This window comes from Lineus longissimus, chromosome 2, assembly GCF_910592395.1.
Source record: "Lineus longissimus chromosome 2, tnLinLong1.2, whole genome shotgun sequence".
Lineage (NCBI taxonomy): Eukaryota > Metazoa > Nemertea > Pilidiophora > Heteronemertea > Lineidae > Lineus > Lineus longissimus.
This window is the reverse complement of record NC_088309.1, coordinates 14865701-14937178: the sequence shown is the minus strand read 5'-3', so window position 1 is coordinate 14937178 and position 71478 is coordinate 14865701. Positions and strand designations below refer to the sequence as shown.

Sequence of the window (71478 nt, the reverse complement as noted above, 5' to 3'; positions counted from 1 at the left end):
GCTTATCTGAATGCGCCTATAGATTGTGAATTATATGTTGAACAGCCAGAAGGTTTTGAAGTGAAAAGTGGAACTGATAAAAAGCTAGTGTATAGACTAAGAAAGTCGCTCTATGGTTTGAAACAGAGTGGGAGAAATTGGAACAATTTGCGCCACTCACATCTCATTGAACAGGGCTTTTCACAGTCAAAGGTGGACCCTTGTGTGTACACCAGAATTTCTGGTAGTGAGACTACTGTAGTTGTCATTTGGGTTGATGATATCATAGTGGCTGATCCTATTTTGGAGAGTGTAAAGGACAGTTTAAAGAGAAAGTTTAAGATGAAGGATTTTGGTTGTATAGCATGGTATCTAGGCATTGAGTTTGTGCATGACAGACGGGCAGGTGTGATTTCTCTTTCACAAAGAAAATATTTGGAGAAGATGTTAGCTAAATTTGGCGTGGAGAACTGTAAGCCAAAATATACACAATGTGACATGAATGTAAACAAGTTGTGCAGTGAGTCAAGCGAACCTACTGATCAGAAACTCTATAGAGAAACTATAGGTAGTCTCATTTATGTAATGATGGGTACAAGACCCGATCTGTGTTTCATTGTTTCTAAACTGTCTCAGTATCTGTCGGCTCCCTCTAAGATCCACATGGCTCTTGCGAAACATGTTCTCAGGTATGTGAATACCACTATAGATCAAAGGTTAGTGTACAGAAAATCTGATGATGAACTCAACTTGGTTGGTTATTGCAATGCAGATTGGGCCAATTCAGAAGATCGCAGAAGTGTGACAGGTTTTGGTTTTATGCTTGCAGTAGATGGTCCCTTGATTTCTTGGAAGTCAAAGAAACAAGCCACAGTGGCTCTTTCAACTTGCGAAGCCGAGTACATGTCAATATCAGCAGCTACAGGAAGGGATTTTCTTGAAGGCCCTGCTGCAAGATATGACAGGTAGTACTGAGGCTCATGAATTCATCCTGTACTGTGACGATCAGGGCGCCATATCTCTGTCCAGAAACCCTATTTTACATCAAAGGTCTAAACACATAGACATAAGATATCACTTTGTCAGAGATGAAATCTAGAGAGGAGTTTTAGATGTTGTATATGTGCCCTCGGATGAGAACATTTCTGATGTGTTCACTAAGCCAGTGCCCAGAGGAAAAGTAGCTAAGTTCAGAGATATTCGTATGGGTTTATAGATGTAATACTACATGTAAATGTGAGTCTTATGTGATTATACATTAAGTTGTGACAATGGATGATATGGACTAAGTTGCGATATATGGACAATAGCATAATTTGTGACGTCCTATTTTGTGGTGCAGGAATTAAGATGTTTTATCACTTGATGTGTTTTTGTAGTGTGTTGTTCAAATCACTTAATGTGTTTTTGTAGTGTGTTGTTCAAATTTGTTCAGTTTTAGAGTTTGAATTCTATAGAAGAAAAGAAAAAAAAGTTAAATTATTTGAATAAATCTACTTGCGTGATTGGTCAATGGCTCATGACGTCATGAAATAATTGCGTCAACAACGGGAATCATGGTAACTGTGGTTGCGGTGCGTCGTGAATGCAGGATCGGCCAACGCGCGGCCCATATGGAATGCGACAAACTGTACCGGAACCAGAATTGTCATGGGTCTGCACAAATTTTTTCAGATTCGATGGACATGATGGATATATGAATTTTGTTTACACTTTATACACACACGTAACCATTACACTCACTACGTTGTGTGAGTTATAATGCTCTGATAAAGCTCAGTAGATATGACAAACAAGCACACGGGAATCACTAAGTAAATGAAATGGTCCAGGGACCATGTGCTCACCTGTGTCAAAGGGGAGGCTATGGAGTCAGTGATTCTGACATTGGTAAAGCTGTATATATCATTTTATGGTCAGACCAGCAATTGTCAATGATCCCTGTATGGTGCACATGATGTGCATTTGTAAATACAAGGTCTAATTTGGTGTGGTAATCAGTTGTTTCTTCAGTGACTGTTTGCTTCATGTTATATTCCTGAAGAAAGAATTTTTCAAGTTTAGCATTGAAATTTTCACCTCCCACTATTGAATTCATGTTGAAGTCACCAAGAATGACATATGTTTCAGTTGGCTGGTATGATCGGAGGCAGGTGGAGAGATTATCAGTGACATGTTGAAATGAACATTGGGGTGATGCATAAACAATTAATATGTGGAATATTTCGGGTGAATTTCGGGAGTGGATACATGTATATATTGCTTCAAAGTTGCGGTTTCTGAAAAATGTCTTTTCTAGAATTCTGAATTCTTCCTTATCACTATGACAACAGCCGTTGAAAATTCAGTTTAAAAATCATTTTTTTTAAAGGGACACTAACCCGACCTCAACCCCGATTTCAGTAAGAATACACTCCCCTCGTGAGTCCTCATTCATTCAGATAGGCTATGTATGCCCTATCCTGGCGCTGTGCATTTGCCATTGTCAAGATAGGGGTGATCTGTCATTTTCATTTTTGGGCTGGGCAGCCTGAGTGGTAATATGAGAAGTCAGGTTAGTGTCCCTTTAAAGTGTGGGTAAAACATGATTGAGAAACTAAATAGAGCCTAACACTACAGGCTCCTCTGCACACAGGCCAGCACCAGCATAGGCCTGGAAGCATGCGGATGATGCACACACACTGCCCAGTGCATTATCACATGGTCCTCCTGTGAAATGTCAACAGTGAATAATCTGCACCAGAATGACATAATTTTGAGAGAAATAGGAGAAATTAATATTTCTTGTTGTACTATAGTTCATGAACAATGAAACTGACAGTGATCTTTGAATTTTGTTTACACATTATACATACGTAACCATTACACTCACTGTGTGAGTTAATATGCGTTTCCAAAGTGAATGCATGAGGACAACCCATTTGTGTCCTATATCACTGGAAACGCACGATTCCCCTGATCCTGCAGGATGTTAAATCGGGCATTTTGTTTCTTTAAATAAATCATAAGCGTCGCATTTGCTCCTAGCTCTGTTCACCATCCCAAATGGCAATATTGCCAATTGGGCCGGACAATCACGAAAAAACCCAAATATTATACATTTCTTCCTGAATAATTCTTACAGTGACTATTCTTCCATGAAAGACAGTTGGTTACGCTACACAAATATCAAAAAAAAACGAGGGTCAACCATTGAACTTTTGAGATATGTTGAATTTTGCACAAATCAACGAAAAACGCACCAATTGGCACTGGACGGCATTTCAACACGGGGCCGACGCACATCCTAAGTTCAGTGCACATCCCAAGTACAGTGAACGTCGGCAACAACAGTAAAATGCGTAGTTTCTTGTTAGCCGCCTATTGAGTAGCGCTCCAGGTTTCAGAAACTCCAAAAAACATGTCTTTGCCAAAACAACTGCTGAATCAACACTGACATACTGTGAGGACCGAGAAATCAATGATTTTAGGAACTACGGTTAGGGCTGCGCCGCGCATGAATACAAAAAACCCTCCCTAATGAGACCAAAAATCGTCTGCTAGGGCATACAGTTGTGTGAGTTCACTAGAGCTTGCTCTTTACATATTAGTATGGAATACAACACGATCACAAAAGCTTACGTTTTCATCGAAGAGCAATAATTAGATATATGCAAATGGCGGCCGGTCATGAATATAAGTTTGTTTTTTAACGACAACAACACATTTCCAATGCATTCAATGATGACGTCATCCTCCACAAAAAGGTTGATTCTGGAACTACTGGCAAATTGCTATCAATAAAGTCAGCTTGGACGAGATTGGCAGTTGGGAGGGTATAAATCGTGGAAGGAACGCGCCCGATTTCACGCGGTACTTGCACAGTGATTCCACGGTTTAGTACTGACTGTTCCAAGGTTTATCACTGGTTACATGGTTTCACTGATTCCAAGCTTTATCAACCACCATCCGTTAACAGGAATAGTGCAAGGTGAATACATTGTACATTGAAATACAATACGATTACAGTGCCTTGGTCAGCCATTGCGTAGTGTCGCAGTGCGTTCAGCAGTTAAGAGGGGAATGAATATGCCTTGGATGGACCCAAACATTTAAAGGAGAGCTAGAGTGTCAGAATAATAAGCTCCCCTTCTCCCAGAGGGCACCACTGGCAACATACGTCTGCTAAATTGGCAGGGCTACACGTAGTCGCACTCTACGAACAGCAAAGGACCACCCCTGCCTCCTTCTCCACCGCGCGCGATCAGGAGCCAACACAGGCTCCGGCATTGTCAATACCAATGGAATCATCCTCAACCAGAGAAGAGATCAATGAAGAGATCAGAGCCCTCAACATCCTCCAATGGAATGCAGAAGGCGTGTACAACAAGAAAGTCGCTCTCACAGAGCGCCTGCATACAGAGAAAATAGACATCGCATGCATCCAAGAGACTCACCTTACTGAGAATCGAAGATTCACGGTGAGGGGGTACCAAACCATCAGGAAGGATCGCATTGAAAGATCAAAGGGCGGTGTTCTAGTCTTAGTACACAACTCCATCCCAGTACAAGACTTTGAGGTGAACACCAACAGAGACGCAGAGATCAATGGAATCAGGACAAAGATCCAAGAGGAGGACATCAAGATCTATAACATCTACTGTCCCAATGACAAAGAACTATCCCTAGAGAAGCTTGAAGTGCCGGAATCCAACTGCCTGGTACTCGGAGATTTCAACAGCCACTCTGAAAGCTGGGGATACACAGATTCAGACAAGAGAGGGGATGAAGTGGAGGACTGGCAGATCGACAACAAGCTGCTCCTCCTAAACGATGCCGAGGATCCACCAACCTTCTACTCAAGAAGGTGGCACACAACATCGAACCCGGACCTCGCCTTTGCCACCAATGTCCTGTATGGAAGAACAACAAGATCAGTTCTGAAACAACTAGGAGGTAGTGATCACAGACCAGTCAAACTCACTATCAACCTGAACCACAGGCCGCAAGAAGCTAGCACTCTCCCGAGATGGAACTACAAGAAAGCCAACTGGGATCTCTTCACCTCTAAAACAGATGAGAACACCAAACATCTCCAAAAAAGCCCTAACATCAACAAGATGGTGAAAGAGTTCAACCAGGCACTCCTCACTGCTGCCAAGGAAAGCATTCCAAGAGGAGCAAGAAAGAACTACAAGCCCTATTGGACAGAGGAGCTGCAGGAGCTAGACGATGCCGTGCAGAAAGCGAGGGAAAACGTGGAAGCAACACCAAACACAGAAAACAACATCACCCTGAAAGAAGCAACTGCAAGGTACAAGAAGGCATGCATCCAAAGTTCAAGGAAGAATTGGATTGAGAAAACCGAGAGCCTCAACCTGGATCGAGATGGAAACAAGTTATGGAAGCTTGCCCAGGCTCTAAATGACGAAAAACCAAAGGGACAAGCACCGATTCTCGAGAACAACAAACAGGAGCTCTTGACAGGAAAGAAAGCAGCGAGCCACTTCATCAACGAATACCAACAAATCAGTGACATCGAAATACCACCAGAGAGGAACAGAGAAGTTCTGGGAGCCCAGAAGTCGTTTCGTAACCAACAGAAGAGTGAGGATGAGATGATGACCAAGAACTTCACCAAGAAGGAACTGAAAGAAGCCCTATCCACACTGAAATTGAAGAAATCGCCTGGACCAGACGACATCACGAACGAGATGCTTCTACATCTAGGAACGGTAGCAGAAGATAGGTTGCTACACATCTACAATACCAGCTGGAAAACAGGAAAGGTTCCACAAATATGGAGGGAAGCGGTTATGATCCCAATACACAAGCCCGGCAAGGACAAAGCTAAAGCCCAGAGCTACAGACCAATCAGCCTCACGAGTAATGTCGGAAAGGTTATGGAACGGCTGATTAACAACCGGCTGACATGGCACCTAGAAGAGAAACAAATCCTCCGTCCAGAGCAAGCAGGCTTCCGAAGCAACCGATCTACAGAGGACCAAGTAACCTACATAGCCCAGGAGATCGAAGACGCCTTACAGGACAAAGAGGTCACGTTAGCTGTCTTTGTCGACATGGAGAAAGCATTCGACAAAGTCTGGAAGGCCGGACTCAAACTCAAACTACACCAGTGTGGGATCAGAGGGAACATGTACGCATGGATCTCACAGTATCTACACAACAGAAAGGCTAGAGTCAAGGTGCAGGGACAACACAGCAGGAAGAAGCTGCTGAGACAAGGTGTACTCCAGGGAGGAGTACTGTCCCCCACACTCTTCCTGGTATTCATCAATGACATACTAGCCGGAATGCCCAAGAAAGTCAAGGGAGCTATCTACGCTGATGACCTAGTTCTGTGGTGCTCTGAAGAGAAACTAGATGTGGCAAGATCACGCATCCAGGCAGCTCTGAACACACTGCAGAAGTGGGCCGAAACCTGGCTTGTTACTGTGAACTCCGCCAAGACAGCCTACACGATCTTCTCACTCTCAACCAAGCAACAGAAAACCCGCCTCACTCTAAACGGGAAACCTCTTCAACAAGAACAGACCCCCAAATACCTCGGAATGACCTTTGACCGTCGAATGACATGGATGAACCACATAGAGCTAACCACTCTCCGGGCAAAACGGCGACTCTCACTCATGAAGAAGCTGACATGCAGCCAGTGGGGAGCAGACACCAGTCTACTGAAGAAACTCTATGTCGGAAGAATAAGGCCAGTGATGGAGTACGGGACAACTGCAATGGCCAATGCAGCCAAGTCCAACACTGCAAAACTCAACCGTATGCAGAACCAAGCCGAGCGTATCATCACCGGGGCCATGAAATCTACGCCAATCACTGCAATGGAGACCATAACCAAGCTCCAACCACAAGAAGACCGGAGGGAAGTGAAGGTGATCACACTGGCAGAGAAGTTCAAAAGGATGAAAACCCACCCAATGCACCAGAGCGTCCAAAAAGGAGCTCGGAAAAGACTGAAGCGAGGCAGCTTCATCAGTCAAAGCAAGGCACTGGAAAGGAATCACCCTGAACTGAAAGTCAGCACTCCAACGGATATACCATCTAGCAGACCCAAGCCAACACTCGACCCCCGAATGTCACCGGAGATCAAGGAGACAGTCCCTGGTATCCTCAGCAAACACCTCCAAACTGATGAGGCACGGAAAGCTCTGACAATGGAGCATATCCACATGCAGTACCCAGACCAGAAGTGGACCCATGTGTATACTGATGGGTCAGCAACTGACGCAACCAGAGATGGAGGAGGAGGCATCCTTATCAAGTATAAAGACGAGGAAGAGACAATCGCGATATCTACAGGTAGATACTCCAGCAACTACAGAGCTGAAGCCGTCGCAATTGAAGAGGCAACCAAGAGGCTGAAACAGAAGAGGAACAAGACCAGACATCGAATAGTCATATTCACTGATGCCCTTTCTATCCTGAAAGCCATGCAAGATCCGAAGAAGGAGGAAATGCAGAACCTCACCACATCTCTGAAAGCCCTATGTTCATGCAGGAAGAAAGTCGTTCTCCAGTGGATACCAGCCCACTGCAACATCAAGGGGAACGAGAAGGCCGACCATCTGGCCAAGGAAGGAAGCCAACTACACCAGAGCGACCTGTCCCTAACATATAAGGAGGCAAAAACCAATATCAAAGCTGCCTACTGGACCAAGTGGAAGGAAGAGCACGAGGGATATGATGCTAATGACAATTACAACAAACTCACCAGAAGAGGCCAGGCCATCATATTCCGACTGCGAACCGGCCACAGCAGGTTACGCCATCACCTCTTTACAAAGTTACGGATCGGAGACAACGACTTGTGCCCATGTGCCACGGAACCGATGACCGTGGCACACATCCTGACAAGATGTGCGAGATTGGCAGCTCTGAGAAAAGACATCTGGCCAGAAGGTACCAGCCTACAAGACCAGCTCTATGGAGACCTCCAACAGCTGCAAAACACCACAGAATATATCAGAAGATCGGACCTGACTGTCTAGAGCGAACGAGAAGAAGAAGAAGATCCTCAACCAAGGAATATTCCCAATCAAAGACTCATTACTTCAAAAAACGTGTAACCAGGATTTCCTAAATTTCTGAATGAAATTGCCATTATCAACCCCTACCTGGCGGTCGCAGGTTTTAAAGGATTGTAATGGTTAGGGTCTCAAGATGACGCTAATGCTCTCCCCTTACAGAAGCACAGGGCAATTAAAACATTAAGTGAGAAACTTGATCACCAGAAGACATTTTATGCACATCTGTTTTTGGCAAAAACTGCCTGAGTTTGATGGTCATGAGGAGTGCCAAAATATTCTAATAGAGCGAGCATAGACTGATTTGCATATATACCACTGAATCAACACACTTCACCCACCAACTTGCTGGAAGACCTCATTAGCTATACACGTGGCATAAAACTTTGCAAACCATCAGTGAATGGGAAAGTCAGGTAATATGAATAACATGTCATTTCACCAAGTATTTACATCGCTGTTTCTGGCCATGCTGGTTGTTAAGTCACCATAATTTAGAATTATCTCATAAAATTCCTGGATAGGCGATAGATTTGTCATATGATTAGCATATAACTTTATAGCCCTATGCCCATGTCTGTAAATTGGCCTTCAGTGTAAGGTGGGTTCAAAAGTGGTTCCTTTCAAAAACTCATCATTAAGCCCATTGGAAAAGTTTGAAAAAGCTGCAAATAAAATCACCCTTTACTCATATACTATAGGTGATTTTTTTCTTAATAATGCCAGCTTACCCAAGCAATGACCCGGCCCTATTCACCCATTAAGAAGGTTGGCAGAGAAAAGTCAACAGGTTTGCTTATTCCTTGTACCCCAAAAATTATTTTGTTTCTCATGATAAGGTAGATTTGTCAACCTGAAAGACTGTTTCATTCATTCAATATTTGTTACTGACCCCAAATATATCATTGATCAGTAAGCAAGCAACATTCTTTATTTCATTTCATATTTTAGGTTTGGGACTTCAGAAAAATTCACTCAGTTTCACTGCCTCTTAAAGCCCATCCTTGACAGATACCCCAGTAATCACAGGAGGTGCTTGATAAGGGGCCGTCTCCAAATTGATTTCGTTTCAAACGCGTTTGAAACGTATCTGAGATCGTTTGAAATTCGTTTGAAATGTGAACAATAAAAACGCACCCAAACGATCTTGAAACGTTTGTAAAACGATTGTCAAACGCTGGCCCTACCGTTTATTTCCCGTTTGAAAGCGAACGCAATTTCGTTTCACCCTAAACGAACTTCGTTTGAAGAGCGTTTGAAATTCGTTTGAAGAGCGTTTAGAAAAGCGTTTCGTTTTCGTTTCGTCAAAAACGGCATTGCGCCATTTGTCAGCAAACGCGTTCCAAACGCTTTTCGTTTTCTTTCAAATAGTTTCCGTGAAAAAGAAATATATTCCTGCCGTTTGTGTTCAAACGAATTCCAAATGGCTGGAGTTATCGTAAAAAATCATGAAAATGGCGACCTGTGCAAAACGAACGGTGATTTTTTTCTGCTTCGATTCTAAAATATGTGGACAACAGTGCTCTTGGATGCCCATTCAGTGACCACATTACGTTTGCTTTTCAAGGGTTAAACACTATTTCTTTGTTAGAAAAATGTAAAAAGATACGGTGGGGTGCTTTTACTGACGTATTCATTTTGGTCGGGACGAATGACTGTGCTGCCAGCGGGCCCAGATTCTCGACGAAGGAAATTTGTGATCGCATAAGTTTTCCAGCTAGCAGTCATCATGGTAGTGTTAGGCCTGCATTGATGTGGAAGGAACATGGAGCTAGTAAAGTTTGGCCATAAGTTTTATATGACGTAAAGTCCTTTTTAAATCAAATGATGAAGAAGCAATCATTGAACTTATGCAAAATATTGTAAACATTGGAAGACTATCGATAGACAACTTCAAGTATAAAATTGTTTGATTAGGTTGCTTGTTTCGAAGAAGAGGTTGATAGGTTTTGAAATAGCGTTTTATGGTCTCTGTAATATTGCTTTCATAAAATAGTATGTCATGTTTGTGTGCTGCACCATATTCGTGTGTGACAGTTTCGACTATTCCTCCGAGGAACATGGATGACAAAGCGTGGTTGAAGGCAAAGCAGACCAACAAGGCTATCAAGGCATTGAAGATGACGTATGCAGTAGAGGTATTTTGTTTCAAAAGAACCCACGGACCACTTCATGAACACCACATAAACATCCTTCAACTTGTCTGAAGTTTTCTGTGGTGTTTTAGGGTGTTTTCTGAGGTGTTTTAGGGATTATTTTTAGTAGAGTTCTAATACACGGCAATCACCACAATGACGTCATCGATATTACCATGAATATTGATGTTACGGCTTTTTTTCATCGCCCTGAACTCTATAACGTAATCATCTTTTGCAGACGTATTTGATTTTTGCTGATTATAGGCCCCAGATTCTGATCATTTCGGTGCTTTTGAAGCACTTTTTGGGGTAGTTGTAAAACAAGAAACACAGAAACGAAACAGAAACACAGAAACGCAGAAACGAAACGCAGAAACGAAAATCAAACGGGTTTTCATAAAAGTTGGAATCAAGCGGCACGCCGATACTTTCCTTGCCCAATCCGTTGTTATTGTCGTTTAAAAGTAAAATCTGAGGTTGGTGGGTTGCGGCCAGCCGAAATGCAATAGAGTTGTTGAGGGGATACATGGAGCAACTTGGGGGGGGGGGGGGGGGGAGGGGGGCGGCACGATATGGGTGAAGTCTTTTGAGGTGGTGGTGTAGTACTTTGGTAGGATCGATTCGATTCCTACAGCATGTTATTTTAAATGAAGGTGCAGTGCAACATCTTGCCTTGTAGTGTTCAATTTACATGAAGTACCAGGATCATCCTACAAATCCCGTCTGATGCAGCACTAAATGCAAGGTACGGTACCAGTACATGGGTGAATCATTTCGACGTTATGTGAGACGTGAGAGACCAATTTTGGCGACTAGAATAGAGTAAAGTGTGGGGGGGAAGGGGGGGGGGGGCGGGCGGGCACTAGACTTGGACTTGGAGTAACTCAATCTTGCCTGCCCAGCTGCTGCCTTTAAATAGTCCCTTTAAATATATGTTTATGTTCATGAGGTTGCAGTAGGGAAGTTCAGCCTATAGTGTCGTGCACAGGCCATGGAATGTACAAAAGAACAGGTCTCGCTATTCGAAGGACTACTTTCTATTTACGCCGTGTAGTACATACATGTAGTGTATTGGGGAGGTCAGTGTAAATAGAAAATAGTCCTTCGAATAGAGAGTCATGTTCTATTGTACATTCCTAGCAGGCCTATGGTCGTGTTCTGGTCATTGGTCATGCCGACTTACTGGCGGCTCATATCGATCATAAAGTCCTCATGCCCTACAGATGGTGGATCGGCATGGTCAGGGGCACGATCAAGGCCAGATGCTGCCAATCTGCGCACACGTTGATGAGGCTAAAAGGGGTATTGGGAAATGAGCATTCCTCCTTCCATTCCGACTGAATACCAGTTTTAGTTACACCCGCGTTCGCGGCCACAACCATGGCAACAAGATGGAGCCTGCAGACCAGAATTCGCCACAAGACTGGTTTCTGCGTTTCGTTTCTGTGTTTCTGTGTTTCTGTTTCGTTTCTGTGTTTCTTGTCACTGGTCTTTGGTGACAACATTTTGAGACTATTTTCAAGGCGTTTTCAATTATTAGTGTTTTCCCTACTATTTGTCTGTAATTTTGAGCTAATTTGTACCGATTGTGTAAACATGTATTTATTTGTACGTTCTTCTGTTTTCAGTAAATCTTCTGTCGCTGAATCTGCAAAGTTAGAGTTATTCTTTGGTCGACTGCCCCCACAAAAGGTAAAATAATGTGCTGTGTCGCTTTTGGGAACGTGAGAGTTCGCAAACAAAATGTATCTCTATCACAAAATAACGATTTTAGAGCTAAGGCATGTTTGTTTTCCGTCCTTTGATGAAAGCCGCGGCTGTGTGTCTCTATTGTTTGGTGTTGAGGGATTAGTCTCATGCTCATTGGGGGAAGATAAAAATTATCCGGAGTCACTGAGATACACACTTTAAACCGGGTAAATGAGTCCATGACCCAAAAATACATTATTAGATAGGGTCGTCTGGCTTCTCAGCAATCTATCTAGTTAGTACAGAGTTAGTTGGCCTAAATATGACACGACAAAAAAGCTTAATATTCGTACAATTAGAGTGCAGGGGTGCATTACAGTTTGTCGTGCAGTACAAACTACAGATCACAGTATTGCCTCCTAATATAAAGAGATAACCATGGCATACAAATTACAAATGATAAGTAATATACAGTCCTAGTACTCTATTATAGAGAGATCACTGTAGCTCACCAATTCATCGATCAATTAACACATAATTCAAAATGCACGTCCTCAATCTCCCCCCTTGTCAGAAAATTCATCCCCCTATCCCGCACACTCATTAACTCTCTTATTTGCCCAGCCATTCTTTCCTGCTCCTCTGACACATCCATCATCCTAACACGCCCCCCCCCCCCCCCCTCTTAGAACATAAATTGGGCAAATTGCCCCTATCCACCAAGAAATTAAAAATAGAGACGTCCGGCTCCCATCCTCAATAAAACATTAGGTATACATTGTTTGACATCCATAGTCTCAAAAATGTGACAAAGCGCTTTTCTATCTGAGCTTGAATTGGAAAATCCTGTATAATTAACGGAATCAAAGCATTATGCGTTCGATCATCTTGACCCGCAATGTTTTGAGATCGCTAAATCACTCACCCAAACCCTTGACATTTTCCGCCTCAGAAGCAGTGTTTTGGCCCAGGCAAATAGCCTTGATTTTGGACCAATCTGAACAACGATTTCAGCAACTGCAGTACGATTTGAAATATTCACGACAATACGATTTAGAATTGTGATAATTCATGTTTTGCCATGGTGCAGGGGAAACAGGTAGATGAAAAGCGTACTTTAGAATTTTTGGAGATAAAGCTAGTTTTTGTCTTGGATATCCCAGGAGAAGGAATTTCTGCCTACAACCATGTGCCTATTAAACGGATTCTAAAAATACACTAACAATTGCATCAGTTTGACCGTTGTCAAAACAGGCGACGAGGTTGGACAACGTGCGATCGGCGTTGACCTTTGCCCTCTTTAAGTTTTCGTATCAGCGCTGTGATTGGGGAGCGAGCCGAGAAAACAGGAAAATCGATGGAATCCCTCATGGGTTTGTGGAGCTCAATAGTGGTGATGCAAACGCATGAGAATCAGGATGGCGTTCGAGACGGTAAGGTCAGGGGTTTTCTAATACATATTCTCCATGCCACATGTATAAACTCATTTCCTTGAAATGATAGATCCCACCCCTGTTACCCATAGAGAGACATACAATGTGATTTGAAAAGCCTGTATTTCACTTCGTGAGTGGTAAACCGAAATCGAGATAATGAAATATTCGTTCTTCTATACAAGTCATTTATCGCAGCCTGAACTTTTCTCTTCATCGTGGTTAGTAGTGGCCCGAAGATCACGCCCGCTAAATGCACCTCATAGGGAGATGGTCGATGTAACACCCGCTGAAACAAAATGACAGTGTCAAGATCCCCAGTTTCACCAAAAATGATCAGCTTACTTTTTGAAGCATTGAAACTTATCATAAAATCAATTGAAAACGACGTAGCAACATTTAACATCGTATGCAATGCAAAAATAGTCGGGGCTAACAAAACCACGTCATCGGCATAGGCGAAAGCGCCAACAATGTGCAAACCGATGTGACACCCAACGCCAGACTTTAAGAGAGCAGACAAAAGTTCATCGAAATAAACACTGAATAAAACCGGAGATAACACTCCTCCCTGTTTGACCCCATTTCTTGCCACAAACTCGCCTGACGTGTGAACCCCCCAACTCACTCTTACAATGTATACAATAGCCAATAACCTAGCAACCAGTGGGCAAAGCCCCTTCTGCAAAAGAAGTCGAAATAATTTAATAAAAGGCACCTTATCAAACGCCTTCGAGGCATCAAGCATAACACAATATACATTTGTACTTGGACTATTAAAACAATCAATCACCTCATTTACCACCATACTGCATGTGGCAGTAGATAACCCTTGTTTGAAACCAAATTGCATGTCTGACGAAGAAAAAACATTGCTGTTTTATGAAGGAAAACGTAATCCAAAATCTTGCCCGTAATACCACTTAGTGAAATGCCCCTATATTGTCCGATGAAGTCAGTGATTTCCTTGTATTCTTAGGTATAGGTATAACAGTAGTTTTAGCAAGGTCCCCAGCACAACACCCATGATTCACCCACCATCGATGATAACAAAAGGGATATCATCACCTTTAATATGTTCCCCCCCATTAATAGAATTGTCAGATTTAAGACCTTCAATGCTATCAATCTTGCTTTTCTGTAACTTTCTCATGCCCCGAACTACATCTCCATATAAAATTGAGTGCCTTTCTGAACAACCCCCCGCCCCCCCCCCCCCCACAAAACTTTTGACGCGCACCCTTATTCATATCCTGCATACGCGCCTCCATCTCATCATCATCATACGAAACCGAATTATACACTTGTTTGCATTTGTCAGCAAAAACATTACAAATGGCCTCTGGCCCATCAACCTTGTCCATTGTGTGAGGGAGAATGTTATTCCTTCATTGATTTTACTAATACCTTTCCAAAATTCTTCACTACTCTTCCCTTGCATTTTAATGCCTAATTTATCAGCTGCTTCTTTCTCCTTGTTATTTGTTACTTTTCACAGCATAATGATATGATGCCCTGGTCCGACGACGAATGTCGGCCACTATGCCGTTATGAGGCCGCCCATTTTCAACCCAAGATGGTGTCCCAGAAAAAAAGCTTTCTCCCTAAGAACATTGACCTCATCATTCCAGTCTGCAATGCCCTTAGATTGCTTGGCACTCTTTTTCGGAATAGAGACATCAGCAGCACTAATACATGCATCAGTTCTGCCGTCGTGAAACCTTTCTATTTCAGCTTGATGTGCCGTACAGAAATAATTTCTACAAGTTATTGCATCCACAGGTATATCAGTAGCACTCAAGTATTCATCCAACAAATTGCAATACATTTCAACGTCCGAGTTTGCGTTTTCTCTCAACATGGTTCATTCCCTCGTGTTTCAAGCCTGTGGCCCTCCCGAGAACTACAGGAATTTTTCAAACCGAGATACAGACCAGAATGATCAGCCAAATTGTGACCTTGGTGTAACCCCTTATATAAGTCAATACGCTCAAACATGCTTTCAGAAATCAAGAAATGATCAATCAACGATAGCCTACATTTTGTTCACAGGAACAATCCTTTGTGTCATTGAATCGAATACAATTAATGATGTTGTTATTCAGTTCGTCTAGATTAACCTCTTCAAAGTCATCGAAAATATCTCCTCCTCTGTTCACAAGAAATGGGCTTTACAATCTTCCTCTTGAAAATCATTTTTTTAATGAAGATTCAGAGACATATTTATCTCTTTTGTTTGAGCCACCATGGTGTATATTGTATACCGTCGTGCATGTGCCTCTGGTCACGTGGTTTTGTTTTCTAATGGGGAGACGTAGCAGTGCTCATTATCATTTGGATTAATTCTGCATTGGAACAATTAGCGATGTTAGGCCCTCTTGTTGGAGGTAGGTGAATTTTTCCCTCTAGTATCAACTTATCTGTATTGGCCTCAAACGAAATCTGTTTATGTTCAATTTTGGTATTTTGGCAAAGATTTGCACAATCTGCTTTAAAAATAGCACATCGTTACATTTCCATCACATTTACGGCGGGCTTTTGGATAATCTTCTTCATTAAAGGCCAGAGCGGATGTGGGGCTGTGAATGGCCCGATAATTGGTGATATCATGAGTGTGACTGACACTGGGATCACGTAGGGGTGTGGCTTTGGTTGTGGGTGTGGAAGGAGGGGTCTGTAGGCATGTGAATTGATGGCAATGAATAAGGATATGCGGTACATGGCAGTTTTGTGGAGAAGAAATACAGTATACTAGAAGTAAGTTTGGCAGGTATAGTTGTTTACAATGTACATTGTTTAATATTGTGATAGTTACACATGAAATTCAGAGAAGAATACTAGTATACTAGTTGTAGTATATTTACAGGAGGACTAGCGATTGTCAGTGGGTGCCTGGACGATTTGTGCAAATTAATCAGCAGTTTACAATACAGGAGTATGTAGAATCTCAGTCAGAAGTAGTTGCATAACGTCGCCAATAGGGGTGGTTCGTCAAGCGGGTAGGGGATTCCGGGGGGGGGGGGGGGCGGTGAGTCCCACTGCCCTCCCAGTGCCAGTTTAGTTTTATTTTCACGAAAACGTACATTTTGTCTTGGCTATATCTTGAAGGTTTACTTTCTTCCTAACTTCTGTCTGGAGGTAACCCATCTGCAGAGGGTAGAACTGCAAAGCCATTTGTCTCTGATCCTTGTCAACTTCCAGCTGGTTTTGTGTCAGTCCTGTTACGGCCACATGCCTTCAAATCCTTTATATGTACTTTGTGCATTCAACATACTTTGTGGTGGTATCTATCTCGTAGCTTTTTAGCTCACCTCTTAGCAGAGGTGAGCTTATCCCATACCGTGGCGTCCGTCGTCCGTCGTCGTCGTCGTCGTCGTCGTCGTCGTCGTCGTCCGTCGTCCGTTAGCAGGGCACGTTTCGTAACTGTTAGAGCTATTGAGTTGAAACTTGGTACACATGTACCCTTATGTAATGACACATTGGAGACCAAGTTTCGGTCCGATTCGTTTCATGGTTTGGCCACCAGGGGCCAAACGTTAAAAGTGAAAATATGCAATATCTCCCTTAATAGTAGTCGGGAAATTTTGAAAAAAATATGGTAGGTACTTCTAGCAAAGGTGCATCATATATCCTCCGGGTTTTTGATTTGACCTCCTTTTCAAGGTCACAGAGGTCAAATGGTGTAAATTGGCCATTAGGATGTAACGATGGCACGTTTCTAAACTGCAATGACTATTGATACCAAATTTAGAACACATTTACCCCTTAGTCAGGTGATCTCAGGGACTAAAGTTTGGTCCAATATGATTCACCACTTGACCACCAGGGGGCAAAATCCAAAAACCTTAAAAATGTGATTATTCCTTAACTTCTTGCCCGATTGCCACCAATTTGATATCATGGGTACATCTAACCACCATACAGTATATGTCACACAGGTTTTTAATTTGACCTTCTTGTCAAGGTCACAGAGGTCAAATTGCATAAATTCGCCGTCAGGCCGTAACTATGGCACGTTTCTTAACTGCAATGACTATTGATCACAAATTAAGTACACATGTACCCCTTGGTCAGGTTATCTCAGGTACCGAAGTTTAGTGCGATCTGATTTGCCGTTTGGCCTCCAGGGAGGGGGCCAAATCCTAAATTCTTCAAAATGCCATTATTCCTAGTAATGACTTGCCCGATCGGCACCAATTTTATATCATAGGTACATCTAATTCTAACAACCATTCAATGTGTCACCCGGGTCTTCTTTGATTTGACCTACTTTTCTAGGTCACAGAGGTCGAATGTACTGTAAATCGGCCATTTTGGGGAAATTGTAATTGCTTGGACCTACATCAAACCTAACACTACATGACACAATACCATGCTCTTTATCCATCTTTCCTCCACATGAGGTGAGCACAATGGCCCTGGCCATTTCATTATTATTATATTCTCAACAGTCAATAAATCATTTACGATTAGGGAAAACCCACCCTTCTCTGACTTCGACAACTCACGCCATGTCGGTCGAGTTTACTTTTACCCGCCAATGACGTAGGAGTCATGTGACAATTACTGCACTGCACGAGCTTCTAGAATTCCGCCATCACATCGACTCGGATCGTTGACGATCTAGCCTCTCCGATCATAATAATCTAGTACCAGTGTAATGTTTATGAGTGTTTCTGTTTTTGAGTGTTTCCCCTCATTGTTTGGGAACGCTCAAAAATAGATTGACGAGTTTTTCTGTGTATCCCCCCTATTGAAAAGTCATGGTCTCTCTAGCTGCCTATTGTTTGGAAACACTGACACATGGGAAACAACCACAGATGTTACACCGGTCCTAAGACACCATATGACTCCGCCACGTAGTTTGCATCATTAGGGAGGTTCCGCACCGCCTACGATTACGATTACGATTACGATTTCGGAAAACGTAATCGTAATCGTAATCGCGTCGAGAAGCAGCTAAATTCAGTTCCGCAAAAATACTCTTGATGTCATTCAAGAAACCCACGGCTCACGAACAGAGCGAATTTGCATTCCAATTTCATTGCAGTCGTGACGGTCTAAAACAGCTTTGGCCATGAAATTTGCAGGTCCTACGTCTGGAGTGCATAGTCAAAATATATTGTTTGTGAAAAACGTGACCCAGGATACTTTGGAAGTGCATGAAATTGACGTTCTCGATGATCGTTTATCACTTACGAAGATTAGCCGCCATCGTCGTAGAAACGAACCGAATATGCCGCAGACGATTTCAGGGCTGATGACGTTGCTGCAAAAATTGATGACGTCATACACAAATCGTAATCGTAATCGTAATCGTAGGCGGTGCGGAACCTCCCTATTATTCATCCAAAATAGTACGATTACTCTTCATGATTCCTGATTGGAATACCTTCCTCGGGACGTGATCAATAGGCGGACGTATCGGGGTTTGAATTGGCGTGCAACGCATGGATTAGCGCAGCCTGGTCGGCTTTTCCAAACAAGCATTTTATCACTTTAGCACTTTATCACTGCATTTCCGAACAATTCAGTCATATGCACCCGATATCTATCGACGAGAATGAGGAACTGCTCACAGTTTTTCTGCCTCCACGTGGGGACGAAACACTTGATCAAGCCAATGTTCTATTGTCTCTTGGTTCATCCACCCTGTTTGGGATGAGGTCACCTTAACATTATGTGGCAAGTCGTTTACCAGAATGCCATTTAACTCTCTCAGGAAACCTCGTCTTGAAAATGTCACATGGGCAGGAATCTTTCCCCCAACAGCATTGATGCCCAGTGTTATCGTGCATCCAAGCTAAGCGTTAGCACGGAAAGTTCTGATATCAACAGACTTGGCCGCTTTGGCCGAGCAGGTGTAGAGAGGACGACAGTCCAGAAGGAGGAACGTTTCACCCATGTTAAAAATGAAACGAAAATTCAATGCAGACTGGTCAATTGTCCCCATCACCGCATCCCGGAAAACTGCAACTCGCTGCACTGCATCAACTGGAATAGTTCTGGTGTTTTTGTTGCATTTTCGCACCTTTATATCCTTCCTTTTCATAAACTCATAAACCCATCCATTTGATGCATGAAAATCGTGACGGATGGCTTTAGCGTCAACAATGTCATTACCTCGTTCTTCAGGGAGATTATCCCACCAATTTTCGAATAACTGCAGTCTCGCTCTTGCATGTCCTGGACGCTTACTGGTCAGCGTTTGTTTCTTAAATCCGTTAACCACTCAAGAAGGTCGTTTTCAACATCAATCCACGTACCGATAAGTTTCAATTTGACCTTTCGTGCCTTTCCGTAATTTTCTTCGGCTGCGAGTTGTAGTTGGTTTCGGTCCCATTACAACTGACACCAACAGTAGGAGAAGACCGCGTAGGCCTTATACGGACAACAAGACGAAGATTATTACGACATTGCACAAAACAGAATCACTATAACCCCTATTTATTAGCTAGTCGCTTCTCCAACAGGCAAAATTAGACCAAACACGTGCCCAATTATCGCGCTGCACCTGGTCTTATCGATTTTTGAGTTACATGTAATTCAAATTTTTCGCAAAGAACACAGCGGGACAGCAAACATGTTTAGCTGCCCGAAACCTGGACAGCAACGTTTCGTCGAAGGATTCCTTCCGAATGTTTTTCGCCATTGGCCTACTACAACATTTAACGGACGTAGGGTGGTTGCGAAAACTCCCAATTTTTCACCATCAGATTTATTCGACTTCATGGTCTGTGAGGTTCCTAACTGACCAGACTCAATATCGGAAGAAGCGCGAAATGAATATGCCACTGACAGCAACGTCGGCCAACACCAACTCGGCTTTCAGACATTCCCTATAGGCCGGTTTGCACAAAAGAATATTCAACACCAATGCATAATAAAAAGTTGGGCGGAATTTAGTTTTCTCCTTTCTACTTTCTCCTGTGAGTATATGCAAATAACCCAGCTGGTCGGAATTTGTCACGCCAGCGCCATCTGCACAGCAATGGAAAAACCAAAAAACTGTGCGTAACCCGAGGCAATGCGTGGGAAACCCGCGAAATTCAAACAAAAAGCTCATGTTCAGAGGCCCGTAGCGCAGTGAATATGTGGAGCTAAGACTTTCAGCTGAACCCATTTTGTTGAAAAAAGACTCCTTATTTTCGATGTGTAAGTGGTTTTATGATCAGATCAACGGAAGTCATTCATTCAGGTATTCATCATTTTGTAAGCCAAAAATTTGCAAAATCTGACAAAAATATAGTGGTACATTCATGGTTAATGGGGATATGAATAAAGGCTAGCAAATGCTTTTATCTAAATCTCCTTGTACATTTACACAAGGCCTTTCTGTACAAAACTGAAGTAAAACCATTTGCTAATCGTTATTCCCTGACAGGTGTACAGAACACTGGCGCTTGATTCTGAGCATTTTGGCCCGGTACTTGGGCTTATTCCCAATCGACCTTATTAGTGGTTTTCTTGATGACAACGAAAATAATATTGTGATTGATTTGGCTCTCCTGTCTTCGGAATACGACACATTTTAGGGGTATCATCTCGGGGTTGAAGTATTACTTGCATATTATTAATCAAATTTCATGACCAGTCTGCGAGTTAATTTGGGCCTATACAGAGTGGATCAATAAAAATGTTACTTCCAAATATGGTCAATATTGGGAGCAGCTAGCCTTAAGCTTTTAGATCCCTTTAGAATTGATGCATAGCCGTTTCGTTTTGCACTTTTGTGGAGGCGGCCTACATGTCTAAATTAGCTAATGAATTATACACAGACTAGTCTGACATTGATTCTAGTGTTGCGAATGACTCAGTTTGAGAGAGAATGAAGTATTTACATTTGAAATCTTAGAGGCTTTTTGGCTCACCGACACACAACACCGCAGTGTCCGTCGTCCGTCGTATCCTATTTCGAAAACAGTAGCTTATTTCTTAACCGCTAGGGCTATGGACTCAAAACTTTGTATGCATGACGCCCTAGATCAGATGACCTATGACACTGAATTTCGGTCCGGTCTGATCCTTGACTTGGCCACCAGGGGGCCAAAACTGAAAACAAAAATAGTGTGATATCTCACTTATTAGTGATTTGTTTTTGATGAAATTTTTATGGTAGGTACTCCTAGCAAGGATATATCACATATCTTACGTGTTTTGGATTTGACCTATTTTTCAAGGTCACAGAGATCAAATGGCGTAAATTTGCCGTTTGAGTGAAACTGTGGCACATTTCTTAACCAATAAAGCTATGAACTTGAAATTCCGTACACATGACTCCCTACATCATATAACCTTTGACACCGAATTTCGGTCTTATCTGTTGCTCGACTTGGCCACCAGGAGGCCAAACCTAAAAAAGGTAAAAATTGCATTATCTCACTTAATAGTGACTTGTTTTCAATCTTATTTTTATAGTAGGTACTCAGAGCAAGGATGCATCACATATCTTACGGGTTTTTGATTTGACGTAATTTTCAAGAAAAAAAGGTCACAGAGGTCAAATGGTGTGACTGGCCGTTTGTGTGTAACTATGGCACGTTTCTTAACCACTAAAGCTTTGAACTTTAAACTTAGTACACCTGACCCCTAGTTCAGATGACCTGTGACACTGATTTTCGGTCCGGTCTGATTTTTAACTTGTCCACCAGGGGGCCAAAACCAAAAATCTGAATAGTGCCATATCTCGCTTATTACTGATTTGTTTTATGGTAAACATTTTCATGGTAGATACTCTTAGCAAGGTTACATCACATATGATACGGGTTTTTGACGTACTTGTCAAGGTCACAGAGGTCAAATGGCGTAAATTGGCCATTTGAGCGTAACTGTGGCACGTTTCTTAACCCCTAAGGCTATGAACTTGATACTTTGTACAAAGGACCCCCTAGGTATGGTCACCTCTGAGCCTGAATTTCAGTCCAGTCTGATTCTTGACTTGGCCACCAGGGGGCCAAAAGTGAAAACCTAGAAAGTGTGATATCTCGCTTATTAGTGACTCGTTTTCGATAACATTTTTATGGTAGGTTCTCCTAGCAAGGATACATCACATATCATATGAGTTTTGATTTGACCTGCTTTTCAAGGTCACAGAGGTCAAATGGCGTAAATTGGTCGTTTGAGTGTAACTATGGCACGTTTCTTAACCACTAAAGCTATGGTACACATGACTCCCTACGTCATGTAACCTCGGACACCGAATTTCGGTCTGATCTGATTCTTGACTTGGCCACCAGGAGGCCAAAACTAAAAAAGGTAAAAAGTGCAGTATCTCGCTTATTAGTGACTTGTTTTCGATATTATTTTTTATGTGTGTATTCCAAGCAACGACACATCACTTGTCGTACTGACTTTGGTTTGACCTATACTAGATATGTGGCATGTTTCTTAACCAGGATGAATATTTAACCACCAAATATCTATACGGTGAGCACAATAGCCCTTGGCCGTTTCATTAGAAATATTATCGTCTGGCCGTTCATTATGTGATTTCTTTGGAACCACATGGGCCCAAATCCTGTGATTCAGGAATATCTCTGTTGTTGAGATATTCTTGAATTTACAGCTGCATAGCTTGCTCATTATGGCCAGGACTGGTCCTTGAACTTTGTGCTGTTTTTTGGGGAAATCATCGCTTTTCTTCGTTTTCATCCTCTTTCGCTGCTGTTTAATAGCCAGGGACCTGTTTCATAAAGCCTAATAAAGTGCCTTTAGCCCTAATGCTAGGATAAAGTCACTCCTTAAAGGAAGAACGCGTTTCATAAACGTGTCTTTAAAATATCTAGGTTAATGTTACCATTAAGAGTGTTTCAGGTAGTGGTTTTATCCTGTCTTTATTTTATTCGGTTCCTTTAAACCTGAAGGTAGTCTACAGTTCCTTTAGCCGCGAAGAACATATGTTTCGATTTTTGTCGTCAGCTGTCGGAGGAGTTGGAGCATCCTGCTCAGAGAAATGACGCCCTCCCAGGATCATTGCAAGTGTGTATAGCATTACGATATTTCGCAACCGGGCATGAACAATCTAGTATCGATGATATTAACCATGTGAGCATTGCGACAACATCGAGGTGTATTGGCGCTGTGTCATCCGCGTTTGCAGCACGCATTGACCAACACGTTCACTTCGAGAGGGACCTCCAGAAGGTCAAAACCAAATTTTTTGATAACACGGGTTTTCCAAGAGTAATTGGATCGATCGATGGGACCCATTGTCGTATACGCAAGCCTCACATCAACGAAAACGTGTATATCAATCGGAAAGGATACCACAGCATTAATGTCATGCTAGTTTGTGATTGGGATATGATCATAAATAACTGTGTGGCACGTTTTCCAGGAGGGTCTCATGACGCCTTCGTTCTCCACAGTTCAGCCCTTGGCCAGGCATTTGAAAACAATCCACCGAATGGTTGGATGTTGGGAGACTCGGGGTATCCTTGCAAGAGGTGGCTTTTGACACCTCTTGCCAATGCCAAAACCAGACAGGAAGGGGCATTCCAGCTGATGCAAATAAGAGCCAGATGCATCATAGAACGTTGCAACGGTCTCCTAAAGCAACGGTTCAGATGCCTCTGCAAGGAGATTCAATACACACCACAAAAGGCAAGCATTATTATTCAGTTCTGCTGCCTGCTCCACAACATTGCTGTCCGGGATAGATTGCCCTTAGTGGAGGATTCAGATGACGATGACGATGATGACGAGACCTCTGATGATGACGCAGGGGATGATGACTTTCCTCCTCGAGACACATAGTTAATGCATGGAAAGGAAGTTTCGTATGTCGAAAGGGATTCATATAGTGTATAGGAACCAAAGACACTGAAATTGACACATTTTGCCACGGCCCGATCATGTATTACGAATCTCAACACAATAAATCACTCTGCGTGCGAGTTTGTTTTTTTTTTCACCAATGAGGTACACCATACAATCATTTATTAATGGCAGGCCTGTTAAATTTAATGTAATGGCAGAGTAAAAACGAGTTATGAAACGCTTTTAATACGCAGCTTTATATGTGTGTTTATTCGTCGAGAAATAGTTCTGACACATGTGGTGCATTTACAGATTTGTGCTGGGTGCTAGGTGCTTGTTTACAACGATCTATTTACATATCCGTGAAAAATCAAGGTTCAAAGAATTTAACTAGTGCACAGAAAATCAATCATTTCTGTTAATTCCCTATGATTAAACGCCGCATCCCCTACGTCTCGCATGACCATCAATTCGCTAATCTGTTCCGCTAACCTATTTTGCCCGTTCTTATCATTCACTATATAAAAAACCCTCAACATATCTCCCCAGCTGTCCACATTGTTCCTATCTAACCCATATTTTGCATACAACATGTTGACACTTCTCCCCAGTGAAGATTCACTCCCCTGACACACAAGTTTAAAACACAAGCTGACAAATACATTCTTAGATGAAGACATACCACCCATAAAATTCATTAACCGTTTTTCTAGTTCAATTTCAATACAAAAGTCGTGAACAATGCACGGCAGTAAATCATTGTGAGTCCTGTATGGTAGATTTAAAACCCGTCGCAGACACTTCCGCCACGCAACAAACAATTCCTCCATATAAGGCTTAGACAAGTCCAGAAGCTGGGAACCATATAAAGACATACAAAAACTTTTGAAAAGTGCGTACCTTACATGCGCATGGGCAAATCTGAACTGTGCCATTAACATGTTAGTTCTTTTGTACAAGTCATTTATTAAAAGCTCTACTCGTCTCCGATCAACACGAAGACCCAAAATAATACCGAGGTGTTCTTCCTCCATAGATATGAGTATCTGTGTGCCCTCAAAAAACAATGCCCTTGGTGGATCATCTAACCCAAAAACTAAAAATCTACTTTTTGATGCATTGAACGAAATATTAAAGTCTATTGAAAAACAACTTGCTGTACTCAACATTTTCTTCAACCCACGTAATGAGGGTGCAAGCATGATTAGGTCGTCTGCGAAGGCAAAGACGCCACAAAAGAGGTTACCAACATGGCACCCAAAACCAGCCTTCTTTAAATTCGCCACCAGCTCATCTATGTAAATACCAAAGAGTACAGGAGACAATACACCACCTTGTTTCACACCATTAGAGACAGCAAATTCTGCTGAGACACATTCCCCCCATTGAACTCTCACCCGTTGTTGGGTGTATAAAGATGCCAGAAACCTTGCCGCAAACGGGCACAACCCTTTTTTAGTCAAAAGACAGAATAACTTTACAAAATGCACGCAATCAAAAGCCCGGCTAGCGTCCAGCATGACACAATATACTGCTGTGTTACAGCTTTTATAATAATTAATGACCTCATTTACAATTGAACTGCACGCCGCCGTAGAAACACCAGTCTTAAAACCAAATTGAGCATCGGAGGTCTGTAAAACCTTCTCATACTTTTTTAAGAAAATGTTGTCCATAATTTTTCCGATGATGCTACTTAAAGAGATACCACGATAATTATCTGAGACATTTAAAGACTTTCTGCTGTTCTTCGGAATTGGAATAACTCTGGTTTGAACGAAACCACGGGGACAATAACCATGACTCATCATGGAACTCAATAAAAGTGACAAATACACATTCAACCTTTGACTCCCATTGATAAAAAGATCTGACATTATTTTAGGATTACTATCCGTCTTTCCGCGCTTTAATCGCCTGATCCCACCAACTACCTCTTGGAATGAAATACCATGACTGGCATCACAATTACCATCCCGACAACCACTGGCGATTCCTAAATCCAGATCCCTCTTCAAGTCATTCATCTCATTTACATTGTACGACACCGAGTTATACAAACTTTTGAATTTTTCGCCAAAGAGATTACATGTAGCGTCCATGCCACTAACTCCGTCCATGCTATTTGGTTGCATAGCTCTTGTTCCCTTAACCTTCTTCACATTCTTCCAAAACTCATTTTTATCATTATTTCCGAGTGACTCGGCTAACTTATTTGCTGCAACCCTATCATGATTTGTCTTGTTTCGTTTAACTGATAGATGATACAAGGCCCTTGTATGGCGCCTTATGTCAGCGATCACCCCCAGCCGCGGCCTACCATTCTCCTTCCAGAGATTATGCCAGAACATAGCTCGTTGCCTATACTCTTTCACCTCATCGGTCCACCCGGCTCTGCCCTGGTCCTCACGTACCCCACTTTTCACATGTTTTAGAGGTATAGATTCCTCCCCAGCCGAAATGCACGCCGCAATGATCTCCTCATGAAGCCGATCAATTACCTCATTGTGCATGACACAGAATGGATCGCCGCAGCGTGTCAGGTCATCCGGGATAGCAATAACTCTCAGGTTTTCATCTAAAGCCTCTTTGTATCTCATAATGTCCTCAGGTCCTGCTTTATCCCAGTCTAGTATTTGCCTAGACTCATTTCTTACGTCCTTATTTTCATATCCAAAGACCTGAACATCAGTACTCAATATCATAGAAAGGCTGGAGTGATCTGAGGGGTTGTCAGCCCTATGCAGAGCAGTGTACTGCTCGATCCTATTAAAAACATTTTCTGAGATTATAAAATGATCCAAAAGGGATCTTGCGCCTGTGATCTTACTCTCAAATGTATATTCTACATTACATACGGCATGCGTTCTTCCACAGAACAGACTCTCCCTCTCCAAAAAGTTCAACAACGCCCTAGTATTATCTGACCCGGCCCTGCTGAAGTCGGTATTCCAATCCCCTCCAATAATAACATCATTAACATTTGACATTTCTATAATTGCAGAGATCTCTTGCAGGACACCATTAAAAATTTCAATATCTTGCCCATCAGTAGGCATGTACACATTTATCAACAACATTTCATTTTGTAAACCAGGGCTATCAACCTGCACAGCGCATACCCTCTTTGATTCCCATTGAATTGGTTTAACACATGCATCACTATGAGCGTTCCACGCGATTGCAGCGCCACCGTGAGGCCTGCCAACCAACAAAGATTCACTTGCCATACCAGTGACACCATGAATATTAATGGTACTCCCAATTTCACTACCAAGTTTCTTAAGTTGCTCATTATACAACCAATGTTCCTGTATGAAGAGGAAATCCGCATCCTTACTAAGGTCTCTTAAATATTCATGTCTACCAGGCCCAGTACCATTACTGTTGTAAGTAGTGCATTTCAAAGTGTTCACAAGTGTAGCCAGAGTTATTGTCAGTAAAAGAATTAGGGACCTACTTATCATCAACACCTTGCTGTCTGTTTTGTTCGCGACTTTTAGACGGAACGACATACTTGCGGACCGTGACGCCCTCCGGCCACATGTCCTCACTCATGAGTTTCGGGTAGTCTGTTTTCCCGACAGTTATCCTAAATGAACAGTATGCTGAATCTGGGTGTGATAAACGTTTAACAGCACGCACATTTATGTCCTGTTCTTTGACATATTCCTCGAGATCAGACTCAACTGTGCCTTTTCTCAATCGGTACACAAACACATCCCTGGCAGGCTCCGGACCTGCTATAAGTTTATCACTGCACTTAGCTTTCCCAACGATTGCGCGACGCCTATTCATTTCACGTTTCTTTTCTCGCTGCACTTCATATCTGCCCTTTTCGAAGACATCACTGTCACCGTCAGAGCTCCTGTACTGATTTTCTGATTTACTGCATCCCCTAAGACGCAGCACATTTTTGTGAATAGGTGCGGATACGCCGCCGGACCGGGAGTCCTGCGATAGACCTTGATTGTCGTCTTTCCCACGGAAAGACTCGGACGGCAAGGTTGATGCGGCCTTGGCGTACGACTTTCCTACAGGCAGCTCTTTTGTCTCCATCCTCGTTCCGGACGGATACATGATGTGAGGCCAGCCACGACTGCCTCCCCGACGACCACGGTGACCCCTGCTACCGATACTAGCTCGCGCATTAACCAATGACATACTGCACTGCGGTGGCATATAAGAACTGTATGCGCCATTTGCTTTGGGATTCTCAGTACACGTCTCCGTCTCGCTCGATTGTATTTCACTTTCGACACACACTGCCTCCCTATCGAAGTTTGCTTCCCGTTTCTGTTCTCTCGCTGTGATATCAAAGATTTCAATAGAGTTAAATAGACGTTATATCCTTCCTTTATGGTACCTTGAAGGAAGTCTGTTAAAAAGTTTTATGAAACAGGCCCCTCGCTGTACTACGTACTCTTTAGCCTAATACCGTTAGGCTCCGCATGGTGGCGCTGAGGCGGCCGCTGACGGGGCCTAATTCTAAACGATTTTATTTTTGTAATCCTTGATCAGAATTTCCGTATGGCAGGATCTTCGGCTAGGAATAAGTTTTAGTGTTTTAACGACGCAAAAAACAGTTGGTATTTCATATGAGTTGTCTGTTTCAGTCATCAATTACACAAATTCGATTGTTGAATGTGTGGACTAGCAGGGTTAATTCAATAAGATATTCAATGTTTGAAAATCGACGACCAACCTCTGTTATATACGTTGCCTCTACGTATAAGCTCCCGCCAGGTGACCAGTTTTAACCACTATTGGCCAGTTACGGGCAACCCCCCTAATGTAATCAAGAGAGTGGTCGAGTCACTCACTCGTACTCTTGGAAAGGTCTCGTATTTCTTCCAAAATTGATACATCTACCAATTTTGTTGCTCTAGCTACAATCACTGGCCTCATATAAATGATAGAGCAGAAAAACGGATTCCGAGAAGGAATGGACTGTAAGCTGGTGGCGAATTGCATTAATTACTAAACAATAAGAAAATATAGAAAATGTGAGCTAGAAGTGAAAAATTGCCAAATAAAAAAAGGAGACCCAAAATTTGCGCCTGTACCGGGGATTGAACAAACGACCAATACGGAAAATACAAAAAGTGCGATAACTGGCATATTTGAAGTCTGAACTTTGACCTCTGTGACTTTGATAAGTAGGTCAAACCAAAACCCTGGGTGATATGTGATGTAGCCCTTTAGATACAACCACCATAAATCAAATCATTGTTCTGGTTCAAAATGGCAAAAAATTGATCTCCAAGATGACCGCTTGGAGGGCGTATGAGCTCCCCACTGTGATGAGATGAAAACAGCAGGGTTTGGTGAGACTAAAGATCTTAAAGGCCAGAAGCCGGTATAAAAGGAGCTCCTAATGGCTGACATCCAGTCACGTGACCAATAACCGGGCCATTCAAACCTCCGACACTTTCTCCAACAATCTCACAGATATCTCTGGCACCAGTCCAAAGTTTTCCTTCAGACTTGTCTACCAAACTCATGAATATCTAATCTGCATGTCTGTCAAAATACAGCCCTCCCTTTGGTATAGTTGATGAGATATTAAAACATTTTTATCTGTAATGACCGTTAGTACATCAGGTTGATGGACAGATGAGGGAGGAGTCTGCCATATTTGGATAGTCAACTGACAGATGAGTCAGTCACATGATCTCTTACGCTAAGGTTATTTCTACAGAGGGGGAATTCCCAACATCCCGGTTTGTACTATAGTCTGGTTCAAATATTAGGTATTCATGTTGTACTCATCACATGCAATAAGAAAATAAAGACAACATACCCAAGTCAATGCTCAGCCATCAGTGATATTATTCCTATTGATACAAATCACTTATATCAAATAAATGAATCCATTTTCTCAATCTTTTTAGTAGTAGTGACTGGGTCTTACTAGTAGTAGTGACTGGGTAGGGCCTATAGGCCGACATAAGACAAGTTGATTCCTATACACTCCTTCAATACACTGGTTTATGATAGCTGCACATGGTGTCTCTGAAACAAAACTTTTATTGCCACTCCCACATATGTCCCATGTACGAAAATGTCGACAGAGAGTACACTGCTGTGTATACCACTGGGGGTACTGGTGCATCCCAACGACAACGACAGAAGAAAGGCTACAAAAAGCTCACCTATGCTTATCGTGATAACATTTGGACTCAGTTAATGGATAAAGTATTCAGTTTGCAAATATTCAGTTTGTAATACAGCAATGACATACTCTTGGATTACTTGTTTTCCTACCGACTCAAAAACAATGTGTTTGTATTTTTTTGCGATTCAATTCACTGCCGGATTTTGGAAATAACTATAGTGATAATTTTACTGAACTCCACATGGGTTATAATTTGTTTACAGGCAAGGCAAAGGGTGAGTAATAGGTGTAATGTATTCATAGCACAGAGAACTAGGACAAGTGGGACTGGCCTGCTGTGCTACGTCACACCTTGAGATAATTGCCATACCCGGGTAAATCTGAGCGTGGGGCTTCTGGCCTTTAAAGCAGACATGCATGCATAAAACCCTAGCGGCAAAGTAAGAAAATACAAACTCCCGACCACCAAACTACCAACTGAATTGAAACATGATAGATACATGTTCACACTGCATTGATCTCACCGGACTTCACAAACAACGAAATTCATTGACGAGACAGGTCACAGTCAGTGCTCGAAGAACTCTCGTAAAAAGAAAAGAAGAAAAACCGTTTCTCGAGCGGCTTCCAACTCTGGGCTTTGCCACTTGGCCTTCCCGTCCTACCTTGTATGCCACCAGGCCGTTGTTGCGAGAAAACTTACTTACTAGACATAATGGTATATTTTTTGTGCCGTCTGTACCATTTTCAGTTTCAAAGAAAACTTAATTTTTATGATTGTACTAGCATATACCCGTGGCGCGGGCTGTTCGAGGTATAAAAATCGAATTGTGTGGGTGTTGGTATGTTGTGGGTTTGGTGTAAATGGGGTGCTGGTTTGTGAGTAACACTTTTTTCATAAGTGTAATACTTCTTGAAAACGGAACTATGTAACCATGTACATGATGTACAGGCGTCCACAATGCTAAACCAATTCTCGGAAAACCAAGATGGTGCAGACTGGTGATGTACTCGATATCAGCCAGCGATTAGCGCCAGAATGGTTTAAGTTACCGGTGTGTGCGTAAATCTTGTCTCCTATTGGGAACATTCCACTGTTTTTCTGTGTAAAATGTCTCCAGTGTTGTTGTTGTTGCTAACACTACAGTAAACTATAATGCGGCCTTACTGGAATCCCCTACTTACTTATACTTCTAACAACAACAACAAACAACTACTGCAACTACCAACTACTGTACATAATGTGATCATGAAAACTGGACTACAAAATGCATGATATTGTCGCAATGACTTTATTCAAAGTACTCAAACATACCTATTAACCTCCCTTGTGTAAAACTACATCATGTCAGTTGATAATGGATGACAGTAGAGGTAAAACCAGGCTTATTAAGGTGTTCAACGCTAAGTGCAACTCGTCAATTATAATAGTGATTGTTTTAACACATTAAAATACACTGCATAAATTCATCAGCTAACGTAGCTTCGGAAAATAGGAAAAATGGGAAAAAAATGTTTCATTTGCAAGGCTTCATCCCCCGCCCGCAAATCTCGGCAAAACAGCCAGAAAGTACGAGGTCCGTTTTTTCCTCCCAAAAAAGGAAGTTCTTCAGACGCATGCCGTTTCAATATTAACGGGCCTGTCCTGTTCCAAATGCTACTTGAACGCCATGATCTTAGTTTCCATGTACAATGGATGCTTTTATGATTTAGTGAGGCCATCTTCTGTGAACTTGGGACCGGGTCACTACCCTAAGTTTGTGCCTAGGTCTCACAAGCCAGCGCGGAGAATGCCCCCAGCTCGACCAAGGAGTATGCAGGGTGTATCAATAAAAAGCATACAGTTTGATAGATCACCCTCAAATTAGCACTTTATATTTTTGGAAAATATTTTCAATGGATATTGGTAGGTAGGGGTTCAATGCATATCTGTACAAAAATGTCGACCCAGCTGTTCACGAAGGAGCGAACAGGGGCAATGTGCATAAAAATCTTAAAACTGTCTTGCGTGAAAAGGGATGGCATTTAAATTGGATCAAAGATCATAGAAAGGTAGATTAGGCGCACCTGCCTTGTTTTCCACAGAGTTTCCATGTTACAACATTAACTCTTTGGCCTCCAGGTCAATTTCATTTCTTTAAATACCATCCCTTGGCGGTGCAAATCAGTTTAACCATGTTTCAGGCAATTTTACCCTTGCTCATTCATGCGTCAAAAGCTGGGTGTGAAATTTTGTTCAGGAATGCATTAAACCCCTACCTACCAATATCAAAATGGTGGAATAATATTCATTTTTTCGTACATTGTACGGCAACCACCATGTGATAGCTAGGAGCATACTCTCTTTAAATCAAATAAAAAACATAGGGCTGTTGCGTCTTTTCATTGATCAAATTACTACAGGACTTGACTATCGCGCAACTCTCGCCAGGCTCGCCCGGCAGATGGAAGGTATGTTGCATATCGCGTGGGCCACACCCTACACATTTTTAGATTCGTAAAGTCTGAGCGACACATTTTAGAGCACTGGACGGATTTAATGTGATACGGAACAAATATGTGGCGTGAACTCTGATACCACCAGATTCTGCGAACGGTCAAGAATTGGCAGAAAATGTTCCCGCTGTGATGCTGAAGTGTGACTGGTCAAAGACCCAATGAAAACATATCTATTTTCACCTGAAAGAACCACCCTGGGATAACCAGGAGAATACTAGTTCTAAATTTGATCGAAAAATGCAGGGTCTTTGCGGCACTTCCTTACTAAAATGTAGCTTGAAGTAAACCCATATGAATAAACACACTTTGAACTGGGCCAAATCTCGCCCCGCTTCTTGGACGTATGACCTCAAACTGAGGGTAGTGACCCGGTCCCAAGTTCACAGAAGATGGCCTCATTAAATCGCCAAAGGATCCTCTGTACATGGAAACTAAAATCATGACGTTAGAGTACATGCTGATAGTATTTGGAACGGTAGGTGATAAAGCTTAAAGCCGGTGAAACCCTGAAACCAGTGATAAACCTTGGAATCAGTCCTAAAAATGCATAAAAACATGAAATAATGCCATTTGAACCTAAGGTGGTTACGAATCAATATTTGGAGCTTATTTTTAAATGATCAGATCGGAATTTGACTGTAGTTTAGAAATCAGTCGCATATCCGATTCAATAATCTATATTTTAGAACAACCCAGTCATACCGCGCCTCCAGTGTACATTACTGATCTCCCAAATATAGGCATGCAGGTCACGACACGCCCATCACACACCCATAATAGGGACCAATCAGCGCTCCGCTTACTACGCCACCACAAGGGGCCTATTTGAACTACGGAGCGGTTTGATCATACAGGGTGATACAGAGAAGATTGACTACATCGTGCAGTACCGGCTGGCACTTATCCGTAGAAACGTAGAAGGTTTATTACCGAAGGTTTTAGCCGGGTTTGGAGATGAAAAATGTGAATAAGTTCCTTCGCTGTGAGTCATTTCGTACATATTCATGTACACATCGAGAGATGTAGAGATATTTTCGTGATGTATTGTAACCAGTTCTAAGCGGACACATTTTTTACTTAGTGATTCCCGTGTGCTTGTTTGTCATATCTACTGAGCTTTATCAGAGCATTATAACTCACACAACGTAGTGAGTGTAATGGTTACGTATGTATAAAGTGTAAACAAAATTCATATATCCATCATGTCCATCGAATCTGAAAAAAATTGTGCAGACCCATGACAATTCTGGTTCCGGTACAGTTTGTCGCATTCCATACGGGCCGCGCGTTGGCCGATCCTGGATTCACGACGCACCGCAACCACAGTTACCATGATTCCCATTGTTTCCTTCCTCGTGACGCAATTATTTCATGACGTCATGAGCCATTGAACATTCACGCAAGTAGATTTATTCACACCGGCGCCACTGAAGTGCGGGTGTGGGACATCATATATTTAAAAAAATCGTCTGCTAGGGTCTCGTTAGGGAGTTTTAACCAAATGTACGCGATGATGACGTGTCCCATTAACAGGACGTAACATCTATTTTAAAATGCGTTTCCAAAGTGAATGCATGAGGACAACCCATTGTGTCGTATATCACTGGAAACGCCCAATTCGCCTGATTCTGCAGGATGTTAAATCGGGCATTTTATTTCTTTAAATAAATCATAAGCGTCGCATTTGCTCCTATCTCTGTTCACCATCCCAAATGGCAATATTGCCAATTGGGCCGGACAATCGCGAAAACCCCCAAATATTATACATTTCGTCCCGAATAATTCTTACAGTGACCATTCTCCCATGAAAGACAGTTGCTTACGCTACACAAAAATTAAAAAAAATCGAGGGTCAACCATTTAACTTTTGAGATATGTTGAATTTTTCACAAATCAGCGAAAAACGCACCAACTGGCACTGGACGGCATTTCAACACGGGGCCAACGCACATCCCAAGTTCAGTGTACACATACGTCGGCAACAAAAGTAAATGCGTAGTTTCTTGTTAGCCGCTTATTGAGTAGCGCTCTGGGTTTCAGAAACTCCAAAAAAAACATGTCTTTGCCAAAGCAAATGCTTAATCAACACTGACACTGACAGGACCGAGAAAACAATGATTTTAGGAACTACGTATGAATACAAAAAAGTCCGTAATGAGACCTCAATGCCCTATAATTAAAAAAAATAAAATAATGATATTGTTTTCTGATATGTCGGTTCCATGTTTGCCTGATCAAAACGCTTTTGAGATCATATTATTACCCCCGGTCTCCTCAGAAATCAATCAGGGGTTCCAATGTACTTCGTGTGGCAATATTTCTGTTCAGACACTCGGCCAGTTTCATTTATCTCACTGATATTTAATCACAGGTAAACTGCATACCGCATGATTGAAAGGCCGTCTACGAACACTTTAAGCCGCTCTAACATTCATGAGTCGTCCCCCGAGATAACGAGTCGAGGGCTCCAGATGATTCCAGAAAATAATTTTCATGCGATGTCTTTTACCACCGTACTTTTCAAAATGTGAAGGCTGGATGAGTATATATGTACATGATGTCCTCAAAATAGTAATGGCCCCAGTTTATTCAATAGCCCACTTACGGACTGGGTGTCCTGTTCATGGAGTGAAAAGGCTATCACGATGATATATTCCTATCGCCTTTTCAATGTGCTCGTATGAACACCTACAGACTTGTAAAAACTCCTTTTGGTGAACATAAATCAAATGCAAGGTTCAACCCGATTGATATTTCAAAGAAGAACGTGACAGCTGTGTTTCACTTTTCTTTGCGAGTACCAACTGAAAAGCTATAAAGATGAATACAACTATAGTATTCAGCGGTGAATTGAACATTTCGAATATTAAATCCGTAAATTTGATTCTTACTTTGTAGGTTAAGAATATTAAACGACCGATCAGTATATTCTATCTTCGACAAGTGTGCATGGTGTCTTATCAAGAGCCTACGGTAAGCAGAAGTAAATGATCTGAAATTCTTTTGAAGATCCTGGTGAGTAGCCGTTTTGCGTAACATGAATAAATGCACCTATTATCGCACATCATAATCTCTAATTTGAGCTGCATCCCCTGATAACGGCAATGCCAGCGGTTGTACTCGTATTTTAGGGTATGGGTGATCTGAAAATCAAAAACTTACAAAACATGAATAATTATGAACGGGAACCATCAGTTATTCACTCATATCACGGCAATTGTTGCAATCAATACTACTCTAAAATACCTGGATTTAGAACGAACCGCTTTTTACAGTGTAAATGCACTATGCGCAAACGAAGCCTCGTAGCGGTTATGGTTTAAGGAATTGATACCTCATCACTGGAGGTGTTGGTTGTCTAACCAAAACCGCGAGGGTAGAGCTAAAATGTAGACCAAGACCGAGGCGTAGCCGAGGTTTTGGTCAACATTTTAGCTCCATCCGTGTTGTTTTGGTGAGACAATTAATGCCGACAGTGAGGTATCAATTTCTTTTCTAAAACATCTCAAATTAGATAACGAATTATGTGGCTGACTGCTTCCATATTTTGCACCAACCCAAGTTTTTATGGTTGCCTAACCATAATCGATGAATTCAAAACGAGGCAAGGTGTATGCGCATACTGTGGTTCATTATAAATCTATGTGTTTAAGAATAGGCAACCATAACCGCTTGGGTTAGTTGAAAATGTGGAAGCTGTCAAAAAGCATTAAAAAACTCACTTTTCGTTGTTTCATTGAGATATTTTAGAATAACAATTGATACCTGGCTGTCGATTGATGCTGCTCAGGTGGAGCTGAAATGTTTTTCAAAACCTCGGCTCTGCCTCGGTTTTGGTCTACATTTTAGCTCCATCCTCGCGATTTTTGTGAGAAAACCAATACCTCCAGTTCGGTATCAATTCTTTGAATTGAGCATCACTTCGTTTTGTTAACTCGCCGCAAAGCCGTTTTACACTCTCGGGATGGAAATTAAATATGGGTTCATGTATCAAAATAACTGCTTTTTCACCATATTTACTTGGATTCTGCTTTTTACATTTGGCGCACAGACTGCATACCTTTGTGCAGAAAGAGGTTTAATTAATTGTGACGACCGTCTCTAGCGGTGTGCAAAATAGCGAGATCTGTGAAAAAAGTAAATGGTGTGGAAATTAGAATGTCCCGTGACGTTTGTTGCGTAATTGAAACGGACTTTGAAGCAAGTTTGGACCTTTTTTGCCTTCATGTATGTGACTATACACTGCTGATGTAAATTTCCGGAAAAATAAAGGATATGTGCCAATTTTAGAACGGGGACTATTAATTTTCAGAACTCAAAGGTGAACAGACCAATTTTAAAAAAAAACTGAATTGCAAATTGAAGAATAAAATTTACTCAGAATCTTTATGTTTCGGTACAATAAAAGTATTTCGAATCAAATCCGTAACAAGCCTATCGGCCCCAGGTTCACAATTGGATTGGTTAGACCACAGGCCACTGAAACCAAGGTACTGTTTTATAGCTTGATATACTTTTGGCACATCGCCATTGCCAATTGCCATTCGCCAGGTATTGAACTACCCAATGAAAAAGCTCGAGGTCGCATGACATACAAAATGGTGGACGAACCAGAAAATGTAAACAGCGAGATTTCAACATAAAAATTGTCAACAAAAACAACTTTACGGACTTGATCTTCTTTTGCAAAAGAGTGGACACATAATTTAAAACATGGGGATGACAAAGTTATAGCTGTCATTGAAAATAAAAGCAATCTTACTGACCAAAACGCTACCGTAGTCGTTTCAATATTCAGCTTTCAGTCCTTCGATTCAAATTTTACCGCCTTGAAAACTTAGAAGGCGGTCCGCACCTACGAAAATCAATGACTCAATACTCTCTAAGAATCTTTACAGAGATCTTTACATCTCAGGTTTACAGAAAACCAACTTTCACTGGTTTGATACTAAACTTTGATGCTTTGTGTCCATACAATCGGAAGATTGGTCTGATAGAGTGCATGTTACACCGGGCCTACACTATCAGTAGCAATTGGTCATTCTTTAGTGAGGAACTCAAGTCGCTGGAAAATATCTTTACCAAGAACCCGTATCCCATGCAGCTTTTTGCCACACGCGTAAAAAGATTTCTAAACAAGAAGTTTGACACTGAGTCGGATATGCCCCAGCCCATAAAGGAAAGTATGGAAACAATTTTTGCAATACCCTATATTGGTCAGGCTTCGGTCACCTTTGGTAGCAAACTGCAAAAGCTGTTCAAGGCCAAATTCTTCATAGATATCAAGATAGTATACACATCATTTAAGGTCAAGAACTATTTCTCTCTGAAAAGCCGTACTCCCCTGCCCCTGGTCGCAAATGTTGTTTACCAATTTCATTGTTCGCGTGATGCGAACCTAACCTTTATAGGTAAAACAAAGCGACATTTGACCACCAGGGTCAGTGAACATGGCAAATCAGGAGCACCTTCTGCCATTAGGGAACACCTGGTTGCCTGTAGGTCGTGCGAATCCGACTTCTCGATTGAGAATTTCAAAGTTGTAGATACTGCAAGAAATGACTTTCAGTGTTCCATCAAAGAGGCAATACACATCAAAATCAAAAAGCCAATTCCAAACACCCAATTGTCAACTCAAGGGTTGTCATATTTTCTACAACTCTTCTAAATTTAGCTCACTTATAATTACTCAAGCATTGCATAATGTATAATAGTATGTATGTCACCAGTCTATGGTTCTCATTCAGTCTTGTATACCGCCTGATGAGGGTGCGAGCGAACCGAAATCGATCGTGGAATATGTATATAGTGTAAATAAACGTCTACATCATGAAGATGTTAGCAACTTTCATTGCGTATATATGGTTGTATCTCTAAGAACACGTCAAAATTATCCTCAAGAAATAAATTGCAATGAACATATATAACGTGCACACATGAGTTTTGGTGAAAAACATCACGTTCTATTTTACAATTCGGCATTCTCAAAGGGAAAGGGTCTAATTCATGAAATGAATATACTCTCAACAATATTGACATATTTTCGTCATTCCCGCATAACTGTTCAACAGTGAACGACCAACGACAATCCCACTCGACAAATAGTAATATCAATTCATATCGAATACCTTAAAAACCTTTTATTTGATTTTAAAAGCAGTTATCGAGAAAACGGACACCACCCAATATATCCACGAAATAAACGCACAAATGACGACAAAAACATCTCTAGCGATTTATACCAAATAAATCTGACGGGAGACAAAACTAGATACAAATTTAACTAGACTGTGTGCAAAACTAATACCTGTAGTGATAGATTTCAAGGAGTAAATCGACGAAGAAAAAACAAGAGAGGCAAAAATAAGGATCACATTGTGAACCAAAAAGCCGCTTTTAGAGTTTCGCCGCAGCGTATTTTATTCGATGCAAACACCCTTTTCGATCACCAAAAAATTCCACGCAAGCATGTTGAACTCAATGATGGTTGCTATTACTTTATCACAGAGAAGGAATTACGCACTTTGCACGCATCTATGACCACGGTTATTTCCAAAGTGTTGTGTAACTAAGAGTGGCTATAAAAGTGACAATGAGAACCGAATATTATTTGATTTGCTTACCACTACCAAAGAAGGTGCAGAGTAAAGCTTGGCTTCATGTAGGCATAAAATATTTTGGTATTGCATCCATATATGCAGTCAAGCTTAAAAATACAACATTAAGACGTTTGTAAACAATACAGATATCACGAGAGCTCATACCCGAAGTCTGCAGCTGCATTTTATTGTGCGCTTCTTCATTTGATGATTTCGTGTTCCTTTTCGCAGGGTTAAGAGAGACCTAGAACTGCCATGGCTAACCAGAGTGCTGATACAACGAAAGGACAATCCCACTCTGCAAGATATATTCCTCCACCACCAAGTCCGATAACGTTCGGTAAGAAGCCGAAACGGAGATACCACCATGGAAGCCTGTACTTAGATAACTACACCAACAACCTCGGTGAGAAATTAAGCAACGCTCTACCTGGGCCAGAATACTGCGATGTGACTTTAAAGGCAGGACATGTTGCATTCAAGGGCCACAAGATTATCTTAGCAGCCTACAGCGCTTTCTTGCATGAAACATTTCTGGAAACCCCTTCTGAAGGTGCCTATTTGCAGCTTCAGCTGGACGGGACAAGTCCGGTTGGTCTAGCGGCGTTCGTTGACTTCGTCTACACAGGGGCGTTTAAGGTCACTGAACGGACTGTGACGGACGTACTAGCAACTGCGAGAGATTACAAGGTAGCCGACTTGACCTCCCAATGTGAACTTTACCTCTTAGACGAAGTGAAAGTGAACGACACAAACTTCATAAGAATGTTCAATATAGCAAAGGTATTCAATTTGAAGAAATTAGCCGAAATGTGTGAACCATTCTTTACTGGCATAAACGTTCACTACGACACATATTTGAAGTATATCGAGTTTGCCAAGTACCGCAAATCAGACCAAGTTTTCCAAAAGGTGTTTGAGTACATCATTAGAGAGCACAAGCGACTGCTGAAAGCTGAGGGATTGCTCATTTTACTGGACAACGATGACATGAACGCACTTCTTCAAGTTGACAGGCATGAGTTTTACACAGATCTTCCTTTAGTTGAGTTGTTGATCAACTGGGTGGAGCACAGGCTCGAAGATCGGTTACGCTACATGCCACAGCTATTCAAATTAATCAATTTAAGGATATTTGACGATGATAATTTGGATCATATAGCGGAAATGGTTTTAATCAAAAATGACCCCGATTGTCTCCGACTGATAGAGGACACTCGTAGCTACCTTCATACCATGGAACGAACTGCCCAGATAGATGGTCCCTTCCTATTGACAGTTTCTCCAAGGAATATTGAGTTGCGCGCAATCAAGCGCTCCCTGAGTACTTCGGAGCGCAATATCATGATCATGCCTCGTATTCCAGAGGACTTCAGGGAGATTCCGGGGAATGTAACACAGCGGACTCCGTTTGTTGCCGTTCTCGATAATAAGCTGTTCGTCTTTGGGCTGTATTGGCGAGGTAAGGAGGGGTCGCATCGTTACCATGATGCGGCTTTGTCATGCCATAGTTACGACCCTTATCGGCATCAGTGGAGGGAACTTTCTTCGTTACAGGGTGCTCAGACTGGCAACAAACTCGTCGTGTCTATGGGAAAGATATATTCTCTCGCTGGGATGGCCTCAATATCGAAGGATAAACTTAACCAAGTGGAAGTTTACTACCCAGCCCAGGACACATGGCGAGCCTCAACACCTCTTCCCTACTCAGTAGCTGGCCCTTTAGCTGCTGCTGCTAGTGATGGTCATATTTACGTTAGTTTTGCTAATGCTTGGCATAAGCAGTATCAGCGTGAGTTCCTCCGTTTCAATACATCAACAGCAACATGGTTGAGGAGGGCATTGGTCCCTCCGCTCCAAAAGTATCACGACATTGGATCATGCGTAGGAAAGGTCTACATGTTCGGGGTCTGTTCTAAGGGACCGCTGAGCTCTGGTTATTTGAGGGCTGATTGCTATGAGCCAGCTGTCGACCAGTGGACGATAGTTCAAACTCGTAGATTCGGCTTATTCACAAATTTTCAAGCCCTTCGCCTCAAGGATAGGATCTATGTCGTTGCTGACTATGAGGATAAAAAGCAGAACGGACCCGATTCCAAAAAGACAGGTACTTTCAGCTTCGATCCGTTGGTTAGAGATCTTCTCATAGAGAGGGAGTGCCGCTGTTTTGAGAGGGACAAAGGGGCTTCTGCCCTCTTGTTCGTACCAGCAAAGACACTTGCACAGATTCAGGGGTCTAATTATTGATCAGCAGACAATTTAGATCCATAATCTTTTCGTGCCCCGAAAGAACACGCCGGGTCTTTCACTAAAACCTATTATCTGCACGATTCAGAATGACTTGACCAGATGATACGCATGTCCTATTTATACTTTCTATTTACCAAACGTAAGTAAGACACCAACAAAACTTTTTCGATCTGACCTACTTTTCAAGGTCGCAGAGGTCAAAACGTCCGTTGTCGTCGTCAATCATCCGTTAGAGCAGGGCACATTTCGTAACTGGTTGGGCTAGGAACCTGAAACTTAGTACATAAGAACATCTAGGTAGAAGCTTTTTAGCTCACCTCTTAGCAGCGGTGAGCTTATCCCATACCGTGGCGTCCGTCGTCCGTCGTCGTCGTCGTAGTCGTCGTCGTCGTCGTCGTCGTCGTCGTCGTCGTCGTCGTCGTCGTCGTCGTCGTCGTCGTCGTCGTCCGTCGTCGTCCGTCGTCCGTTAGCAGGGCACGTTTCGTAACTGTTAGAGCTATTGAGTTGAAACTTGGAACACATGTACCCTTATGTAATGACACCTTGGAGACCAAGTTTCGGTCCGATTCGTTTCATGGTTTGGCCACCAGGGGGCCAAACGTTAAAAGTGAAAATATGCAATATCTCCCTTAATAGTAGTCGGGAAATTTTGAAAAAAATATGGTAGGTACTTCTAGCAAAGGTGCATCATATATCCTACGGGTTTTTGATTTGACCTCCTTTTCAAGGTCACAGAGGTCAAAGTTTGCTGATTCACTGAACAGTAGCATGTTTCCTATCTATTTTAGCTAGAAGGTTTTAAACCAGTGTGGACATGTATCTGGGGATTCTCTATTACACCCCTAAAATTTCGGCCGTTCGGACATCAAATATGGCCGCCAGGCAGCCATCTTGAAAAATAAACACAGTACTATTACTCCGAAACTAATGATCGGATTGCAACCAAATTTGATCTGGATGTATATCTATGTACTCTCTACTAAATCCTTGATTTTTTATCAAATGTGATAGCCAATATGGGTGCCAGGCGGGCATCTTGAAAAATTCTTAGTTTGGCCACCCGGGGGCCAAATTTAATGTCCAAAGTTAAAATGTTTGATTGCTCGTTTAATAGTGGTCTGATTTTCATAACATTTTTATGGTAGGTACTCCTAGCAAGGACACATTTCATAAATGTGGGTTTTTGATTTGACCTACTTCTCAAGGTCACAGAGGTCAAAGTTTGCCTATGGCACCGCCATTTTACAGTGACGGCACGTTTTGTCACTGCTTTAGCTACAGATCCCTAACTTGGTACGAATGTACCCCTATACTCTTAGACTAAACTGCAGTCTTTTTCTGATTCTCAGTTTGGCCAGCAGGGCCCCAAATGTTAATAGTGGTCTCCCCTAAGGGTGCCTTGAAATGCTGCTAAGTGGCATTATTTTATCTCTCATGTAATTTCATTGTAAAACATTACTCCATTTCTTTCTTACATTTAAAACCATGCTAATGCTTCATCCATCTTCCCTTCACAAGAGGTGAGCACAATGGCCCTGGCCATTTCATTCAATACCAAACTTCCGTTTGATCTGATTCTCAGTTCGGCAGCCAGGGCCCGGTTGTTCAAATCGACCGCTAAGTTAGTGACCACCACTTAGCTTCCTCTAAATTTAAATTTGGCGCTAGCAGTGGCTCATCGGTAGCTAAGTCATATAGAGCAAACTTGGCGGCACGCTATGATAAGCCACCGTTAGCAAATAGCGTAGCTTTGAACAACCGGGCCCAGCGCGCAAAATGTTGAAACACAGATCGGGAAGATGCACTAGCTTCTAAAAAGAATGGCCATAACCTCTCTAAATTCTTAGTTTGTTTTTATCTGGTGGTGGTACATAGTACAAAGCACCAAGAATCACGGATGTAAAGCACATATACATACACGCTATATATCCGCGCAAGATTTGATAAAGACGTCTTCAGCCAATCAGAAATAGGATTTGCGTCATGTCATCGACCTGAACTAATATGACTCGAACAAAATAACATCCCCCATGGATCACGTTTATGTAGGGCACTGCAGTTAGACACAACATAGGACATGTACATTTAGGACCAAAGGCTAATATATGCATAAGAGAACTGCCCCTGTGGGGCACAACGTAAAATGCCAGTGATATGCGCCATATGATGCCCTCTCATAGGCCTTCTTCCCTCTCACTTCGTTTTTTGACAAAAAAGCAGGGTGTACACTTGTAACATTTTTGCTCTGTACACACATAGCAACAAAATAGAAACATTTTTACAACTTGTTGTGAAAATATTCAGAAATTTTTGTGAAAAAAGAGGTATTGGAGGGAAAATGGATGACTCCAAGGAGAGAAGATGTGTTTTGAGTGCCTCTGCAGCAATTTTAGCTTAATCGTATTGTCCCATATCAACATGCTCCATAGGGGATGTTATTTTGTCCAAGTCACATGATTTCAGGTTGATAACATGACGCAAATCAAATTTCCGATTGGCTGACGACTTAAACCCAGTGCACACTGACAACATTTTAGCAATTTTTTTACAACATTCTTGGTTGCAACAAATGTTGGCAAAATGTTGCATAGTGTGTACAGAGTAAAAATGCGTGTAACAAAATTTTTGCAATATGTTGTAAAAATGTTGCAAATTAAGTGCAAAGAAATTAGGAACCGGCGCGATTTATCCGCCGCGTGGCGCTGCAATCGATCATACCAAAACTCTCCATTTCCAATGCATTATCATGTTACTTCTGAGCCCGAAAACGATCGCTTATTTTCGACCGATTTCGGCGACGTTTGCATCTTCCTGTTTTAAATCTATTGAGCTCTCAGTTTCTTAAGATAATTTTGCGGAAAATATGCGCGATGCCAGTTATTGGGCACGTTTTCTGTTGTTGAAATCCTGTGCAAAAATGTACGCAATGGTTTCCCGTGATTGACCTCATGCGACGTCAACAGACCAGAAAATGACGTCATGGCGTCAGAAGGTACGATCGATTGTGGCGCCTCCACTGGCATTTATCTTAACGCCGGTTCCTCATTCTTTGTTGCAGTGTTGCAAAAATGTTGTAAGTCCTCAGCCAATCAGAAATAGGATTTGCTTCATGTGATCTACCTGAACTCTTCAAAATAACATCCCCCATGGAGCATGCTGATATTGTCGAAGACTTGCGTGGTCCTAATGAATGTAATCGACGCAGATATAACGAAACGTGTTTATTAAAAGTAGCTCAAATTACAAACCGTATGAACCAATACTATAACGTATGGTGTCTCACTAGACTCATACTACATCTCCCTTTCTTAAGTCTTATTAAAGTCGAACAACAAACTGAACACAACTTAAACTGCATCTATACTAGATATGATTCTCAATGTCTCTGAACTAGATTATCACTACTATAATGGACGTAGAGCTGAAATAGTTTGTCACACATCTTCTCCGTCAGTTCAGATCGGATGACCTCGAAATTTTTCCTGAAAGTCGTGGTTGATATGGAGATGGTCCTCACCGAGTTAAATGGGTAAACTTTGCAGTGATCTCGGAGAAATAGCATTTTTTGTTCTTTCTATATATGGGCATACTCATTAACATAAGGGGCCATTTCAGCAGGTCCGAATTTGCATATGGGGCCATCTATTGAATCAGAAGTGTGGGATTATACGAAAATAAGCCGGGAAAGTATTGGGGCCACTATATGTTTAAAACATTCATCCATCTCCGCAAGTTTCCTCCTTTATTTCGGTCGTACTCTTTCACCTTACGTTGTTAATCGCTCTTAATTTTTCGAAGTACCGTATGGGAATTCACCACGTGATACACGTCACATAATAACAAAACCGCCTCACCCGACCAAAGCACTGGGCGCAGTTAGCGCACAGCTCCCTATATGAATTGCCGGGGCAAATATAAAATATAAGATAAAATCCCGATTAACATTTCTTTACTGCAATAAAAACAAGCTGATCACTGCAGATTAACAAGTAAGTGAGTGTTCCGGAACGAGTGGAGTCCGTGCGGAGGGTGTCGAAAAAACCCTAGGCGTACTACTTCCTCCGTCTGGTGCTGCCAACCACTATGCTCGCGGCATCTGTTTCGCGAAATAGTTCGTCAAAATATACTCATCAAAGAAAGTTAAGGACCACTTTTTATATTTAACATATTTTTTTCACAGCACATATTAAGGACCAGAAAATGCCTAAATATGAATGTCCTGTATGACCTCCAAGACACAGTAATCAATTTCACATGTTGTTTGTTCCAGTTGTTGCATAACTTCTTTCTAAACTTGTCACAACCTGAAAATGGGTGTTTTTGGTGTGTCAGCTGACCACATGAAGTGGTACAAAAGTCCGTTCAAGTGCTTTTCCTTGCATTTCCCACCAAGTTCAGGCAGCACTCTGACAAGAGAGATGCCTAGACGCCACTTGAGTGAAGTAGAGGTTGCACGAGCCATAGGGATGCTGGAAGCTGGCTTCAGTCAGCGACGAGTAGCTGAGATGATGGGTGTGTCTCACAGTGTCATCAGTCGTGCTAACCAACGACACCGGGAGACAGGGCGATACTCAGAGAGACCCCGTACTGGCCGCCCATCAGCAACAACTGCGAGGGATGACCGCTACTTAGTGACTCTTTGTCGTCGCAACCGCTTCAGTAGTGCTCGCAGACTCAACAACCAATTCACTGCTGCAACTGGGGTGACTGTTTCAAATCAAACCACCCATTACCGACTTCACAGAGCCGACATCCATGCCAGGAGGCCACTGCCACAGAAGAATCCGTCTCAATTGGGCTCGTGATCATGTGGGATGGACCCACCAGCAATGGCGCCGTGTTCTGTTCTCAGATGAGAGCAGATTCAGCCCTGACCACAATGATGGACGTGTTAGAGTCTAGAGACAACAGGGAGAAAGATTTGCAGATGCCTGCATCGCTGAACATGACCGCTATGGTGGAGGCAGCATCATGGTGTGGGACGGAATCAGCTACGGTCAATGCACTCGCCTATGTGGTCCCAGGGGGAGCAATTACAGGTGTGAGGTACAGAGATGAAATCGTGGAACCTTTTGTGGTACCGTTTGCAGAAAACGCTGGGGAAAATTTCATTTTCATGGACGACAACGACCGTCCCCACACAGCGAGAGTGGTGACACAGTACCTGGCGGATCATGGAATTCAGCGTATGAACTGGCCAGCGAATTCCCCGGACTTGAATCCGATAGAACATGTCTGGGACATGATGGGAAGGAGTATTGGAGCGCTTGAGGTGCAGCCAAATGGGTTGCAGCAGCTTGGCGTGGCCTTGGAGGCTGCATGGGATGCAATTGATGTCAGGGATGTTAATCGTCTGATAAACTCAATGAGACAGCGGTGTCAGGCTGTTATTGCAGCAGGGGGGAGGCCATACTCGCTACTGACCATGCTGACGTTGATGACAAGACATTTAGGCTAAAATTGTGAAAAGTTGACACACCAAAACACCCATTTTCAGGTTGTGACAAGTTTAGAAAGAAGTTATGCAACAATTGGAACAAACCACATGTGAAATTGATTACTGTGTCTTGGAGGTCATACAGGACATTCATATTTAGGCATTTTCTGGTCCTTAATATGTGCTGTAAAAAATATGTTAAAAATAAAAAGTGGTCCTTTACTTTCTTTGATGAGTGTAATTCGAAACCACTTTGAAGAGTGGTGGAGTTTGATTTTTCTGGTCGTTTTGGCCAAAAACGCGTATAGTGTAAGTAATTTGGACGGAAATCATCCCCCCAAATCATCATGTTCGATTTGTAAACACTTGGGTCGGCGCGGAGTGCTCCACATCACACATCGACCTAGCAGATGACGCGACAGTTGACAAAAATCTGCCACCAACTCCACTGCCAACACAAAAGGCAAGGCACAGTTACCAGGATACCCCCACTATAAGGCTTAATGGCACAATTCAACCTCACTACTTACCCCCACTATTGGACAACATCCTACCCAGCACAAACAACTGCCTTGACAACCAGGGCAACGCCAGTGCTCCATACCATACTCGACCCCACCTCCAAACCAAAGCCAATGAAGACAAATCCCCCCCCCCCCCCCACCTATCAATACATATACCGTGATTGCCTCAATCATCAAAAGAAGACAAAGTCACAACCCCTCAGACCAATCAACTCATATCACCCAGATTGTCCCAATCATCAAAATCAAGACAACATCACAACCCCCAGACATTATCATTTCATTTCACCCAAATTGCCCCAACCCCACAGTAAGCCAACACCCTAAAACAACCCGCGCGGGTAGTATGCTAGTAACTATAATAAACCATAGTCCTGAACTTATATACAAATTCGACTTCTCTTCACTTCAACAGTCTACAAAATTAATCAAGCCTGTCTACTGGCTTTGAAATTCTATTAGACCTGGTTGTGACAACGTGTGGTCTCGGAGTAGATTATCCTCCAGTATAAGTATTCTGAGGTGTTTCCACTGCGACTGTTCCTGGTTAACCAATGCTCACATATGAATGATCTGAAATGTCTGTAGCAACCTGATTGTCCAGATCAGTATCCGAAGACGGTGCCAATTGGCATAAGCTCCGCCTATTTCTCCTAAATGTTCCTCTTGGTGTCGTCACCACATAAGAACGTCGAGTCTCAACATGTCCTGAGATTTAACCAGTGACCTCCCTATCAGGAATCCACACAGTGTCTTCTATGCCTGGCTGTGGCAGTGATCTGGCTGCGTGATGTTTATCAGCATTCAAAGTCATTTTTCTCCTATACTCCTCCTTTTTCCTCAAGTCACCATAAAACCACTTAGGTTCTAACAGCGAATGATGCTGAGGAAGTGTGTTGCGTAATCTCCTGCCCATTAGCAGTTCGCTAGGGCTGTACCCATTTTGCAAGGGGGTAGAACGGTATGCAAGCAATGCTAAGCTGAAGTCCTTTGACTTTTTGATCAAGTTTTTAACAGTTTGTACCGCTCTTTCTGCTTCTGCGTTCCCTTGTGGATACAATGGACTACTCGTCACATGTTCAAATTCAAACTTATTGGCAAAACTTTTGAACTCCAGTGAGTCATATTGAGGTCCATTATCACTCCTGAGTCTCTCCGGAATTCCATGCCTGGCAACATGTATTTCAAGTGTCCTATAACTGCCTGTGATGTGAGACTAGACAGTTTTGCAACTTCAATGTACCTTGAATAGTAATCCACTACTATCAGGTACTGCTGCTTCTTATGCTCAGCAAGATCTGTCCCCAACACTTGCCAAAGTCGGCGAGGAAATTCACCTTGAATGTTAGGCTCGTTCCTATAGCTCCTCACTTTAGCACAGATGGTACAGTTCTTATCAAGTGTCTCTAACTGAGCGATTAATTCTGGCCACCATACTGAATGTTTAGCTCTTTCCCTACATTTGGTTGTTCCCTGATGACCCTCGTGGATTTTATCAAGAATCTCCAAGCGCATACTCACTGAAATAACTATACGAGTCCCTCTCATAAGCAATCCATCCTGAACAGTGATTTCGCCTGCAATCGGATAGTAAGGCTTCACAGCATCTCTAACGAATGGACGGTCAGGCCAACCGTCTTGACAGTATTGAACCAACAGACGACAAACCTCGTCCTCTGATTGTCTCTCTCTGATCTGCTGCAGCCGCTTCTCATTGGCTGGCAGATTCTGTGTAATAGCCGAAACGTATGCAGCAACATCAGCATTCAACTTGATGTCTGTCTCAGAACTTTCCCTTTGAAGGGGCGCCCTCGATAGAGCATCGGCTACATATAGTTCCTTTCCTCGGACGTGTTTGATGTTATATTAATACTTCATGAGTCTCCTTTTGAATCTCTGAACCCTAACTGGTAGCATCTCAAGGCTTTTGCCTCCTCCTAACAGTGGAACTAAAGGCTTATGATCTGTCTCCGATGAGAACGTTTTTCCTAGCACATAGTCAGAAAACCACTCGCAAGCCGATTTGTGCGTATCGCTTCTCAGTCTCATTCAATTTTCTTGACGCATATGCCACCGGTCTCTTCACACCTTTCTCGTGCACCTGCAGAATAACTCCTCCTAGTCTGTAAGAAGAAGCATCCGCTGAGACTATTGTTTCCCTATCCGGATCGTAATGCGCAAGTATCGGTGGAGACGTCAACTCTGCTTTCAAGCTCTCAAACGCTCCTTTCTGGGTTTCTTCCCAGACCCAGCTGTTCTTCTTACTCATAAGAGAACGTAACGGTTCAGTCTTACTTGCTAAGTTCGGTATAAATCTCCCTAGATAAGTTATCATGCCAAGAAATCTCCTCGCTCAGGAAAATCTTGAACTGCGTTAATTTTCCTCGGATCAGGCATAATGCCTTCACTATCAAGTATGTGCGCTAAATACAACAGTTGCTCCTTAGAGATCTCACACTTTGGGCCGTGTAACGTTACCCCTGCTTCCACGACAGACATTAGTTTCAAAGCACGAATTGCTGGCTGTCCGAGTAATGGATTTCTAAGTCCATCAACGACATAAACGACAGAGTCAACCTTGACATCCTGTTTTGCCAGCCTGGTTAGAATGACACCTTTCACCTTCAGTTCATTCCCTCCAGCATCGAACAGCTTTCGATCTGGCTGGAGTGGATTCCCTAGTGATGCCTTATTCCTAGTGTAAATGCAGTACGGAATACAAGAGACTTTCTCTCCTGTGTCTACTTTCAAATTCAGCTTGGTCTGTCCAAGTCTGACTGCACTGACCCAGCCTTTGGGCAAGTGTGACGTAATGTTTACTGCGCCTAGAACGAAACTGTCTTCTTCTTCGATTTCACCTATCTTAGAGTTTTTACACATCTTCTGATAATGTCCCGAGAACTTACACTTGTGACACTCGGCATCCTTTGCTGGACCGTTCTGTTTACTATGACCCAGCGTCTTGCCACAACTATGACACTACCCGTCATTGTTTTTCCATTGTGGTTTGGCTTTACCACCTGGAGTTCCTCTGCGCTGGTGTTGCTTCACCCAACCTGTTTTCTTAAAGTGACTACCTTTATTACCAGTACTAGGCCTATTAGCACCCACTTTGGCAACTTCTGCGGTGTTGCCTTCTGTGCCCCTTAGTGCAGTTTGTCGAGCTTTGACACTCTCACATTGTCTGACCATTGTCATAGATTTAGTAAATGTCAAGTTAGAGTTCAGTTGCAGCTTCTATGCCAACTTGGTATCTCTTATGCCAACTACTATTCTGTCCCGGATCAACTCATCCTTTAAGTTTCCGAACTGACAATGTTCCGCTAAACTGAGCAACTCCGTAATAAATTGATCCACCGATTCAGTCTCCGATTGGACTCTTTGGTTGAACTCAACTCTCTCGAATATTACATTGCGTTTGGGCAGAAAGTAGGTTTCGAGTTTCTCTACAATGATATTATATGACTTCCTGCCATCCTCAGATAATGTTATTCAGTTCAAGATATCGTCCGCTTCATCACCCATAGATGATGATGATGACGTCACTGAATATGGCGGCTGGTTCGAAATTTCGCTCCGGCTAATAGTGTTTAAAATCATCTCATATTTCAATGGAATACGCCGTGTATCGAAATAAGAGACTAAGGTAAAAGTGCATTCGTAAGGAAAGTTTTCGGGGTCATCGTCAGACTGCCCTAAAACTTGCGGTGTCTTTTTGGACATTGGGAAAAAAGACTCTGTATAGGTCCAATAGCACTCTATACGCATGTGCATGTACATAACCTAGAATCGGTTCTAAGACATCAAAACACTCCATACAAAATTCACGCCCCGTTCATTATTATGCAGTAAGTCTAGTTTTCGCGCCACAATGACCGACCAATCGATCGCTGTTGCACGCCTGGTCACTTTCCAGCGGTCAATGTGAATTGGTCGATAATCACTCGGGCAAATCTTGTTTGTGGGAAATGCCGAGTTATACAGGGTGTACCTAAAAAAATGAAAACAGCGCGGGATCAAACAACGGTAGGCCCTACTTGTGATCGTATAGAACCATCTGTGATGATGTTGCCGGATGCGGGGGGGGGTGGCAGAAATCGATCCTTTCATGACTGACAAGTATAAAGTTCACGGTAAGCTAAGGCTGCTGGGGTCAAAGGGTACTTTTCCAGAACGCAACCGACTGTGGCCAAGTCACGGGCCTAGGATAGGGTCATTGTGTTGTGTTTCAATGGAAATTCTTTTTAAAAACATTGTCCTTATGCAATTGCACGCAATTTTAGTCGGTCGAGAGAGTATAAAATGACCTCCCTTCCAATACATTTCATCCGTTTGCACGCCCACCAAGCCGACGGTATGGACGCGTTGCCGAAAAGATACCGGAGTTACTTCGTTCAAGAGAACTGAAGTACCTAGACGACTTCGAGGCTGCACTTGTGGCTGGAACTGTTCGCGCCATGAAACAGTTTGCAGCTAACTACAACATTCCGTATGGAACAATACGCTATTGGAACCGATTCGATATGGAACAGAAGCTTGAAAACGGCCACAAACCGAGCTCCCGGAAGTGCAAAGCAAAGAACGTGGGCACGTGGATGGTAGTGGAGAATGAACTGTTTGAATGGTACGACGGTGTCCGTGGTAGAAGAATTCCTGTCTCCGTGAAAGACCTCCGGTAAAAGGGACTGGAACTGTTCCAAGCGTGGTGGCAAGAACTAGACGAGGTGGATAGGGAGGACATTGCGAACGCCAAGCCAATCAGGCATGAATTCCGAGCATCTTGCGGATGGGCCGATGGGGGATAAAAAAGAGGAATAGCATTTCGTACAGAAAGGTGAATAAAAACACTACCCAGTTACCGGTTGATGCCGCTGACCGTTGTGAACGCTTTCGAAATAACGTTACCGATTCCATTGACCGATTTGGGCTGGAGATGCGATTTGTCATAAACGCTGATCAGACTTTCTTTCTCTTCGATATGCGACCAATGTATACGTGCGCAAGAACGGGCACGCAAGTCGTAGACGTAAGGACATCATGATCGAACACGAAGCTGGGCTGCACCGTAACATTATGCATCTTCGCGAACGGCGGGAACTACCTGACAACGTTTGCGTCTCTTCATCGCCCACAGGATGGGTTAGGGAGGAAACCATACACAATTGGACCGATAACGTTCTGGACCCATACCTTGATGAACAACACTGTGAACAGTTCCTCTTGATTCTGGACATGTTTCGAGTCCATAGGACAGAGCCTTTCTGTAACCGACTGATAGAACGAGGAGGCATCTTAGATTACTTACCGTCCTGCTGTTCAAGCCTAGCCCAGCCTCTAGACGTCACAGTTATGAAAAGCTTCAAATGCAACGCACGACAGGAATGGAAGACGTGGAAAGTTGCGAATACCAACGACGATGGGCAGTGTGAGAAAATTACTTTGCGCCAGATCGTACAGATCATTTCGTTGGCATGGAATGGGGTCAGTGAGCAGGTTATTCACAATGGCTTCGAGAAAGCGCTGCGACCGCAACAGATTGAAGGTGGACAACAGCCAATAGGAGAGGATGAAAACGTCGATGGCATGGAGTTTTATGATGTTCTTGACTACCAAGAACTGTAACAGTTCAGTCTTCCAATTCTGAGGACTTCACCAATGAATTTGGACTGTTTCCTTTGAGAATTAAAGATGTTATTAGGGAACACATCCAAAATACGTTTACGTTTGAAATGATGGAGCATTATTTTGGCAAACTTTCTTCAGAAATCTATACTTTGTCACTGAGGCACTTGCTATCGCCATTCCCCTCAACTACGTCCCGATCAACTGGTTCAGTGTTTTACCCTGTATACCTCTTATCAATGAAAACCAAGTAGGCAGACTTTTGAATACCCCACGAAATCGATCTGACTAACGGGTGACATTGACCGCTTGAAAGTGACCAGGCGTGCAACAGCGAGCGATTGGTCGGTCATTGTGGCGCGAAAACTAGACTTACTGCATAATAATGAACGGGGGCGTGAATTTTGTATGGAGTGTTTTGATGTCTTAGAACCGATTCTAGGTTATATACATTGGCTTGCATGTACATTCAACCGTAGTATTAGTATACTAACTACATCGCCAAGCAATCGTTCCGCAACATGTCCTTAAGTGAGAAGTCGCACACGCCGAGGCTATCAGGCGAGAAATGCAAATCTGATCAGCGCTCACCGCAGGACGGATTGGGCAATCCACCGTCGAAACTGACCCGCCATGACGGCGAACAATCAGAAAACAGCTTTATCGGGGAAAACGAAATGCGAAGTGCGAACAGTGGTGAACTGAATGAGTGTGAAACTTAACAGAACAGCTGGTACACATATGACGACGAAAAATATATCGGGTCCTCGATATATTTTTATTATGTCCTTTTTGGAATGCAGACTGGCACGATAGAAAATGTAAAAAATGCCGCAGTGGGCTTCTTTACAAATGATAAAATCAAAACGCTAAAAAGAAACTATGGAACGAGGATTTGCAGATCGGTGATATAATCGGCAACTGGCAGAGCCGAAAAACCTCTTCGATAAGATCAGAGGAAGAAGCTAATGTCGTTGATATTATCACTGCTCTGAGAAAGCTCGACAAATGTGGCGAGACTCCCAAAATAATGATTTCGGCTCTGAGGTTGTCGGAAATACCGAGATCCCCCCCAGAAGACCTAAGTAATATTACGTTGGCAGACAGGCTTTACGAATTAGAGACGAAATTTACTAACATAAAGGAAGTGCTCGGAAAAAAACGTGAGTGAAACGCAGAGACTGAACAAACGAATATCGGACTCGGCTGATCAGGATGTTGACGAGAGTCCTCTGACGTTCGCAAACATTATCAGTGCTGTGAAACCGGCAGTAGGAACAAAGGCTGCAGATCAAGTCAATACGTCCTACCGTTCAATATACTGTACCTACTCAGTTATACCGACAGCCATTAAATATTCGTAGATCAGCGGACCGCCCTTTTCACCATGTGACTGTGGTAATGCTACTCACGTGGTACATATAAGCCCCGGCAACATTTTAATATTCATATATCGGGGGTCAGTTCACTGTATTGCAAATGTGGTCTGACTAAAGTATGTTCAATAGCGCGTGTCGGCGGGTTTTATGCCTCACGGATTGGCTTCAAAAGGCGATATTCAGGCTGTTTGTAATACAGGGTGTTCCAAAATAAACGTTCCAATGAACCCTGCTGGCGGTCAAGCAACAACTTGCTGATGATTATTGCTTTTATCAAAAAAATCAATAAGCTTTATGGGCATTTAGCTATGAACAGAGGGTGCATTGTTACCGGTATGCCAAGGGTTATAGAAAACGATTGGTGGCAATTTCATTTTCCTTGATTCATTTTGTCAGACATGAAACACTAAAATTGAAATGTAAAGATTCATTTTTTATTCAACAGTTGATAAATCCTGAACAAACAGGTTCTCAAACAAAAACAACATTCTTACATAACAATTTCAACACATTGACATCTTAAGTCAACAAATCAACTAATTAATGTCAATCTCGTCATCAAATCCAAGTTCATCTTCTTCAAAATCGTCCATCTCCTGATTGTCTAATAGCAAATCATGGTCAGCTGTTGCTCCATCATGCATAAGCCCGGCCACGTCCCACGACCTCACGATGGCCTCAGGCACTATTGCATCCCATGACCTTGAAACAATGTTCAAAACGGTTTCCCATTGAATTTTTGGACAACTTCCATTTGCATCCGTATTGTTTTTTTCCACCTTTTCCATTCGTTGCGCGTTCTTGATTTGAAGGCCCGCATAACTGTACAATCCAATGGTTGCACAATCGAGGTACACCCAGGGGGAATGTACTGAGTAACGACATTAACATCAGCGGCTTGAAGTTGAAATTCTTCCTGCAGATGAACACGACAGCGATCCATTATCAATAGCGAATTGTCCTCTACCTCCTCTCTTTCGATTCCATCAACAAAAGGACAGAAAACCTCAGTGAGCCAGAACTCCAAAGCTTCCTGCCTAATCCATCCAGTTGGCGTTCCAATCACCTGAAAATACAGGAAACCTGGTGAACGCCTAGTGTTTTATTTTACAACACAGTGAATGTGCTTCAAAAATTGAAAGACATCAACTTTTACTGTTTTAATACATGTCTAATACACCTAGGTATACCGGGGCATAAAAATGATGACTGAGGCAACGTGCAAGACAAACTTAGACGCCTGCCGTTTAGTTGAGTGTTTAACTATAAACAGAACACATGTTTTTTTCATAATTTGTGTTTTGAAATTAAACACATCTCGAGTAAAAAAACGTGTCATAAGTGTTTTGAAACTGTAACAGAAATAACACGTAAATGTGTTTTCTTTAAAAACATCCAGATTTACAGTGCAGCCAGAAAAACTGGTACATGTCTTCAGTTGTCTAACACTAAGATAAATTTACAATTGATAGTCATCGAACCAACATTTCATACTTTTATTTACAATTTTTATAGCAAAGCGGTGTTTGTCGGGATTGAAAAGAAATCAATTTTTTACCTACCCGTAAATTATCAGGACAATTCTGCCGCAGTCGCCGTACCAATGGGCCTTCCTGTGCAGCTTTGATGATGACAAAAGCTGGCGCTTTTTCTCCTTCTCTTGTACAGCAAAGTGCGACTGTACACCCCAGCTTATGGTTCCCTCTGCTGCTCTTGATGTTAATTTGTTTTTGGCCCTTTTCGTTATAGGTTCTGTTGTGCATGCTGTCCATCACCATGAAAGTCTCATCCATGTTCGAAATTGTTTTGTATGCCACATCCTCAATCATTCCATGGATCATTTGTCGGAACTCCGCCACCATTTCATCAGCATTTTCAGGCAGAGTCTGCGCATCCTTAGTCGCCTTTCTTCTTGAGATTTCCTTTCTGTAAAAAAAGGCAATGTTGTAGTTTCGATCTCGTACTACGTATACACTGTAAATCTGGATGTTTTTGAAGAAAACACATTTACATGTTGTTTCTGTTACAGTTTCTAAATACTTATGACACGTTTTATTTATTCAAGATGTGTTTAAACAGTAAAAATTGATGTCTTTCTATTTTTGAAGCACATACACTGTGTTAAAGTTGTAAAATCAAACGCTAGGCGTGCACCAGGTTTACAGTGTAGAAAGATTAGGAACAAACTTTATGAAACGTATTTTGGTAGGCGTGATTTTGAGCTTATAATAGAGAGTTGTTTTGATGATGTTCAATCTTATTGTATTGGATGTTTTCATGCGCAACATCTTAATTGATAGGATTATCACACGGAAAATAGCTCAAGTTACCTTTTTGTAAATCTCTCCATCCATCCCACAGATGCAGTAAAATTCGAACGTTCTGGTTTCTTGAGGATGATGTCCATCTTTTCCTCATCCGGTAACTCATCCCACCATTGTGCCCATATTACCTCAGCTCTATTTCTGATGTCTTCTGATGAAACCGGCAGCCCAACGCGTCGAACACTTTGAAACCATTCCAAGAGACGTTCCTCCATAACAGGCCAATACGCTGGAAAGGAATACAGCATTGTTAAAGAATACAGCATTGTTAAAATAACATCATAAGTAGTTCTAAGATAACCTTTACATTGCTCTTAACTCATTCACCCCAACGACGCTAACCCAGAATGTTTGATGACATTTTCCGATTGGTGGGATTTTTTTTAAATTGAAGAAATGTTCTTCATTAGCAACAAATGAACAAGTTTTCTTCATAAGTTTTTCTCTCAAAAAACAGAATTTTGAAACTTACCAGAAGATGTCGTCTGCTGAGGCTCTGTACTGGCCGAGTTAAATTTCAACGATGGTTTCATATCGTCCTAACAGCTTCATGCAACATGGGTGTATGCTAATGTATTTAAAAGGGTTAACGTACCAATTCCACTATCCTTCACTTTCCTTTCTTGGCCTTTCGTTTTACTTGATGCAAAGTTGTCCCGAATCCGCTCCTCATTGGTCAACCAGGATAGAAAAGTTGTCCACTTTAACATCTGATCGGCTGCAAATTTGCTCGCGGATCTGTCCTGCATTCGGAATGCATCAATGTACTTTAATTTCTGTTTTACAGAATAAGACGCTCGAAGTAAACCTGCCATTTTGTAATGATTGCACACATTAAGTCATAGGCGTAGGCCAAGATCAAAACATTCACAGAAGGTCTTGGACTCCCCATACGAGACTTAGAAACTAGATTCATATCACTTTTCCAATGCACTTGACCAACCCCGATAAATGAATAGGGGCATTGCAACTTTAATGTTGGGACACCCTGTATTTCAAACAACCTGAATATCGCCTTGTAAAACCAATCCGTGAGGCATGAAACCCGCCGACACGGCTATTGAACAGACTTTTGTCCGATCACATTTCAATTGCATTTGAACTGACCCCGATAAATGAATATTAAAATGTTGCCGGGGCTTATAATGTACCACGTGAGTAGCATTACCACAGTCACATGGTGAAAAAGGCGGTCCGCTGATCTACGAATATTTAATGCACTGTCGGTATAACTGAGTAGGTACAGTATAAAACAAGCAGTGATTCCGGTGTCTGTCGTGGATACACGCGAGGCAGGGGAAGAGGGAGCCGTGGGGGCGAGGGCTAGGTGCCGGCAAGCTCCTCACGGTCCCAGCGGTTCATAATCTCAGACGGACGAATAGTACGGAATCGGTCCGGAGCAGTGGCTCAAACCAGTCGGCTGTGACCGACGACGGATTTGCATTATCACGCTACGAACAGAAGAAGTCGATACGTGTAGAGAAAAAGACAACGCTTCATAACTGGTAGCGGGAAAGCAGAATCGAAAGTAAAAGGTGGTCCTGAACCAGATAGAGACCTCTTCATATACAGACTTAATAAGGATACAACAGATGTCGATATGAGGGAATTTGTAGAAGGGCTCAAATGTGAGATTCGGGAGCTGAAGTGTGTTTCACATGTAGACGCTATATTCAAATCGTTCAGGCTTACGGTAGCGAAGAGCGAGTTTAGTAAGCCATTCGATGAACAAATATGGCCCGAGGGCGTAAGAGTTAGAAAATACAATATGCCGATGAAGCAAAAGAAAAAAACCGATAATGAGTAAAAACAATACATGTATATTTTTGATTTGTATGCTTGTTATGAACCTGGTAGTGACAACATACAACTCTCAAGGCCTTGGGGCCGGCAGGATGAATTACATCCAAAAGTTACTACACGAGTCAGACTTTGTTTTGATACAGGAGCATTGGCAGTTCAGCGACGGGCTTCTTAGATTCGAGAGGGAACTAGATAAATGTTGTTGTTATGGGGTGAGCGGCATGAACGAAACGGAGTTACTCGTTGGGAGACCATACGGGGGCGCTGCTATACTTTGGAAAAATAGTATTAAGGTTAAGGTAATACCAGTAAAAATAGACTCAAAGCGAATATGTGCGGTCATCGCTGCAAATGCCAATCACATATGTCTGATAATGAATGCGTACATGCCTGGCGAAGATAAAGTTGATGAATACCTTGAAACATTACAGAGTATGAGCGCACTATGTGCTACAGAAAATTTTAACAGCATTATTCTCGGTGGAGACTTCAATGTGGACAGACTTCGTATATTCAGTAGAAATACCCAAATATTGGAAGGGTTCATAGGCAACGAGTTGCTTATCTCTACAAGTAGCGGGCCAAATATAGATTACACGTTTGAAAGCAAGGCAATCTTTGCCCGGTCCAAAATCGATCATTTTTTCGTGTCTGAGGGTATGGTCCCGAACGTTTTAACATGCAAGTACGTCACGAGGTTGATAACCTGTCAGATCATTCCCCAATGCTGCTGACAACGGATATAAGTATTGAATATGAGGCGGACAATGGAGCAGAAGTGAGAAATGAACCGGTTGTGAACTGGAATAGGGCATTAGCTGCCGATTTTCAAGCGTACAAGACATGTCTAGATAATAAGTTAGATGAAATAAACCTCCCTGTCGGGATGTCAAGTTGCCGGAACTTCATGTGCAAAGACCACAAAGCCGAAATCGACGATGTTCATGACTTTATTGTTAAAGCATGCGTCAACGCGGGTTTAGAATGTACACCTGTTCAAGGTCAACCTAAGGACACCCAAAACAGAGGCATTCCAGGGTGGTACGATCAAGTTAAAGACGTGCGTGGACGTGCCATATTCTGGCACTCCATGTGGAAGGATGCCGGGAGTCCGCGAAACGGAGCGGTTGCTGATATCAGGAGAACGACCCGAGCAAGATATCACTTAGCTATAAAAGAACTAAAACAACAGAATGTCGCGCAGAGACAAATGCATAATGCCAAGGCCCATTTACAACACGATGAAAAAGATTTCTGGAAAATGGTTAACAAAGTAAAGGGAGGCAAGAAACCGACTCCAAACAAAATAGACGACGCCAATGAGAACATTCAATTTCTGATAGGTTCGCAGACAAATACGAGCAACTTTATTCGTCGGTTGGGTACGATCAGGCAGAGATGAATGATTTGACTAATTCGATGGACAGAGACATCATCAATGGCTGTATGCAGAACAAGTGTGCTTGCAGAAATCACGTGATCACTCCCGCAGAAGTCCGTGGTGCGGTTAAGCTTTTAAACAAAGGAAAGCATGAAGGACATAAAATTCTTTTCTCGGATCATTTAATACATGGTACTGCAGACCTAGATGAACTCCTGGCTGCATTATTCACCGGTATGCTGACACACTCATATGTCCCGGAAGCTTTCAAAAACTCAGTTATTGTTCCTATTCCTAAAAACACTAGAAAGTCTTTGGAATGTTCCAAACAAGGATGTCATATTGGTCACGTGTTCATGGGGGCGTTTGGCTACGCCGATGACATTGTTATTCTTTCTCCAATGAAATGTGGGTTGATGGAAATGTTGAAGATATGCGATATTTTCTCAATGGAGTATCATGTCACATTTAACGCCACAAAGAATATTTTGCTTTTCTTCGGTATAAAAGAGCCGAACGAAGGGATTTTCATTATATGGAACGGCAGAATAATGGCCGAAGATCATACAAAACACCTATGTCACTTGGTTGGCGTTGACGTTAAGGATAACGTCATTAACGACGTCATCGCGGAAATGTACAAGCGAACAAACTGTTTGATATCATTATTCGATTTCTGTGATTTCGAAGTAAAGTACAGGCTGTTTAAATCTTATGTTATGTCATTGTACGGTAGCGCACTGTGGGACTATTCTCACCGATCTTTTATCAGATTCAACACCGCTTGGAGAAATTGCATTCGAAAGTTATTCAGGTTACCCTCCAGAACCCATCGTATATTGCTGCCGTCTATTTGTAGAGACGAACAGTCCGATGTCCAGGTTTTTAAGAGATTTGTGAGATTTTTAAAAAGCTGTATGGACAGTGAAAGCAAGAGAATATCAATAAGTGTTGAACTGACTCTTCTGGGAGGAAAGTGTGCGTCACGAAATCTGACGAAAGTATGTGACTTTTTCGGGTGTACTATTGATAATTTACCTGTAAAGAAAGTGACATTCGAGGAAAGGGAGCCTAACGGACCAGTAATCAGGGACTTATTGAGAATGCGCGATCACAGGGATTTTGCTATTCTACAAAGAGTAGAGGTAGAGCAGTTGATAAATGTATTATGCACAGAGTGACTCGTTTTTAACTGTAACTATACAATAATCATGTTATTGTTATAAAGCTTGTGACTTCACACATGCACATGTTCATGCACGCTATTAACTCATTGTTTATTGTACTTCGTACAAAATAAATAAATAAATAAAATGATAATAGAGTAAATCAACGTATTTACTTGGTTCTCCTGCGACTTCGTCGCCGGTCCAGATGCCTCCCTGAACCTATTGAAACGTCTTATCCACTTAGACCAGTCATCTTGCTTGAAGTTAAACTTCTCGGGTGGTTGCACTTGGTATGGCATTGCGGTTGCCATATTGACTTCGAGTGTGTACGTTCACCAGATTCTCCCTAAGAACCTCCGAATTCCGCCTAGAACTTCGTATGAACCTAATTCAGTGCGCGAGGTCAATGTCACTCAAAGAACGCTGCGACAAAACGTTCTGGTTACGATTTTTCGTCATGACCTAGTTTTGGCCCGGACTTTTGTCAGCCGTTTTTGATCGGAATCGAACCGAGTTTTAGATTCAGGCAAAGTTCAACCTACTCTATGAATGTTTTCTTCATCCTAATCCCTAATCTGACACCATGTCGAAGACTTGCGTGGTCCTAATTAATGTAATCGACGCAGATATAACGAAACGTGTTTATTACAAGTAGCTCAAATTACAACGCCCTCTTAGCTTAAAGCGAACTGGAACCGCCAAGCCAGTTCGTATGATCTCGTTTTCATTTCCCGCGTATCGGGTGATCAGAGCGAGGCATGAATGAAACATGGCGCCTAGCTGTCAATAATTCAGTGACGTCACTACTATGGAATTTACTACGAAAATTCATGAATGAAAGATCGCATGACTCACGTGATTCTCACATGATTCTCAATAATAACAAATTGAACTGCGCATGCTCGGGCACTGGGGGCGGAGCTACAAATCTGAACTCGACTTTCTCGGGCGGTGAAAGTCGAAAAATTGAATAAATCGCTCGGCGGTTCCAGTTCGCTTTAACCGTATGAACCAATACTATAACGTATGGTGTCTCACTAGACGCATACTACAGATATAGGGCATTATGATCTGACACAAAATATACCCCAAGGCTTATACATGTAGATGAATGTTGGACACAACGTCAAATGTCTAGAAATATGCGCCATATGATGCCCTCTCATAGGTCTTGCTCACCCTGTCTTCAATTATTGACGGCGGTTCTTTCGCCTCTCAGCAATGACAGCTAAAATTGCTGCAGAGGCACTCAAAACACAGCTTCTCTCCAGGGAATTATCCATTTTCCCTCCAAAATCCCTTTTCTTCACAACAAATGTCCATAATTCTAAAAACATGTTGTAAAAATGTTGCAATTTTGTTGCTATGTGTAAAAATGTTGCAAACATTTTACCAGTGTACATTGTACACCCTGCTCAACATTTTTGCAGCATTGCAACAAAGAATTGCTTTACATTTTGCAACATTTTTACAACATATTGGAAAAGTGCTGGAAAACACATTTTCCTCCCTTGAACAACAATCTGCTTATTGTCATTGAACCATCAATTGTGTTGAATGGCTCCATTCATAAGATCCCCTGAATGACTGCATTGCTAACCATGAGTGGTGTTCTCAAAGGTAACCAGCTGTCTGGAAAAAAACAATCGCCTGTAGGGAGCTGAAACTAATCTTCAAAATGAAGAATTTACCAGGAATGTTCTAATGAAAGCGAAAAAAACCTTCGTTGCATCATAGTTCACCCATACATTGTGAAAAAGAACGAAAATAAATCAAAGCAAAAAAGTTACTTTTTGGACATTTTTAAAATTGACCGTTACATAATGAAGAGACAGGATTAGCTTGGCCTAAATTCAACAGATACATGACCAACTTTTTTTTTTGTAACTGATAATTTTATTCACCAAAAACACAACTGTTACATGAAGTTCTACAGAATAAGAGGGCATGCAAGTACATAATATTGTTACAATATAAAACGATAGATGGCGACCTTGTTGTTCAAAACGGTTCAGGGTATAGTAAATTCCTTTTGCAGCTACAGATAACAAGGCAAAAGTGGGTCAGCGTGCAATTACTCGACGAAATGTACAGTGTATGTTATGCTATATTTTCCAGGGCATCTATAAGAAGGCCCCATTTCATCATGAACTTATCGTGTCTGAGATAGATCTTTTCTACTCTCGACGTGTTTTACGGAGCAACTCTGAAACAGTTTCATCTCTGAAAGACACCAACGCAACTTTGAAACCGCAACTCTGAAAGTAGATAACTTTGTTGTCGTCCGCGAGATGTCTCAGCCGGTGCATCAAGTAGTGATTAACTAATGAATGCCCAGTCCTCTGGTCTATGTATAGTGTATAGTGTATAGTATAGGCAAAGTTTGAGGAATCCAGAAGTATTAAGGTAGCAGGAAGGGTTGGGCGTTTGTGGTTTCTGAGTCTGAGGGGGTTGGTGTCTGTTGACTGTGCTTTAAGAGAGACTAGGCATGGTGCCAGTCTCTCTTAAAGCACAGTCAACAGGCATTTGGTTTCAGTATTTGGGTTTTGATTGCCATGACTGTACCCCTGTAAAAGTCAGAGGAGGAGAAGTTTGGAATGATGAAAGCATTGAAGAAGAAGAAATGTTATTATTGAGGAAAGCAAAATTTATTATGAGACGAGAAGGCAGTGTCCTGAATTGATTATTTTGAAAATGGCGGTCTGAACACATTAAAAGGTGGAACATGGCATTTTATCGACTTTGAAGTTAAAGGGAGACTATAGGCAGCAGCTAGGTAGGCAAGATAAAGTCATACAAATTTGCCAATAGGGGTCAGTCATATCTCTAGGCATGGCGCCAGTCTCTCTTAAAGCACAGTCAACAGGCATTTGGTCTTAGTATTTGGGTAAGTACAGAATCAAGGCAGCTCAGAGAGCAATGATTGAACGATGCTGTGGACAAGTCCAAGGATACTGCATCAGTCACGACCAACTTCTCATCAGAAAGCGTCACCACCAGCATATTCAATGTTCAGTTCCAACCTGTACCAGTCCAATGCACGCCTGTCATGGTCAGCAGTGGTCAGCTTAGCGCGATATGGAACATTCTTCCGAAACTGAAGCGAGGGAAGTCTGCTCATTAGCCTATCTCGCGCACTGCTCCTTCTTGTCAAACATCGTAGTGAAATCGTGGTACAGTGGGGCGTCCTCGAGGATTGCAGCTAGTCGGACAGACGTGAGGTGGAATGTGGGCGGCTGCACTTCTTCGTTGATGTGCGATGGCAGATAGCGCAGTTGTTGCGTTGCATGACAGCTGAAAGTGAATGTGATATCATAGAACTGAGGCGTTTGCAATGAGACTATAGGTGAAGTAGAAGCAAGGAGTGAAATGGGCCATCTTCCAGTGACTAATATACAGAGTAAGGGCACTGGGTGTTGTTAGATTCAGCATTGAATGCATTCCTCGTACAAGCGTGAATAGTGTGGACATACAGTGAGAGGTGAGAGACCCCTATTGACTACTTCTTGTAACTTTATCTTGGATATTATATTAGTATTGAACTTCTAGCCATGGAATATGAAGAAATTGAAGTTGTAGGCATGGAATATGAAAAATTATTCAACGGTGAAAGACATTATTCCATGAGGCTTTGCCGTGATCGCAAAGGACGCGACGTGATTGGTTCACATGCTAATGAGGTATGATAATGATAATTACCTCTATAATGCTACTTGGATAGCGACTGTGTCGTTGACTGCAACAGTGGTCTATGTCAATGTGTGCCTGTAATGTCAATGAAGTATGATGAGGTGATGACGATAGTGCAATTATTAAATATTGGCAAGAGATCATACTGCAACATAGGTCTTGTTTTTGACAGATGACTGTGCGACATTCCCATTGGGTCTTGTTAGAGTCAGCGCTGCATGTATTCCTTGTACAAGCTTGAATAGTTGTGACGGACTTTGAGGGGTGAGAGACCCCTATCGGCTACTTCGTCTAACTTTATCTTGCCTACCTAGCTACTAGCAATAGTGCCCCTTTATCAAGACTGAAACCCACTGTGCGGGGCTAAGAAATTACCTTTATAATCCTAGTTGGATAACCACTGTGTAGATGATTTGAAGAGTGCTCTGTGGATCTGTGCCTGTAATGTCAATGAAAGTATGATGAGGTGATGACGATAGTGGAATGAAGAAATATTGGAAAGAGATCTATTCCTAGAAGAACATATGTCCTGTTTTGACTAGGTGGCGCATTTTAGAATCAGCAGTGAGCACTGTGTGTAACATGGTGGAGGCACCAGAGATAATAACTGTGTCGAAAGTATTGTTATAGGGCCTTCCCTAGGCCCATGGGGTTAAATTTACAATCCACGATTGAAAAGACGTAGTTTGATCGCATTCAACTATAAATCCATTGAACAGTTGTGTTCCTTTAGTCAACCGATGACCTTTTGTTGGGCCATGATCGGGGATTGTAAACTGTAAATGTATTATGGACTGGGAGACGGGGGGAAACACAAGTGAAATAGACCAAAACAAGTGATTTTGGGGCTTTGGTTTAGACGCATGCCCCACATGCGCCATGCGGGATTATACGGTTCATGTGAACTTGTTGACATCTACATGATCTAGTGCTGTTATTGGTCATGGTACATGGTAGGCCTAATCATCATGGCTATATGTTTCAGGAAAAGCTCGGAGTAAAATGAACTGCCCATGAATAATGATGTTGTTCATGTTTACCATGTTTACTAGTACATAGCCATAGGGTATGCACTGGCCAGTGCACTTTCTGCACGTCGTCATGGTCATGTACGTGATACCTTGCATATTTTGTTTTTTGATTGCGCATGCTTTTTGGGCAAAAACAATTGTACCAACACTAATGAATAATGTCTTCTTATCCCTATGACTCCATACACAGTGAGGGCATTGTCCCATTCCCATCAAATGGTAACTTATTGTACCGTATTAGGGTGGAAGTTGGGGAGCAGATACCTACCGTTGCACGCCTGTCATAATCAGTAGTGATGAGCTAAGCGCGATATGGAACATTCTTCAGAAACTCAAGCGAGGGAAGTCTGCTCATTAGCATATCTCGTGCACTGCTCCTTCTTGTCAAACATCGTAGTGAAATCGTAATGGAAAACGTCTGGCTTTGCGCCAGACGTTGAGACTAACAAGTGAAGAACTAATAGGTAAAGAACTTCTACTTGCGCGAGACTGCTCTGATAAAATTATCATTGCAGAGACTACGGTGACGTACACATATATTTTTTACAATCAAAAATGCCCTCAAAAGACGACATGGAATGATTATTTTATTGATATTTCCTACTATATACCTTCCAATTATCACTTTATACAAATAGATCGGCGTTAGGTCGCATGCTTTTCTTTCCTGGTGACACTATAAAGCAAAATAGTTGCAACCCCGTAAATGCGCTATAAGTCCAATAATAAGTGACGGTGACCCGTTATAAATGTTTCGCCAGCTTCGCTTTTTTGCCACTACGCGGCGCGTTGGGCCCTTGCGTCTAGCGCTACTGTTCAAGGAGAATAGTTGTGATCATCGGTTTTTGATACGAATCGTTTCCTGTATGGCCGTTACAAGCCGTTGTCTGAATATGATGTGAACCTGTTCACCGTTCAATGCTGCTCCCTGTGACGCTGTACCCGCAAATGTTCAATGAAAAAATGCTGATAATGACTTACACGGCTTGTTCGCATCGTAAACATAGTGGTACCCGGGTTAACTGTCTTTGCGTTTGGCCTAATTTTACAACGATTACTCCCCATGTAACCACGATCTAGGATGGACAGGCTGTGTAATATGTAAAGAGCAATCTCTAGTGAACTCACACAACTGTTTGACATGGGGGAGCCCCCCAAACCCCCGTCCTTCTGACATATATAGCCAGTACATTGGGGGATGAGTCCCCCAAACCCCCTCCCCCGTTCTCTGAAAGTGACAGTTTTAGTCAGTACATTGGGGGGAAGGCCCCCCCCCCATTGGACTCTAAAAATAGAATTCCTTGGAGACGCTGAACAATAAGGCCCCATAAAGAAATAGTCCCCGCCCCGGTAGCTGTCTCATATCTGCTGACAGAAGCAGCTCTTTGTGGTGAGTTAATAATTGAATGCATGTCATGACACCCAGGAGCTTTTTCTCATTTCTGAAACAGTTGCATGGCTGGAATGAATTTCCAAATCAGTCCGTCAAATCTCTATGCAATGAAAATTGAAATGTCACAACTGTCTCCACCGACGTTGTCCTGTATGTCCTAGCAGACGATTTTTAAACAAATGATGTGATTGATATACTTGTAGATTGGAATGAATTATTTCTTCAATGATATGAAAGTTGAAAGCCCTCTGACATGTCTGAGTACAAAAATGCAGAGGCAAGACACATCATGCATGTCATGACACCCTGGAGCTTTTTCTCATTTCTGAAACAGTTGCATGGTTGGAATGAATTTCCAAATCAGTCCGTCAAATCTCTATCCAAATGGAACTTTAAGACCACTCTATATTTGTGCAGTAGTGTTAAAACTGACTTTTTGAAGTAAAGTACGTAAATCGAGAAGAAGAGGACGTTTACTTCGTCTGCAATGAAATGTCACAACTGTCTCCGCCGACGTTGTTGTCCTGTATGTTCTAGCAGACGATTTTTAGATACATGATGTCCCACACCCGCACTTCAGGACAGTGGCGGCGGTGTGAATAAATCTACTTGCGTGAATGGTCAATGGCTCATGACGTCATGAAATAATTGCGTCACGAGGAAGGAAACAATGGGAATCATGGTAACTGTGGTTGCGGTGCGTCGTGAAAGCAGGATCGGCCAGCTCGGCCCGTATGGAATGCGACAAACTGTACCGGAACCAGAATTGTCATGGGTCTGCACAAATTTTTTCAGATTCGATGGACATGATGGATATATGAATTTTGTTTACACTTTATATACATACGTAACCATTACACTCACTACGTTGTGTGAGTTATTATGAATAGGAAAAGTCACCTAGTTGCGTAAAATACTTTTTTGGCGAAATATTGCGCAAAGTCCAGTAAGCCCCGCAGCCGTGCGTACACAGGGAGAATATGATGAAAAATCTATATAAACTAGAACTATGAATTTGCTTGGCATCAAATTGAATGGTCCCCACTAATTAGGGTTGAGGGAGGTGTGAAGATGTACAATGGAAGTTGTGAGGTAGGGAGGCACCTGGGTAGAAGAGCAAAGAAGGTAGTTGCTTTGTGGGATTAAATCAAGTACTTCTGTATTTTGGAGTTGTCCATAGGACTAACATAGTAGCAGCATCTAGTTTTCCTCAGAATTGGCTAGTGGTGGTGGTTTTTATGGCAGGCACAGCTGCTTTGGTCCATTTAGGAATAATTGAGTTGTCATTTGAAAAGGTATGCCGTGTCATGAAAATTGAAGATACAGTCAACCTTGCCAAAGTTGAACTTGCATATGCCGAGATCGGATTAAGTTGAAGCAAATTTCATGCTTTTCTTTTGAATAATCATCACCTAAGTAGACTTTGTGTAAGTCGAAGAAAAATCTATGGTCCCAATAGGTTCGACTAAGGTGAGGTCTACTGTACTACGTTTTGTTTTGAGATGACAATTCAATTAAATCCTTTTTTATACTTTTGATAGAATATGAATAACTAAGATACAAGAGATTACTAGAAATTTGAAATTTGCTTGTCAGCAAATTTGATAGCCCCACGGGCCCACACAGTACACGTATGGAGAATTGAAGTCTATTCCGTTTCGCGGATGATCTATTTCCGGACAAACACGCTCGCGCTTTCTCAAAATCACACGCTCAATAACATTTAAACAACACCCTAACCTTTTCAGATGGGCAGGATGGATCATCGATAAGCATTTAAGGCTATTCCTTTATTTTATTCCTACATTCAACCGTCGTTCTTTGCTCAAAATACTCGACAGCTCGCCGCTTCTGGGGATCCCCCACTTCGGCAAAGAGATACCGCCGCCATGATGCATGAGGATATGACGTCACCATTACGGGGCGGAGCTTATGCTAATGTACGTGTGATTAACAGAATCGTGCCGGAGATTTGAAAGCAAAACAGAAAATCGGCGCATAAAAACGCTTCAAAAGCATCAAAATGAACCCAAATTTCGAAAAGTCTTTAGTGACGTTGAATGGTTGGGGTTATGTTTGGTGGTATACGGAAGAAAGATTTTTGGTTTATTTAGGTGTTTTAGAGAACACTCACAATAATGTTTGTGGGTGAACAGATAGAAGAATGTAGAACTTCCAGCAATATCAATATGGTCCCCAGACTGGGTCTGGGGCCCATAAATATAAAGAATTGGGAAGCCAATCTATAGAATTCTGTCAGCAAAACGTTTGGCCAAAGTAGCCTTCCACATGTCAAAGTGTTTGGCTGAGGATACGTCCAAAACAATGAACTCTCCCTCATCTAAGTAGTTGGTGTCGTTGCTGCTGCTCTTTAATAACCAGGTCGAAAGAAGCCGGTCTTTAAATCTCTTGCGACGATCTTCTTGGGTCATACTGTCACAGAATGCATCAACACTGTCAAAGTCCTCGACTGAAATGAGAAAATGTCCAGGCACTGTGCGAATTGAACGTCCGTTTCTTTCCTCAGATCTTACCCAGAGTCGTGTTTTATTGGAAATGCCCAAGAGGACCTCGCCCTCACCAGTGTTCATTTGTTCACCAATTTGAGCCTGATATTCACTCGTGCTTTCATACGCCATTTGCTCCAGAGAATCGTCTGTTTCCCCAAGCAAGGCCTGATCAATGTCCACAGTCATCTCAGTATCAATCTCTAGTGGCAGGGTGTCTGACAAATTCGTTGGGCCGGCATGTGGCTTGCCCAATGAAACCGTAGGTGTCATGGGGTCTTCTGTAGATGGTGCGGCTTCACTTTCTGGGGTCAGACTCGTGTAATGATGCTCAAACAGATGTCCGAGTAGCAGCCTTTGGGTTCCAGTTTCAGTACTGGGTCTGATTATTATCGGGGCATCAGAATTGCTAGAAACCACAAAACTTCCATACGCAGCATTTCTGATGCCGCGCGTAATGTTAAATGATCACCCCATGTTCCTTGGCGGCTCATTCTTCGGAGGTAGTCCTCCCAGGTGGCGTCTCCGTCTACAAACGAGAACAACCTGGTTTGATCATCCATGAGAGGGTTGCGGCGGAGATATATTCCACTACATTTAAGCGCAAACTCCTCGGGTTAAAGTCAGTGACACCAATGCGTTCAAGTTGATCGCATAATGCATTAAACATGCAATTACCATCCCCCTCGATTTCATTCCTCACTTGGTATCCCAGAGTGATTAAGTTTTCCTGAAAATGTTCTTGCAGTCGGGACATAGATTCAAATTCCAGTCGTGATTTTTCCTTGGCCTGCTGCAACTCCATGAAGTTAATTATTGCTTCAAAGGAATTGAACCGATCGGCGACATTCAAATACTCCTCTGAAAAAGGGATGTCATCTTTCGACTTTTTGTTTAGTGTGATTCGCTTGCGGCGGCTTTCTTCCTCGGCTCGTGTTAAAGATGTCACATCACTTACGGAGAACCATTCCTCACTCTCTACCCCATCCAACTTGTATGCAACTTTGTACCGATATATTGGTTTGTTTGTTTTGGTCACAGTTCCTTCAACCGCCAGTCGTGCCTTCACGGACTTTCCTCCCCTTTTTAGGCGTTTGTCCTTTCCCTGTACCCGGACATACACCTTCTCGCCTACCTCGTAGGAGCTAGGTGGATCTTTTCCAAGACGTTTCTTGACCATTTTGTCGGCAAATTTCGTCGAGGACGCCCGCGCCCTACCTCTCACAACATCTGCAGCCTCTTGAAATGAACGCATGTCTTCCTTGGCAAGGTTTACATCAAACTGTGAAGTTATCTGAAAAAAAGTTAATTTGAAATTAGTTTATTAGAAATTACTTAGTAGAACCAGTAGGCCTAAAATACCAATCGGTGGCAAGTGCTCGATGACCACTCTTTGGATACCATTCATATCAGCATAAAACATTGTGATTCATGTTCAATGGGGGGGGGGGGGACTAGACATTTGACTGTGATGCGATAGCAAGAACTATTATATCAATTTACATGCTGTGGACACTGAAAGCATTACCTCTGTTCCTTCGTCATCCGACCCCTCTTCACTAGATATCCCGGCATTGTCTTCTTCCGCTTCTGACGTACTGTCGACTTGCTCTGCCTTCTTCCCCGGCAACCATGGATGTCGTGCATAGTATACTTCAAATGAACAAAGTTTATCTAAAGGAAAAATGGTCAGAATTAAGGACATGTACCTGTCCGTCA

At 42.4% G+C, this 71478-nt stretch overlaps 1 protein-coding gene and 1 long non-coding RNA gene across 3 annotated transcripts; one reads left to right on the top strand and one right to left on the bottom strand.

Annotated features, from left to right (window-relative positions):
• Window positions 1-35560: 35560 nt before the first annotated feature.
• On the top strand, window positions 35561-45673 carry LOC135482667 (kelch-like protein 12). 2 transcript variants are annotated; one of them, XM_064762918.1, is made up of 2 exons: window positions 35561-35623; window positions 39481-45673. In XM_064762918.1, exon 2 carries the CDS (start codon window positions 39505-39507, stop codon window positions 41494-41496), a length of 1992 nt encoding a protein of 663 aa, XP_064618988.1. In that variant the 5' UTR covers window positions 35561-35623; window positions 39481-39504; the 3' UTR covers window positions 41497-45673. The 2 variants fall into 2 exon arrangements, with proteins under 2 accessions (XP_064618988.1, XP_064618989.1); XM_064762919.1 differs by having other exon boundaries at window positions 35581-35665.
• An 18470-nt stretch (window positions 45674-64143) lies between these two features.
• On the bottom strand, window positions 64144-65550 carry LOC135483709 (uncharacterized). Its single transcript, XR_010446369.1, has 3 exons — window positions 65204-65550; window positions 64838-64903; window positions 64144-64432 (listed from the first exon to the last, which is right to left on the bottom strand). It is a non-coding gene; the product is annotated as an uncharacterized LOC135483709 (long non-coding RNA).
• Between the last annotated feature and the right edge of the window lie 5928 nt (window positions 65551-71478).

Coding starts and splice junctions, on each gene's coding strand:
- LOC135482667 (XM_064762918.1), top strand. CDS start 39,505: ATGGCTAACCAGAGTGCTGATACAACGAAAGGACAATCCCACTCTGCA.